Raw genomic sequence first — 69,001 nt, 5'->3', positions numbered from 1 at the left:
ATTGGCGGTTGCCATGGCGCCCAGACCGTCGTCAGGGGAACTGTGGGGGCTCCATCTAATGCCCCCCCGCATCCTGGTGGACTGCTGCCTCCCCAACGGTACGAGTCAGTTCTGTTTTTGTCAGGTCCAGTCTGGTCCGGTCTGATCCGGTCCAGTCCAATCCGGTCTGTTCAGGTCTGGTCTGTTCCGGCCCAGTCTGATCCGGTCCTACCCGGTCCAGTCTGGTCTCTGACGGTGTCCTGATGTGTTGCAGGGATGATGGTGAGCCTCGAGTGTCTCAGGGAAACTCCTCTCATCAGCATCAAGCAGCAGCTCTTCACTGAGGCCAGGAAGTACCCGCTGCAACACCTGCTGCAGGTACGTCTCACCTTTGACCCCGCCCCCTCCAGGTTAAACAGTGGTATAATCTCTGCTCTCTGATTGGCCAGGAGGAGTCGTGCTACATCTTTGTGGGCGTGACCCAGGAGGCGGAGAGGGAGGAGTTTTACGATGAGACGAGGCGACTGTGCGACCTCCGACTCTTTCACCCGATCCTGAAGGTCATCGAGCCGCTGGGCAACCGGGAGGAGAAGATCCTGAACCGAGAGATAGGTAAGACTCACCTGACCGGACGTCATCACCTGTCATCAGAGTCTGTCATTGGTCCGTCACCTCATCATCACCATCATCATCATCATCATCATCATCATCATCAGACACCCTGTCATCAAACGCCTCGTCAGACGCCGTTCAAACACTGACGTCACTGAACTCACCTGAACAAACTGGAACAAAGACGGATAAACTGGTTCCTGTCTGGGCCAGAGACTAATCTGGTTCCAATACAGGACAGAAACATTAAACTGGTTCCAAAGGAGGGTCATCAGGACCTGATCCAAGCCAAAGTGGACTGATGTGGTTCTAACAGAGAACTGGTCCAGAGCCACACACATCAGAAGTACTTTAATTCAAACAGGGCTGACATGGCTACACAGGACCCAGTTCAGGATCAGACCAGGTTTCCATCATCAACAGGACTCACCTGGTTAGACCTGATCATCAGTCCTTATTTTAGATCAACAGGTTCTGTCTTCAGGAAGAAGGACAAACTGACCCCTGACTGATCGACTGCTTTGGTCCCAGTATGGGTCCAGACTGGTTCTAAGACTGGATCAGGGTCTTGGTGGGTTTGTCTGGTCCCAACTGGTCCAAAGAGGAAAACCAGCTCCAGGTCTGAACCTGAGAGTCCGTCATCATCGTCTCTCCATCCACTGTCCCATGACCTCACGACTGATGACCTCATGACTGATGACCTCATCACTGACGACCTCATCACTCATCAAACTCCATCTCCCAGCATCCCCTCCTCCCCCCTCCCTCTCCCACACTCAGACTAACCCCTCCCTGTGCAGGATTTGCCATCGGGATGCCGGTCTGTGAGTTCGAGATGATGAAGGACCCGGAGATCCAGGACTTCCGGCGCTCCATACTGAGCGTGTGCAGAGAGGCCATGGAGGAGAGGGAGGGGGGAGGGGCCCACAGCCAGGCGCTCTACGTTTACCCCCCCAACGTGGAGTCCAGCCCCCAGCTCCCCCAGCACATCTACTGCAAGTTGGACAAAGGTACTGACCCAGGTTTACCTGCAGAGGCCTCATAGTCCGAGGACGGGACGGTCCAGACTGGACCTGTTAACATCCTGTGGTGGTTTAATGAGTCTCTGAGGGACTGACACAACCTGGACTCAGGTTAGAACCACAGCCAGAACCATAATAATGGACTCAGGGCCCAGTGACCCTGAACACCACATGGACCCAGAGGAGTTCACTGTCGGTTGTTTAGTTTTAAACCCACGAGTAAAACCAGAACCTGTGGAGGTCAACCTGGACTACCTGTCTGTCTGTCTGTCTGTACCTGTCTGTCTCTATACCTGTCTCTCTCTCTGTACCTGTCTGTCTGTCTCTCTGTACCTGTCTGTCTCTCTGTACCTGTCTGTCTACCTGTACCTCTCTCTCTCTCTGACCTGTCTCTCTCTCTGACCTGTCTCTCTCTCTCTGACCTGTCTGTCTGACCTGTCTCTCTCTCTGACCTGTCTCTCTCTCTCTCTCTCTCTCTCTGTCTGACCTGTCTCTCTCTCTGACCTGTCTGTCTCTCTGACCTGTCTGTCTGCAGGCAGGCTGATTGTGACCATCTGGGTGATCGTGTCTCCGTCTAACTCCAAACAGAAATACACTCTGAAGGTAAAACCTGACCTGAACCTCAAACTGTTTCCATGTCATGAACCTGAACAAACAGGACGCTGATTGTGTGTGTGTGTGTGTGTTTGTGAGCACAGGTGAGTCACGACAGTTTACCTGAGCAGCTGATCGCAGAGTCGATCAGGAAGAAGAGCCGGTCGATGCACTTGTCACCTCAACAGCTCCACCTCTGTGTCCAGGAGTACCAGGGCCAGTACATCCTGAAGGTACCTGTCTGCCTGCTCACCTGTCTGTCTGTCTGTTTACCTGTCTGTCCACCTTTCTCTCTGCTCACCTGTCTGTCTGTCTGTTTGACTACCTGTCTGTCTGACTCACCTGTCTATCTGTCTGTTTACCTGTCTGTCTGACTCACCTGTCTATCTGTCTGCTTACCTGTCTGTCTGACTCACCTGTCTGTCTGTCTGTTTACCTGTCTGTCTGACTCACCTGTCTATCTGTCTGTTTACCTGTCTCTCTACTCACCTGTCTGTTTACCTGTCTGCCTGCTCACCTGTCTGTCTGTCTGTTTGACTGCCTGTCTGTCTGACTCACCTGTCTATCTGTCTGTTTACCTGTCTGTCTGTCTGTTTGACTGCCTGTCTGTCTGACTCACCTGTCTGTCTGTCTGTTTACCTGTCTGTCTGACTCACCTGTCTGTCTTGTTGCAGGCCAAGCCTGCCCCTTTAGATAAGTAGGATGTAGGTTGTGTGTGTGTGTGTATGGGCCTGTGTATGTGGGGGTGTGTCCATGACGTAGGAGGAAGTGCTGGCATGTAAACACACCAGGTGTAACCCCGGAGCTGTACGTGGCGTACAGGTGTGTGTGAATTCAGCCGCAGCCACAGAGTAAATTATCACGGCTACAATCAGGAAAGTAAAACCAAACGTGTTGGGTTGGAACTGTGTGTGTACAACCTGCTGCAGAGTTCAATAAAGTGCCGGGTTCTCCACCGCAGAGCTGGTCCGGACTTTGTTTTGTTGCTGTTACCATAACGAGCCACGCTAAGCTAAGGGAGCTAGCGTTATACCTGAGGCTGCCCAACTACGGTTCGGAAGCCGCGAGACGGGTCGGTAACACTGGGGGCTCGTCCGGGATCAGAAAAGACTCTGAGTAAGAGAGAAAAGAAGCACGTTTAACTCCACGAGGAGAAATATAAGTCTGCCGCGGCGCCGGCTGGAAAATGAAGTACTCCGAGATGACTGGCCCAAATGTGAGCACAAACCCGTTTATAACAGATGTAACAGAGACATTTTGATGCCACACATATGATTTCGAGCAACGGGACGGCAGACGCGCCAGCAGCAGATGCAGCACGAATCCTTTCATCACCAGCATGGAGCTAACGCGGGCCCCACACGAAATGGCGGCCGATACGACGCCGTTGCAGCCGAACGCGGCTCCACCACCTTCGCTGCCCACCAATCCTTTTACTGCACCTCCAGCTCAGCAAGCAGCAGTATGTGGTGAGTTTGTAACTGTACCAAAACTGGATTATGCTTCCACCAGAAACACAACTTTCTGTAGTGGCTCATCACAACCACATTACACAAGAAATGACACAATAACAGCCCCTGTCTTCACTGTCAGTGACGGGCTGATTAAATCTGCCACTCACATGAACATGAACTGTTACCACTGTGACACCAGCACCCCAGCTGCCCTGATTCAGACGTCGTGTCCACCATGCACAGTTTCGCCATTTACCCCGTGTAAACCACAGCTTATGGGACAGGAACGTGAAGTGCAGGCCTTGGGCTGCAACTGCATCCTTCCAAGTCATATGTCACCACCGTGGGAGGCAGAAATGAAGCTGTGTGGCTGCTTTCAGCATAACCAGGGGCGAGACAGTTCTGCGCCACCCGGCTGCTCATCACGTCCTGTGCACTACAACAGGGCTACAGACGGCCGTGACGATGACTCTCATGGACAGGAGAGGATTCCCACATTACAGCCAGGTCAGTTTGATGGGTCTGGTGCATGGAAAGACTTCCTCTATCACTTTGAAAGCTGTGCACGAGCTAACCGCTGTTCTGAGGGAACGATGGCGATGCAGCTGAGGTTCAGTTTGACTGGAGCAGCAGGGGCCATCGTCCATAAGAACCCCAGATCTAGCAGCTGGAGCTACCAGCAAATCGTGAATGAGATAGAGGCCGCCTATGGACCGTGCTCCGAGCATGCAGCAGCCATCGGCATCGAACTGAAACAAAGAGTCAGGAGACCGGGTGAGTCCCTGCATGCACTGAGAGATGACATCTATGAAAAAGTTCCTATTGTGTATGCTGACCGTACAGAGCGGGAGCAGGATCTATCAGTGAGGAGACTTTTACTAACGCCCTAACCGATGCAGAGGTGGTGCAGAGGCTTTTAGAAGAGAAACCCCGCACCTTGGCTAGCGCCTATGACATCGCTCACAGATATGAGACAACAAAAAGGGCTGCAAAAACTGTTACACGGCTGATGCAAGCAGGTACATTCAGTGCTGTGGAACGAAGAACTAGAACAGCCACAGTCCGTGAAAGCACGAACAGAGAGGTGGAGGGAGAGCCAAAGCCCCACCAGCGGTGGCAGCCCAAAGGAAATAATGGACAAACAAAAAGGAGCTCGTCTGCCACAATTGCTCAGGTTTTGGACATATTCAGCGGAACTGCCCCTCCCCTCATTCTCCCAGGCCCCATAACAAAAGCGCCGCACCAACAGCAACACAGAGTCCTGGCACAGTGGTCGTCTGCACTAAAGGTCAGGAGAATGAGTCGTGTGTACAGGTGACAATGCATGGCCTGGAGGGACGTGCTTTGCTGGACTCCAGTGCTCGCAGGAGTACTGCCCCTCCACTACTACAGTGCTATCCCTGCCCCAGCCAGACCTCCCATACAGCCGTCCGTCGCCAGAACCCTGCAGGGCGTTGGACCCGATAACTTACCAGTCTTAGGAGAAGTCGATGTTCCTCTGCACATCGGGAGCCGTGTCTGCAATGTGAACTTTGTTGTGGCAGACATTGTTGGGGACACAGAGGTCATCCTGGGGCACCCTTTTCTGATGCAAGCCCGAGCCTGTTTGGACTATGGCCGGGGGGAGATAACCCTCTTTGGTGAGAAGGTGCCCCGCTGCAACGCTGACTCCAAGCCAGAGGTGCACCTTGTCAGGGTGGCTCGCCGCACAGTGCTGAGGCCAGGCTGTGAATACATAGTGCCTGGTACCACATGCCGCAAACCTGCTGTCGATGGAGATCTGGTGTTAAGCCCCGTCAAATGTTTTGTTGAGAGACACAGAGTCCTGGTGACGCGGGTCGTTGTGCGGACGCCCCAGTCCATCAACATCCCCATTAGAGTTTTTAACCCTGGTGCGGCTCCTGTCACTGTGAAGAAGGGGGCTGTGGCTGGAGTGCTCCAGCCAGCAGAGGTTTTGGGAGAGACAGAGCCTCAGCCTCCCTAAGTCTTGACTGTCCCTGGGTGCGCCAGCCAGGCTTCTGCTCCTGTCCCCCCCCCACCTACAGGACTTGTATTTGGAGAGCTGCAAAAACTTGATCGAGCCTGACCACAGTAGACTGGCCAGCCTATTGCAGTCCTACAGCGATGTGTTCTCCACGGAGCCCACTGACCTTGGCTGCACCAGCCTTGTGCAACATGACATTCTGACTACCCCTGGGCCACCTGTCAAACAGCCACCCTGCAGAATGGCCAGGGACAAGCAGACTGCTGCCGACCAACAGGTGCAGCAGAGCCTGGAGGCGGGCATAGCTCAGGTCAGCAACAGCAGCTGGGCTGCACCAATGATGGGTTAGGGTTAGGGTTAGTGATGGTGCGGAAGAAGGACCGCAACCCACGCCTTTGGATTACCGGCCTCTGAATGTACGGACCATTAAGGACGCCTATCCCCTGCCCCGGATCCAGGAGCCAGGTGCTTCAGCACATTAGGATACTGGCAGGTGGAAATGACCCCCAGAGCCCGCAAAGCCGCTGCTTTCTGCACCTGAAAGGGGCTTTTTGAGTGGAATGTGATGCCTTTCGGACTCTGCAATGCACCTGCCACATTCCAGCGGCTCATGGATCGTGTTCTAGTCGGACTGCAGTGGGAGACATGCTTAGTGTATTTGGACGACATCATAGTCCTGGGATGGGACGTCACCCAGATGTTGGAGCGGCTTGGCCGTGTTGGGTTGGAACTGTGTGTGTACAGTCTGCTGCAGAGTTTCAATAAGGTGCCGGGTTCTCCACCGCAGAGCTGGTCCAGACTTTGTTTTGTATGCTGTTACCATAACGAGCCACGCTAAGCTAAGGGAGCTAGCGTTATACCTGAGGCTGCCCAACTACGGTTCGGAAGCCGCAAGACGGGTCGGTAACAGTCTGCTCACCTGTCTGTCTGCCTGTTTACCTGTCTGTCTGCTCACCTGTCTGTTTGACTCACTTGTCTTTTTACCTGTTTGTATTTCTACCTGTCTGTTTGTTTACCCATCTGTCTGACTCACCTGTCTGTCTCCTCAGGTGTGTGGCTGTGATGAGTACCTGTTGGAGAAGTATCCTCTCAGTCAGTACAAGGTAACAGCTTCACTCTGAAACACTAAACACAGCTGCTCTGTACACCTGTCTGTCTCTACACATGTTTCACTCTCTGCACCTGTATCTCTCTCACCACCTGTCTCACTCTCTGCACCTGTCTGTCTCTCTCCACCTGTCTCACTCTCTCCACCTGTCTGTCTGCAGTATATCCGCTCCTGTATCATCGTGGGTCGCCTCCCTCACCTGATGCTCGTCTCTAAAGACAGTCTCTACTCTCAGCTTCCTGCCTCAGGCTTCGTCACTCCGTCATACAGGTACGACCAATCACAGCCTCCAACACTCACCTCACAACCAATCACAGCCTCCAACACTCACCTCACAGCCAATCACAGCCTCTGACTCACCTCACAGCCAATCACAGCCTCTGACTCATCTCACAGCCAATCACAGCCTCTGACTCACCTCTCAGCCAATCAGGAGCTGGTCCAGGTGTTGTGTCAGCAGGTCCAGGTGTGTTCTGTGTGTGTTTCAGTCGGCGGACTCCTCAGCCATCTCCCTGTCCAGGAGGAGGTGATGGTTCTCCTCCTCGCTCCCTCTGGGCCTTCAACACTCTGCTCAGGGTCCGACTGCTCTGCGCCACCTACGTCAACGTCAACATCAGGGACATCGACAAGGTCTGGTTCTGGTTCTGGTCCTGATCCCGGTCCTAGTTCTGGACCTGGTCTTCATCAGCCTGTATTAGTTCACCTGTCCAGTCCAGGTTCTGTTCACATGTCTGAGTCTCACAATTAAGGTGTGTTAACCTGGTACACCTGTGTATGTGTGTTTAATGTGTGTGTGTGTTTAATGTGTGTGTGTGTATGTGTTTAATGTGTGTGTGTGTTTAATGTGTGTGTGTGTGTGTGTTTAATGTGTGTGTGTGTGTGTGTGTGTGTAGATCTATGTGAGGACAGGTATCTATCACGGTGGAGAGCCGCTCTGTGACAACGTCAACACTCAGAGAGTCCCCTGCTCCAACCCCAGGTACCTGTCTGTCTCTCTGAGACACCTGTCTGTCTCTCTGACAGGCACCTGTCTCACCTGCCCTACCTGTCTGTCTGTCTGCAGGTGGAACGAGTGGCTGACCTACGACATCTACCTGTCTGACCTCCCTCGCTCAGCCAGACTCTGCCTGTCTATCTGCTCTGTGAAGGGAAGGAAAGGAGCCAAGGAGGTAGGAAAGGAAGGAGACAAGAAGACATGAACTAATAAAGAATGTCTGTCTTCCCCTCACCTGTCTTTCTCTCATCCATGTCCCCCTCACCTGTCTCCCTGTCACCTGTCTTTCTCTCATCTATATCCCTCTCACCTGTCTCCCCCTCACCTGTTTCCCTGTCTCCCCCTCACCTGTCTCCCTCTCACCTGTCTCTCCCTGTAACCTGTCTCCCCCTCACCTGTCTCTCTCGCACCTGTCTCCCTCTCACCTGTCTCTCCCTCTCACCTGTCTCCCTGTCAGGAGCACTGTCCTCTGGCCTGGGGGAACGTGAACCTCTTTGATTATCAGGACATCCTGGTTTCTGGTAAAGTGGCTCTCAGTCTCTGGCCCGTCCCTCATGGACTCGAGGACCTCCTCAATCCCATCGGAGTCGCTGGTTCCAATCCCAACAAGGTACACAACACCTGTAACCACCTGTCTGTCTCTCCGTCTATCAGAATGAAGACATGTGATTGATTCTGATCAATACCTGATCGATGGTCTCTTCCTCTGCAGGAGACTCCCTGTGTGGAGCTGGAGTTCTCCTGGTTTAATCAGACCGTCGTGTTTCCTGACGAGCAGCAGATAGAAGAACACGCCAACTGGACCATCAGCAGAGAGCTGGGCTACAACTACTGCCATGGACTGGTAATATATATACAACTACTGCCATAGACTGGTACTATATATACAACTACTGCCATGGACTGCTAATATATATACAACTACTGCCATGGACTGGTAATATATATACAACTACTGCCATGGACTGGTACTATATATACAACTACTGCCATGGACTGCTAATATATATACAACTACTGCCATGGACTGGTAATATATATATACAATTACTGCCATAGACTGGTAATATATATACAACTACTGTCATAGACAGGTAATATATATTCAACTACTGCCATAGACTGGTACTATATATACAACTACTGCCATGGACTGGTACTATATATACAACTACTGCCATAGACTGGTAATATATATATATATACAACTACTGCCATGGACTGGTACTATATATATATATATATATATATATATATATATATATATATATATATATATACACACACACACACACACAACTACTGTCATTGACTGGTAACTTTTTCTCCGCCTCCTCCTGTCTCTCTTCCTCCCTCCTGTCTCCCCCCCCACCTGTCTCCCTCTCCTCCTGTCTCTCTCTCAGAGCAGTCGTCTGGCCTGTGACAGCAGTGTTTCAGCAGGAGATGCTGAGCAGCTTCGTTCTCTCTGCTCCAGAGATCCTCTGTACGAGCTGTCGGAGCAGGAAAAGGACTTCCTCTGGAGACACAGGTGAGGGGCGGGGCTTAAAGTGGAGACACAGGTGAGGGGCGGGGCTTAGAGTGGAGACACAGTGGAGACACCCATGTTAATAACCTGTCTCCACTTGTGTCTCTACTTTTCTCTACCTGTCTGTGTGTATCTGTCTTCACCTGTTTCTACTTTGGCTATGTTTTATTATCTCTCTCCACCTGTCTGTCTACCTGTCTCTCTCCCTGTCCACCTGTCTGTCTACCTGTCTCTCTCCCTGTCCACCTGTCTGTCTACCTGTCTCTCTCCCTGTCCACCTGTCTCTCTCTCTCTCTTTGCAGACATTACTGTGTGAACATCCCAGAGTCTCTTCCTAAGCTGCTTCTGTCCGTTAAGTGGAACTCCAGAGATGAAGTGTCTCAGGTATCAAACACATTCTCACCTTCAGGATTCTTTAAAGACCTCACGTTAACTCATCACCTGCCCCCCCCGCCCACAGATGTACTGTCTGTTGAAGGACTGGCCTCTGATGGAGCCGGAGTCGGCTCTGGAGTTGTTGGACTGTAACTTTCCTGACCCAATGGTCAGAGAGTTCGCTCTGCGCTGCCTGGTCCAGGGTCTGACGGACGACAAGCTGTCGCAGTACCTGCTGCAGCTTGTACAGGTAACACTCACCTGTGTGTATCAGATACTCTGTTTGCACCGTCACCTCTTTACTGCAGTTAGTAAAGGTACGATTCATGAATCTGAGGTGAGATGTAATGAACAGTAACCTAACATCAGTGGTCTGTGAGAAAACACCTGTGAGATCCTGAGGAAATAAACCAAAACATGATTTAAACTTTGGAAACACCTGAAGCTGGAATTGTACATCTCCAGGCTGCATGAAGATTCACCTGATCTCACCTGTGATTCTGTTCTCTATAATGTGTGTAAAGTTTATGATCTGACTGTATATGGACGCTCAGACTAAGTAAAGAAAACGTTTGCTCCTGATGATTCAGTTTGATTCTGACCACCTGTCTTTATTGTATTTCCTTTAACGTGCAGGTGTTGAAGTATGAGATGTACCTGGACAATCCTCTGGCTCGTTTCCTCATTAAGAAAGCTCTGACCAATCAGAGGATCGGACACTTCTTCTTCTGGCATCTAAAGTGAGTAGCATGGCCTCAGGACCTCCAACTCTGTTTTTACCTGAGCAGTGTCTGATTCACCTGCGTCACCTAAAGAAAACACAAACTGTTTCCACAGGTCAGAGATGCACAACAAGACGGTGTCTCGACGCTTCGGTCTGTTGCTGGAGGCTTTCTGCAGAGCCTGTGGCATGTACCTGAAACACCTGAACAGACAGGTGAGCCCTGAAACACCTGAACACACAGGTGAGCCCTGAGACACCTGAACAAACAGGTGAACACTGAAACACCTGAACAGACAGGTGAGCCCTGAGACACCTGAACAGACAGATGAGCACAGGGTCAGTGTGTATCTGAGCTCTGATTGGTCAAATCACTTTGACCTTCCCAGAGTGAATCAGTTTGAAGCTGCTGCCAGTAACACAACTCTGTGTGTGTGTGTGTGTGTGTGTTTCTGTGTGTTTGTGTGTGTGCGCGTGCTTGTGTGTGTGTGTGTATTTGTGTGCGTGTGTGTGTGTGTTTCTGTGTGTGTGTGTGTGTGTGTGTGTGTGTGTGTGTGTGTGTGTGTGCGTGTGTGTGTGTTTCTCTGTGTGTGTGTGCGTGTGTGTGTGTGTGTGTTTTTTCTGTGTGTGTGTGTGTGTGTGTGTGTGTGTGTGTGTGTGCAGGTGGAGGCCATGGATAAACTGGTGAATCTGTCTGACACTCTGAAACAAGAGAAGAAAGACGAGACACAGAAAGTATGAAAACACAAACTGTCTTTGTTTAAATCACGTGTCTGTGAACTGAACTGATTGGCTGATGGTGAAATGTTGCTGTGCTGTGATTGGTTGTCAGACTCAGATGAAGTTCCTGGTTGAACACATGTCTCGTCCAGATTACATGGAGGCTCTGCAGGGATTCGTCTCTCCACTGAACCCTGTTCACCAGCTGGGAAACCTCAGGTAACTAACTAACTAACTAACTAACTAACTAACTAACTAACCAGAGTACTGGATCATGTAACAGAGTACAGTAGAGTACAGTAAAGTAACCTGTGTGTCCTCAGGTTGGAGGAGTGCCGGATCATGTGATACAGTAGAGTACAGTAGAGTAAAGTAGAGTCTGTGTCCTCAGGTTGGAGGAGTGCCGGATCATGTCCTCGGCGAAGCGCCCCCTGTGGTTGAACTGGGAGAATCCTGACATCATGTCCGAACTTCTCTTCACCAACAACGAAATCATCTTCAAGAACGGAGACGGTAGCTAGCTCGGTGCTAACGACTACTCTGGTTTCAGTGGAGAATGCTAACGGTGCTAACAGCAGGGCGGTGCTGGGGGATTGTGGGTAATATAGTGTTCTGTGTGCTGCAGACCTGCGTCAGGACATGCTGACTCTGCAGATCATTAAGATCATGGAGAACATCTGGCAGAACCAGGGCCTGGACCTGCGGTGAGAACCTGTGACATCATCAGTGTCTGTGACATCATCGCTCACCTGGCTAACCTGACGTGTGTGTGTGTGAGTTAGCATGCTGCCGTACGGCTGCCTGTCCATCGGAGACTGTGTGGGTCTGATCGAGGTGGTGAAGAACAGTTTCACCATCATGCAGATCCAGTGTAAAGGAGGCCTGAAGGGGGCGCTGCAGTTCAACTCCAACACCCTGCACCACTGGATCAAAGACAAGAACCGCGGCGAGGCGTCAGTACCTGTCTGTCTATACACCTGTCTGTTCACCTGTATGTCTCTATACCTGTCTGTCTGTTCACCTGTCTGTCTCTACACTTGCCTGTTTACCTGTCTGTCTCTACACCTGTCTGTTCACCTGTCTGTCTCTATACCTGTCTGTCTGTTCACCTGTCTGTCTCTACACTTGCCTGTTTACCTGTCTGTCTCTACACCTGTCTGTTCACCTGTCTGTCTCTACACCTGTCTGTCTCTACACCTGTGTGTTTACCTGTCTGTCTCTACACCTGTCTCTACACCTGTCTGTCTGTTCACTTGTATGTTTACCTGTCTGTCTCCCCACCTGTCTGTCTGTTCACCTGTCTGTCTCTACACCTGTCTGTCTGTTCACCTGTCTGACTCTACACCTGTCTGTTCACCTCTCTGTCTCTACACCTGCCTGTTTACCTGTCTGTCTCTACACCTGCCTGTTTACCTGTCTGTTTACCTGTCTGTCTCTATACCTGTCTGTTTACATGTCTGTCTCTACACCTGCCTGTTTACCTGTCTGTTTACCTGTCTGTCTCTACACCTGCCTGTTTACCTGTCTGTTTACCTGTCTGTCTCTACACCTGCCTGTTTACATGTCTGTCTCTACACCTGCCTGTTTACCTGTCTGTCTCTACACCTGTCTGTTTACCTGTCTTCCCACCTGTCTGTTTACCTGTCTGTCTCTACACCTGTCTGTCTGTTCACCTGTCTGTCTCTACACCTGTCTGTTTACCTGTCTACCCACCTGTCTGTTCATCTGTCTGTCTCTACACCTGTCTGTTTACCTGTCTACCCACCTGTCTGTTTACCTGTCTGTCTCTACACCTGTCTGTCTGTTCACCTGTCTGTTTACCTGTCTGTCTCTACACCTGTCTGTCTGTTCACCTGTCTGTTCACCTGTCTGTCTCCCCACCTGTCTGTCTCTCAGGTACGACCGGGCCATCGACCTGTTCACCAGGTCGTGTGCAGGTTACTGCGTGGCCACGTTCATCCTGGGAATTGGAGATCGACACAACTCCAACATCATGGTGAAGGAGAACGGACAGGTGAGTGTGATACCTGTCCTCCAGATGAGTCAGATCCTGAACCTGTCCAGACCCTGACTCCTCCTCCTCTTCCAGCTGTTCCACATCGACTTCGGTCACTTCCTGGATCACAAGAAGAAGAAGTTTGGATACAAGAGGGAGCGAGTTCCCTTCGTCCTGACGCAGGACTTCCTCATCGTCATCAGTAAAGGAGTCCAGGAGTCCACCAAGACCAAGGAGTTCGAGAGGTCTCACCTGCACCTCACCTGTCTGATGCTGTCTCACTCCCTGCCTGTCTCTCTCTCAGTTTACCTGTCTGTCTGTGCGTCAGATTCCAGGAGATGTGTTACAAAGCCTACCTGGCCATCCGTCAGCACGCCAGCCTCTTCATCAACCTCTTCTCCCTCCTGCTGGGCTGCGGCATGCCCGAGCTGCAGAGCTTTGACGACATCGCCTACCTGAGGAAGACGCTGGCCCTGGGTAAGACAGACAGGTAGACAGAGAGAGAGAGACAGGAAGACAATCATTACATCAAGATTATATTAATTAATTAATACTTTTTGACATTTGTTTCAAGACAAAAATAAAACAAAGATGAAATAATAAAATCAGGAAGGACGACAACAAACAGGCTAAGACAGAAATGATGACTCGTAAATAAAAAGTGACGTCATTTTACTTTTTATGTTCGACTTCTTTCTTATTTTCTGTCTGTACCTGTGTGTCCACCTGTCTGTCTGTGTCTGTCTGTATCTGTACCTGTGTGTCTGTCTGTATCTGTACCTGTGTGTCTGTCTGTGTCTGTCTACCTGTCTCTATCTGTGTCTGTATCTGTGTGTCTCAGAGAAGAGCCAGCAGGAGGCGTTGGAGTATTTCACCAAACAGATGAACGATGCTCATCACGGAGGCTGGAGCACCAAGATGGACTGGATCTTCCACACCATCAGACACATGCCCAACGAGCACTGATACATCATATATAACACATTGTTATATACAACGCACGGTTTTATATATAAACCGTGTGTTGTGATGCTATATATATATATATATATATATATATATATATATAGCATCACAACGTTGTTGTGGGTTGGTTGTCACAGCAACATGAATCTCAGGGTCACCCGTCAGAGGGAGAGGATGCCAAAGGCATGCTGGGAAAAAAAATTGATGATGATGATGGAGGTGGTGATGATGTCATAAATGTCTTCCAGTCAGTGCTACAGTTAGCCTGTTAGCTCTGCTAGCTGCTCTAAATACAGTCAGAGCTTCTTAAATGAAAAAACTTAGTCGTAGCGTACATTTGAATCAAACTTTATTGAGAATCAGCTGTGACAGTTTATAAACGTATGTTTGTTGGGAGAATTCAAGTAAAACCAACTTTATTGAAACCAGCAAAGTGAACTGTGGTCACTGTGAGAGCAATAAAACTTCCTATAACTGATCAATACTTACGACAATCAGGATTTTTGACCAATAGGAAGGCAGAGCTGACCAGCTGTGGGCAGAGACCAAACTAACTGATCAATTAAAAAAAAGTAGAACATGATCAAACTGATGAACAGTGAGTTTAGACTGATTATTTTCATTTTAGAAATTCAGCTTAATTCAATCCAACAATTTATGACTTTTTTTTCAAGATGTGATGTCTCTTAATATATTAATACGTAAGAAACTAAATTCTCTTCATCTTTCAACTTTTGAGATTGAGCAATTTTACCTTAATTTATTGACATTTTCTCCCAAAACTTAATTCTTTGAAATATTAATGAAAAAAAGTAAAGTAATGAGAAAAGAGCTGAGTTAGTATAGTATAGTATCAGTTTTCTCGTAAATCATTGTTGTATTTATAAAAACATTGCAGTGTTTTCTCTTTAGATTATGTTTCTATTCTCTACTTTTCCCTAAAATCAGATGTTCATTTCTTAGTAGTAAAGAATCCATTAAGTTTTAAAAATGATTATTTTTCCTCCACAAATTTAATCCTGTTGATATTTTCATCTGTTTATAAAAGTCTCCGTTCACAGCTGTTTACAAACTTAGATTAACTGCAGATGTTTGAATCGACACTCTGCACTGATCTGAATTCAGTTTCTACTGATTTCTACCGAACTGACATATCATTTAGTTTTATCAGGGATCAAAATCTGTGACGACAATCTGAACCAATCAGCTGCTCATTAGCCGTTAGCTGGATCAGGCGTTTGTTAGGCTAATTAGCATCGGTAGCCTGTTCACCATAGCTAGCTTTAGTTAGTGAAGTGTAGCATCAGTCTAAACCCTGCCTCTCCTCTCTCAGTCTCTGGGGGAGGGGCTAGGAGGTTTGTTTCTGCTCAGGTCAGAGGTCAGTCTAAGCCCTGACCTTTCAGTAACCATGACAACCTGTGAAGCCCCCTGCTGCATGCTGATCCATTTATTGACTGATGATGTCATCAAGTGTTCTGGTTACCATGGTGACTGAACTGAGCAGATGTGATGGGCCTGTAGAGCCTCTACGCCCATATATGGTGATGAAGCTTCACTCTGACTTTTTAAACTGAACTTTACAACAGGTCACCTGAGGGGTGGAGCCTGATGGGTGACATCACAGTGTAGGATCCAGGTGTGACACACATTGATCTGTCAGTGTTCAGTAACTGTGATGTGACAAAGGGGAGACAGACAAATAAAAAAAACTTAAACTAAAGCTCATGTGATTAATTTCTGTAACTTATGTCTTGAGAGGGTCTTAATAGTCTTTTCTTTTCAAAATGCTAAAAAAATCTGACAGTGAAGAAAAAATATTCCAATCTGCTTTCAGTGTAAAACAGCTTGTATTTTATAAAAGTTTTTCATAATTCTCCAGCAGCAGCTGCCTCGTTCTCTTATTTAACATTTATCTGTAAAATATAAAATATGTTAATCTCTAGTTAATATTGACTCTTCAATGACTCCACAGAATTTTCTGTTTATTGTTAAAATATTCATCTTCAGCAGAAACAAACAAATCAATCTCAGTGAAAAACATTTAAACCCAGTGATTACATGATGTTAAAGCAGAGAAAATGATTCAGTTAGGTTCTGTAAAATATTCAACTAAAGAAACATGAGGTGAAGGTGAAGCAGAGCTCAGATCCTGAGTCCAGATTAAACCTGATCCAGGACTGTCACAGGAAACACCACAGTCCTGATGATGGTTTCTGACTGAACCTGAATGTCTCACACATTTGGTGTGTCCTGGATCAGGGTTAGACCAGCAGAGGATCAGAGTCCTGGATCAGGTTTAGACCAGCTGAGGATCAGGTGTTCAGCCAGTCCAGCAGGTGGCAGCACTGAGAGTCTGTTGAACAGGAAGCAGGAGAAGCAGCAGCTGATTTTTCTTCTATCTGACAAACTGGTCCCAGATCAGGTCTAGGACCAGGACCAGGTTTATGATCCTGCCCTCAGTTAGTGGGAACCAGGATCCGTCCTGGAGTAAAGAGAAGAAAACAGGGACAGAATTATTTTAACTAGTTCAAACTGGTCTAAGAAAACTCCACTGTTCAGGATCTAGTTTCAGTCAGAGGAAAGATTAACAACAACAAATATAAACAACATCATTATAACTGGTTTTAACTGGTTTCAGACTGGATGTAAACTGGTTTCAGACTGGGTGTAAACTGGTTTCAGACTGGATGTAAACTGGTTTCAGACTGGGTGTAAACTGGTTTCAGACTGGGGGTCCTGCTCTGACCTCGGGCCTTCCTCCTGTAGTAGATGAATCCAGCCAGAGATAAGATCAGACCCAGGATCAGTCCTGAGGCTCCGATGGCGATCTTGTTCCTCTCTGACTCAGGCATGGACGGATCTGAGGACAGACAGGTAGAGAGACAGACAGGTGAGCAGACAGACAGGTGTAGAGACAGACAGGTGTAGAGACAGACAGACAGGTGTAGAGACAGACAGGTAGAGAGACAGACAGATGTAGAGACAGACAGACAGGTATAGAGACAGACAGACAGGTAGAGAGACAGACAGGTATAGAGACAGACAGACAGACAGGTGTAGAGACAGACAGGTGTAGAGACAGACAGGTATTTACCCCAGTCAGTAACCAGAGGTTCTTTCAGGCTGGCGTGCTCCACCACACAGGAGATCTTCTCTCCAGACCTTCAACACAAAACCACACACAACTGTTACACTGATGATCTCACTGGACCCACCTGGACTCAACTGGACTAACCTGGACCTAACTGGACCCACCTGGATCCACCTGGACCTAACTGGACCCACCTGGACTCAACTGGACCCACCTGGACCCAACTTGACCCACCTGGACCCAACTGGACCCACCTGGACTCAACTGGACCTAACTGGACCTAACTGGACCCACCTGGACCTAACTGGACTCACCTGGACCAAACTGGATCCAACTAGACCCAAGTGGACCCACCTGGACCAAACTGGATCCAACTGGACCAAACTGGACCCAACTGAACCTAACTGGACCCAACTGGACCTAACCAGACCTGAACCAGGACCTGGACCCACCTGGACCTAACTAAACCTGGACCTGGACCTGATCCTGGACCTACCTGGACATGGATCTAACTAAACCTGAACCAGGACCTGGACCCACCTGGACCTAACTGAACCAGGACCTGGACCTACCTGGGAGTGTACTCCAGGTGAGAGTGGACCTGGTAGTACCAGTCAGCATCTGCCAGCTCCTCAGTGGAAGTGACATCAGAGGTGACTTCCTGTCCGTCTCTGGTCCAGCTCACTCTGATCTGTTTGGGGTAGAAGTCGTAGACGCTGCAGACCAACATGGCAGGATGTTTACCAGCAGGGGGCGTCGTGGAGCTCATTACCACAGAGGGTTTGACTGGAACACAGAAACATGATTATAATTATTATAATTATTGAGGCAGAGTCTCCAGCAGGAAGCGTCTCAGAGATTAACAGACCCTGATAGATCTTCTCTCTTATGCTCATGTAACCAGGGTATTTTAACTATCCAAGTTATTTCCACACTACTTTTATAATAAAGTTGCACCAATGTGTTTCGCCTCCTGACTCTGGTTTTATCCAATGAAAAATCAAATTCTAAGGTGGCAGCACAGAGGAATCACTTCTAAAGCATTAAGTTTAGCCTCAGACTGATGTTGTGCTACTGTCCCTTTAAATAGAGTGAGGTGGTCATCTTAGTTTGATGCCATCTTTGTTTTTTCACTTACCTGCTGTTTCCTGTTTGGAAGCTGAAGGTAAAAACTGGGTGAGTTACAAAGCTGCTGAATGTGTTTCATTAGCGTGTTAGCTACGTTTAGCACGTCTGAAACTTAAACTCTTACCAAAACCAGTCGATATAATGTTGATGAGGATAAAGGTGTTAATGTGATATTACTCAGTAATTAGTAATTTACTGTGCTGGAGATGCCTGATAACCACACAGTGTTGGTTAGCTAGGTGCTGCAGGCTAACACAAACTGTTCTTAGTTAATGCTGAGGTGTAAAGGACACAAATATAGCAGTGATATCTAAGTATATGGAAACTGATTAAACAGACACTTAATGTGGACTCTGATGAGTAATTATCCTGCACATCTGCTGTGTAGACTGTGTGTGTGTGTGTGTGTGTGTGTGTGTGTGTGTGTGTGGAACTCTTCAGTTGGAACTTCAGGCCTCGTCCGTCAACTGTCATCCATCTACATCTTCATCCTGAGTTTAACCTCCTCTGATTTAACTAAAGGGTTAGGGTTAGGGCTAACCCTAATCAAGGAGAGTCGAGGTTGACAAACCCTGACTGCTTCAATCTGTGTTAAACGGTACAACAGTACACACCTCCGCTGTACCAACACCATAATAACCACTGTGATTAAATTACTGCCAGTCTCCTCATCACATGTAGATTAGAGGTTAACTCCTGTTTCACCTGTAGGAGCTGTAAGAGCATTGCACTTCGTACATTTAATTAAAGGGAAATCTTATTTTCTGCAGTGACACTTTTTAAATTAAATGAAATATTAGTTTTAAACCTTTTTCATAGATCAATAGGCAGACAGAGGATCCTCGTCCAGAAACTAGAGCAGTGCTGTCCTCTGATTGGTGTGTTTCTGTTATATCTGTTATAAATATATAGGTGAGCAGACAGACAGGTATTCTGTTAAATTTACACTTTAGACAGGACATTTAGAGACAAGCTTCAACCAAGACACAGAGAGACACTGAAGATGTCCAGTGTGAGATTTAATGTTTGAGATTTAATTATTTATCAGTGAAGTTTCTGTTTTCAGTTTTCAGTAAATATGAATGTAACACGTTATTTCAAATCTCTCATAAATCACATGTAAAGAAATGTGAATGACCTTTAAAGTATTTAGTTGTCATGTTGGCAGTTTTGGATTTTAAACCTGTTTATCTGGAGGACTGGTTAAAATGAATACAATACAGTCCACAGCCTCAGATGTTTGAAGTTTTCACTGAGCAGAAACATCACAAAGCTTCAGTACAGAAGCTAACCAACCCTAACCCTGTGCTAACATGATGTGGAATAAACTGAACAAGTTCGGAAATGTTCATGGTTTTAAATGAAACAGTTTTATTCACTAACGTGTCATAAAATAGATTTAAATATAAAACCAAGGCCTCGTTAATGTGGTAATATATAAATTAACAACATCAATAATAATAATGAGGTAACGGTGTTTGACCAGCAGGTGGTGGCAGAGAGCTTTGTTTAGAACAACATGTTGAATCATTAAAAACACAATAATCTATCAAACTAATCCTCAGGGTAAAAATAAATTGATCTGTAATATTTCTGAGTAAAGATCAAATAAATCTGGTTCTGAGTTTGTGAGTAAACATTGTTTAAACTCTGTTCATTTAGACTGTTAAAGAACTAACATGATTATAAACAGAGAGAGGTCAGTTCATTCAGAGAGGAAGAGTCTTTACCATCAGTCTGATCATCACACAAACTCTCACCTGACTTAGACAGAGCAGCTGGGTAAAAAGCTTCAACGTGGTTAAGGCAGTATCTCTCCTTCTCAGCTCTCGCTGTTGCCAGCTCTGGACCACTGTTCCATCGTTCTGCGTTCTTCACTCCAATCTCAGTGTATCCAACATACTTCCCCACACTGCTGTCAAACCTGATGATTTCCAGTTTGTTGAAATACCAAGAGCTGATGAGCTCAATGCCGCTCAGCTCAGAGGAGTTAAACTCACAACGAACGGCCTGGTAGCTCAGAAATCCATCTGAGGAACAGACGACAGAGTGATCAGAGTATTGATGAGTGATCAGAGTATAGATCAGAGAATTGATCAGTGATCAGAGTACTGATCAGAGTATTGATCAGTGATCAGAGTATTGATCAGAGTATAGATCAGTGATCAGAGTATTGATCAGAGTATTGATCAGAGTATTGATCAATGATCAGAGTATAGATCAGTGATCAGAGTATTGATCAGAGTATTGATCAGAGTATTGATCAGTGATCAGAGTATAGATCAGAGTATTGATCAGTGATCAGAGTATTGATGAGTGGTCAGAGTATTGATCAGAGTACTGATCAGTGATCAGAGTATTGATCAGAGTATTGATCCTACCTGCTGAGCAGACAGCGATGAAGAGGAGGGAGAAGCTGAGAAAGGATGAAGCCATGTTCCTCTGTTCACTTCACCAACACTGACACAGTCTGACTGAGAGCTGCTCTAAAAACCAGAGGACATGATCACATGACCTGCAGCGTCACCTGTTACCAGGCAGACAGCTGAGGCTCAGACTGCTGCTGGGACAGAAACTCACAGGGAACTTCAGGAGACTGTAAATTATTATCAGTAAAATGTTATTGATCGACATTTATCTGTGTGTCCTTCATCTGGACGTTTGATCTGCAGATTCAGGGTCAGATTTAATAATGTGAGGAGCTGAACCAACTAAACCAACAAAGGTTATCGCCCGTCATGATAAAACACAGTAAGTGGGTCATAGTGAATTTCCACCATCGGGATGATTGCAAATGGCAATAATCGTTAATATCAGACACATAGCCAGTAATGGGCCTGGGCGGGCCAGTTCCAGTAAAATACATTTTTTAAAAATACATTTATGTGTGCCATCAGGTTTGTGCGCACCTCCGGCCCAGTGAATGACAGCCGATATGACAGTTAGCTGCTCATCACAAACAGTGAGCTGCATCTGCTGCTCCATACTGCTCAGAGGTAGCTGTCACTTTGAGTTTTCGCCCATCCAGTTCTCCTTCGGTACTCTCCATGGTGGGAACGGTTACAACGCGCAAAACCGTCATGTCAGTACTGCCGTGCAGTTACTCTTAGTAGCAAACACACACTGGCATGTTTTACTATATTTATTTCAGTCACTGTCACTCACAGCAGGGAGACGACAGAGGCGTCTGCGGTACATTATCCAGATGTACATCAATTCTGGATTTCCCTCAGAAGTATTAACACACATCAAGTTTCAGTCAGATTGCTAGCTCCCAGTAAATTAACGTGATGTAAACTGCTAAGACTGGGGGAAAATAAGAAAAAAGAAAAAGGTCTCTTTCATTAAAACCAGTTATTATTATCACTATTATTATTATGATTCTTAAATATTGCTTATAAGGTCCGTCATTGTACACAATGCATTGTGGGGCAGTTGAGTATATGCAGTAAGCTCACAGTGCATACTCTGAAATTGCTGATTGCTGATTTAGTACACATCCGGGCATTTCTCGCGTACACAAAAATTCGCATACTATGCAGTGTGAACACAGTACATACTAACTCTGATGTCAGACTTACTGTGAATAGTACGTTAGTATGAGGTTTCAAACACAGCCTGAGTCTGTCTCCGTGGCTGAAGGCTCGCTCACTTTATTCTCTCTAAACACAGAGTTAAATCATGTGTGTGGAAACACTGTGGATTAAAAAAAAAAAAGAAGAAGAAAAACTCCAGGTAAAATGAACCAACATTACAGTTGCTGAACGTACAGAGTGTTGGTTCAGGTAATGTTAGCTAAGTAGCTAAACAGGAGATAGCTCAGCTACAGAAGCACAGAGGTGTTACACATTAGTTTGAGAAAAAGTTTGGTGAAATTATTTTTTATGAGACTATAAGTTTTATAAATATTGGCTATGGTCTTACTGTTAAGTTCAAATTTTGAGAATTAGGCTCATCCAATTGAGACACTGTATGTTATGTTATGAGAGAACTTTGATGTTATGTTTTATGGAGAAAACACTATTTAAAAATTAAAAATGCCTTCCACAAAATGTGTGTAAAATACTTCCCCATAAAACTGCTGCTGTAGCATGACATGTACCCATGATGATCCCTTCTACTTTCTGACTGCCCCCTCATGTATACCTGCAGCTCTGGTTGGAGCTATTCTAAGAGTTTAAAGCATATTATTATATCATATTATTTTGAGTGGAAATGGAAATATTAACAATATAAAGCAAAATACTGAATAAAATAAATATGCTCTGCCTCACATCTTGTACATGACCAGTAAGTACAGTCTCTCTGTGTTCATAAACAACACCAGAAAAGCAAACGAAATACTTCACTTTCTTCACTTACTAAAAACTGCATTTCCCATGATGCAGCTGGTGTGAGTTGACAAGCAACAGTGGCAGTGGTGGCACTTCAAAGGAGCATAACTGTTGTCTGTGACCTCAAACTGTGAGAAAAGATAATCAGGTAGTGAGGGGTTATTACAAACTGACTGTCCAGTAGACTTGTAACCTGTGGCTGTTTAAAATCCCTGCCATGAGTGCTGTTTTTCCCTGGTGTCAGTGAAGTGCTGACAGTGTGCTCCAGTTTTTGTGGGTATGAGTGTTCAGAGATATATTAAGTACAGGCTGTTCTAGAGTTAGTGAGGATACGTCCAGTGATGTGCAGGGGTGAAAATCAACTGCAACAATCTGGAACGATCGGTTTCATGCACAATAATGTGGGCCAGTGGACTGTCAGTAAGTCTTCTTAGTTTTTACTGGCCCCCTCTGTGAGCTTGTTATTCTGTTATTCCTCCCAGCCCTGCACCAGTCCCTGTGGATAATTTAAATGTTGACTTTGTTTCACCTCATCATGTTTCCTCCATCTTTCAAATCCCACTTTAACTCCTGGTCATGTGTTTATAAAACTGAAGAAGAATCCTGTGTCAGTCAAACTTACATTGATTTCTTCATTTCAGTGGTGGTGGATGGTTAAACTCTGCTGGGTTGGAACAACATCAAATTTCTAACAAAAACTACATCGATCAAAACAAAGTTTCTCAGAGGACCAATGTAGTTTTCAATGAATTCTATGTAATTGTAAATTTCTTTCTTTGTAACCATTTGTGACGTCTAGATCATTTACATATTTACATTCTCATCAGATATAAATTCTGTAGGATGCCCCAAGTGTGAAAGATCACCCCAGGGGTGGGGATCCACTTCCAGTGGCAGACAAAGGGGTGCCAAAGGGCAAACAAGAACAAGGACCCTTTGTTCCCCTATAGGGGCATTCCTCAGGTATAAAGGTCTAGATGTCCCTATGTTCAGGGTCTTTTGCCATCTCCTGACCGCTCAGATGGTGACTGACCTTTTTCTTTGCAAGGAAAATAAAACTTTGTCGGCCGGCAGAAGTCTCTGTTTCATTCTTCACCGTGCAAAATTTCCACAACATTCTACTTTAAATTTATTTACTCATTTATAAATCATCAAATCCACAGTTTACAACAGCAGCTGTGGCTCAGGAGGTGGAGCAGGATTAGGCCCACTCATCAGAGGGTTGGTGGTTTGATCCCCAGCTCCTCTAGTCTGTGTGCTGAAGTGTCCTTCAGCAAGTTACTGAACCTCATCGGTTTGTGCGTGTGTTATATAATGTTATATACATATGGACAGATCAAGCACTGTATGAATGTGTCTGTGAACGGGTGAATGTGACCTGTGGTGTAAAGTGGACAAGAAAAGTTCTATGAGTTCAGTCCATTTACACACCAAACTGTGAGAGTGGAAATTTCTTTATTTCAGGAAGGAAACAGAAACAGCCTGATTTTAGAAGATGAATTAAAATGAGAAACACTTCATTGATTTCCCTCATTCTGACACACATCATACATCTACTGTTTATCTGCATTGTGTGATTAACTAACAAATGAAAATCATGTTTATGTATAACAGAACATTAATGTCTGAGAAACAGTCACATCCTGTTTGGTACAGATTTCCTCTTTGTGTTACAAACAGATCAAATTTTACTTTGACCTGGAATCAATTTCAGATCAAATCTCTACAGTCAGAACAGAATAAATGATTTCAGCAAGAAAGAACATTTTTAATGCACATCTGGAAGCTCTTGTAATAATCCACAGTTTGTGATTTAAATCTGTGACAACATCCAACCTTTATTTAACAAACACTGCAGCTGCACTCACGTCTTTAACAAACAACAACATTTACATCAGCCTATAATCAGACTGGTCTGATGACATCATCAGCTCCAGCCAATCAGCTGCACTCGTTTCCTTTGATGAGGAAGAAGGTTCCTGCAGCGACACCGAGCAGACCGACAGTCAGACCCACTCCACAGAAGACTGCAGGTCCAATACTGGGCTGCTGCACCTCCACATCTGGAGAGAGAGACAGAGGTTAACTCCACATCTGGAGAGAGAGACAGAGGTTAACTCCACATCTGGAGACACAGAGGTTAACTCCACATCTGGAGACAGAGACACAGAGGTTAACTCCACATCTGGAGACAGAGGTTAACTCCACATCTGGAGACACAGAGGTTAACTCCACATCTGGAGACAGAGGTTAACTCCACATCTGGAGACACAGAGGTTAACTCCACATCTGGAGACAGAGACACAAAGGTTAACTCCACATCTGGAGACAGACACACAGAGGTTAACTCCACATCTGGAGAGAGAGACACAGAGGTTAACTCCACATCTGGAGACACAGAGGTTAACTCCACATCTGGAGACAGACACAGAGGTTAACTCCACATCTGGAGACACAGAGGTTAACTCCACATCTGGAGAGAGAGACACAGAGGTTAACTCCACATCTGGAGAGAGAGACACAGAGGTTAACTCCACATCTGGAGACACAGAGGTTAACTCCACATCTGGAGACAGAGACAAGTTAACTCCACATCTGGAGACAGACACAGAGGTTAACTCCACATCTGGAGACAGACACAGAGGTTAACTCCACATCTGGAGAGAGACAGATGTTGTGTCTCACCCCAGATTCTGGTCAGTGGTTGGTTCAGAGCTGGGTGTCTCACTGTGCAGGTGTAGACGTCTCCCAGCTGTGGGATGAAATCCAGTCTGGAGATCTGGGTGAAGGAACCATCTTTGTTTGGAAAGGGGACGTTGATGCTGGTTCCTTCAGTCACCTTCTGCTCGTTCTTGGTCCAGGAGACGTTGACAGGAGCAGGATAGAAACCAGACACATGACAGATCAGAGTGTTCTTCACTCCCAGCTCCACTTTGTCTCTGGTGTAGATCATTGGACTGGAAGGAGGATCTGAAACAAAACACAGCTAGTTAATACAGCTGCATTCATTGGATGTGTAAGATTTAGTAAACTACACAATGCTGACTAACATCTGCACTAAACAAATAACCAAACCAGGTTCTACTGTAAAATAACTAGTAAATTTGCCCAATTCTGAAATCCAAACTGTTGGTATCTGTTATGAATGTCCACTCTGGGAGGGGGAGGTAAAAGCCAGTCATGCAAAGCAGCTGATTGGGTCAATGTCACTTGGTATGTCAGGTCAATTAATTTTTAAATAATGTCACTGTTGAGTCATGCTATAGAAAATCCCTAATATGACTCAATACAAGGCTGCCAAATCAGACACATAGACACAGAGCCAGAACAGGAGGACTGCCAGCTAGGGCTAACATTGGCATGGTACTGGACTTGATACTGGACTCTTAGTGGCTATTTTTACTTGATGAAATGGTGCTTTGAGGCACCAAAGTGTTTCCTAACCATGCTGGTAAAAAGAATTCCTCAAGGAACCTGAAACTATTTTAAAGTCTGTGTAAAGCAGTGATGATAATAGCATTCTGAGAAAGTCACACCACAGAAAAATGTGCTATTAACCACTCAGCTAAATTTGAAAGTTTAAAAAAATTGTCAGATATATAAAATTATGTTAAAAAATCACTGTGTTTTTGCAGTCACCTTACTGAGGTTTATTAAAACAAAGTTTAAAGATGTGACACTGATACTCAACTAACGCCAAGCTAACTGGTGTGTTATTATTCTAAGTGTGTCACTGCCTCACTCTAACCAGTGTTATCCCCATACAGTCTATGGTTATCCCTCATCTCCAAGGGGACAGACACACACACACACACACACACACACAGAAAAAGAAACAGTAATGTCAGTGGGACAAAAGGGTGAAGGCCAGGGAGAGAGACACCTAGTTCAGCCTCATTGTAAAGTGACTGCAGATTATCTGTGAACTCCTGTTGTTTCTGATAAAACTTTGTAAAGCTAACTGAAGTAAAACGGTCTCTGCAGAGATGGTGTACGTGGTGTTCCTCAGCTCTCCATCAGTGTGGCTCTTCACTAAATTAATCCACCTCCTCTTAATGACTTTGAGCTGTAAACTCTGGTATCTAGGGAAGATGTGTTTGTGGGATGACGACACAGCTACCCCATGTATGTATTGTAAGAGCTAGATATGGTGCCGCTGTTCCACCTTGCAGCCAATTTTTTCCAGTGGCCACTCGAGGTCCTGCAACAAAGAATCCCCCTGGGGCCCAAAAAGCATTTTCTCCATAGGCCGCCATTATAAAAGAGACGCCTGTAAAACTGTTGACAGGACACCTCCAGCTATAAACATAATCAATTGTGACTCTTTCTATTGTATATTTTTAAGCCATAGACTTTTAGTCTTTGTAAAAGTTTTCAAAAGCCCAGAAAAGTCATGTTTCTCTGAATGACGTCACGGCTGTGTGCAGGCTCTACGTGTTGTCATGTTGTGTCTCTGGAATGAGGATCCTTGCTGAATCACAGCTGACACTGTGGGATGTGTAACATTAAAGGTAAAACTGAATGAATGACTCAAAGACGAGTCTTCATTTTCATTTATCAGTCAGTAGCCAGGCTTTGTTAAAAAAAAATCTAGATATTAGCTTCATAAGGATGACTGGTAAGACACTGGAGGCGATTTTCCCTTGCTCCTATCCTAAATTTTTTTCAGGGTATTTTGAATTTGTAAGTTATGTACCATATATGTGATAACTGATGCGATCTGTGTGTGGCAGTGTCTTTTTATATACAGCCTATGTTCTCATCCACTGACTGAAGTTCATCATCTTCTCCATTGCCCAGAGGTGACAGTGGAGGTCTGTTAACCCGGGACAGTTAGTTACATAAAAAAAGTACATTTCAGACTCTTAAACCTACTATCAGTGGGTTTAAATATATGTTACAGCAACATTCTCCTTAGCTCAGTTATTACACATTACATGTGTAATTACAATTACAATTACAATTATTTGCACTTATTTTTATTTTTTACAATATTAAACACAATTTGCTATATAATAAATTCTTAAAATACATGAATAATAGTTAATCTAATTTATTTATCCTGAATGTACAGATGTCTCTTTTACAATGGTGGCCTATGGAGAAAATGCTTTACTTGGGCCCCGGGGGGTTTTTTGTTGCAGGATCTTGAGTGGCCTCTGGACAAAATTGGCTGCAAGGCTGAGCGGCGGCACTGTATCCATCTCTCATAATACAGAGAAGCAGTGATGCTAGAGAGCTGCTGTTTGTAATGGTCACAGTGTTTGGAGTGGGGTTATGCTGAGCGGTGGCTTTGATGCATCATCGAGCCACTGTTTCAGACACGCTCATAAAATCCTGAGAATGAAACTGATGGAAACTGTGAAACAGTCTGACTCCACAATGCTGTAATATAGAGTTTAGTCTTTTTACATGTTTTCATTTTCTGACATAAACAATGTGTTTAAATACAAATGTCTGAATTTGCTTTACAAAAGACTTTAAGATCAGAGTACTGATGCGTTAGAAGGGTTCCACCAGTGTGGCAAACTGAGGAACCCTAAAATGAGTCTCAAGTATCCTTTAATTTTAACAGCTGAGGAGAGTATTGGTGACCAGCAGATCTGACAGTCATTCATCTACTTCTACTTGTTGTGCTCTGCTTAACTTGATCAGTTTTTCAAAAGAGATGGTGAGAGATGTCAAAGAAACTGAATGGTAACTGTTTTGACAAGAAGTACAGGGGTTATTTTTCCATACTGTTGACTGCAGGGTAAGGAACCTCTGGGGAATGACAGTGAATATATATATGCTAGCTGGTGGGAACAGTGCTTTAATTTATGACCTGTGGTTTTATGTGGACTTTCAGTCATGATTTGTACTGTACAATAGATGGAAAGCCATGGATCACAGAGTAATAAAATTTAGCATATTCAGTATTTCAGAGACCAGACTGTGATATATTACACAGAAGCAAATTAAACACCTGGCATGTACAGTAATGTACACCTACATAGCAATAGATATTAAATATAAAGTAATGTTATAGCGCAGACATCAGTTAATCTGCAGTTTAAACAGTTACTTACTATTAAATATACTTACCCAGGTTCACTGGAGGGTTGTTGTAAGCTTGACGAAAAACCCCCATGTTCTGTCTGCAGTTCTGTACAAACCTCACAGCTCCTTCATAAGTTCCTTCCACGAGGCTGATATGATTAATAAAACTGGGCTGAGGCTCGACTCCTCTCTTGTTGATGAAGTCTGCGTACCACAGCTCTTCACCATCCAGAGAGTACATCATCTCTCCATCAGTGTCTGAACAGCCAATGATACAAAGGTCCTCATGGAGACCTGAGGAGAGAAGAACTAGTTAACCTGTTGACTCTGTGGTTAGTTAGTTAACCTGTTGACTGTAGTTAGTTAGTTAACCTGTTGACTGTAGTTAGTTAGTTAACCTGTTGACTCTGTGGTTAGTTAGTTAACCTGTTGACCGTCAGTAAACTCTTCGTCCATCAGTAAATCAGAGGTAAAGTGAGACAGAGACTCACCGTCAGCAGAGACACAGAGGACACAGGAGAGGACGAGGACCAGCTCTGACACCTTCATCATCATCATCATCATCAGATCACTGAAACTGTCTGAGTCTCTGAGAATCTGAGGAGACCGACACAAACTGACACAAACTGACTCAGAGTCCAGCAGCAGCTCAGCTCTTACTCACACAGCAGCCAATCACAGAGCAGAGATCAGGTGATGTCATCAGTGTCCAGGTAGACTCAGGCAGCAGATGCTCACAGCTGAAGAGAAACATTATCACACAGACAGAGATGGACTCCATCATTAGTTAATGTGTATAAAGTCTGACACAACACAAACACACTGTGAACAGGAAATAACTGCTGCTCAGTGTTTTTCAACCTGTGTGTCCATCAGTTAAACACAACCTGTCTCCTCACTGGAAGCAACAAGAAGAGACACAAAAATCTGACAATTACACAAAAGTGATCGACAATTAATAAACAGTAAAGACGCCACAGCAGATGTGAAAACTATATAAACTCATTTTTATGTTCACACACACTCCACCTCTAATGTGACTGTTCCACATCCAGATTCAGTCTTTAAGTTTTTTATTTACAGTTATTTCAGTATCCTCATTTCTGTGGAGCTTTATTCTTGTTCTTGCTTCATAATTTCATTTAAAAATCTGTAGATGAGTCTAAGTCTGTTACTCATTTTAACTCGTCTCACATCATAACTTTGTTCCTGATCATGATCAGTTCGTTTGTTTGATACTTTACATTAATAAAAAATTATTCTGATTAGTCGTGTGGAAGTGTATTGTGGAGAGTTGTGTTGTGTTTCACTGTGTAGTAAATGTTTGTTCATGACTGAAGCTGTGACTGATCTGTGGCGAGTTCAGGGTAAAGTTAGACAGTAGGACACAGATCACATGTCTCCTGATGGGAGTAAAGTGTATTTACTCATCATCCAGTCAAACTTATATTATTATTATACAGACAATGTCAAAGGTAACAAATCAATGACCAATCAAATGATACTAATATCTATTCTACACATCTATTCTTCTGTTTAATAACAATTTTATAAAGTTACTATTTGTTAAAATAAAATCAAACTTGTATAAATATTATAATTTAATAATATATTAATTACCTCATGTATAATTTGTCAACTAATCAATAAATATAATAACAAAACAGTTAGCTTCAGGTTCAGAGACAATAAACAACCTGTTTATCAACCTGTTCATGAAAACACTCAGAGCTGTGACCTTTGACCTGTGACCTTTGACCTGTGACCTTTGACCTGTGACAGGATCAGACTGCTCAGCTTCTCTGGTTTATAAATGTTTGAAACTGGTGTTTCCTGTTTAATGTGATCAGACTGGAACCACATGCTGCTTTCAGGTGTCTCTGTAAAACCAGGAACACTCAGTTCTGAGGAACAGATCAGAGACTCTGACTCCACATCAGAGAAACACAGTGCAGAGTTTTCCTGCAGCACCTGAACCCAGCGTCTCTGGAAAGTCCCAACGCTTTACTTTCGCTTCAACATCAGCAGCCAATCAGAGACAGAGCTGCTGATGAGTCATCAATCGTCAGGTAGATGAGTTGTTGAAGAGCAGCTCAGAGGTGAAGAAGTTTACCTGTGACAGAGAGGTCAGCTGATTCAATTCAATTAACTTTATTAATAAACTCATGATGACAGAAGAGGATCAGGAGTCAGACACAGACTCAGGTCTGACTCTGACTCTGACCTGGTTTATTTCTGACTTGGTTTTATTTTGTTTTAATTTTTTTCTTCATTCTTTTTTATATCAGTTTGTAGCTGCAGCCTGATCAGCTTCAGAGAACAAAACTCGTCCATGTCTCTGACTGAAACCCTGCAGATAAACTGCTCTGAGCTCTGAGATCAGTCAGAGCGCCTCCTGGAGGAAACCACAGGGAGGTCAGTGTGTGATGGAGGAGCAGAGGAAACATGTTGCTGCTCGTCATGTTACGTCTCTGTAACATGACGACAGTGAAGGTTTCACACAGGAAACAGCTGATCCAATAAAAACATCAGATCAGTCTGATTTATAGACTGAATCAATTTATGATCAATGATCTGATTCAGACTGTGATTGATATGAAACAGCAGTGATATGACTTCATATTAAAACATAAAATATAGAAATCTGACTCAGAACAAACAGAGAAGTTAAACAGCAGAAATCTGCTGATCAGAGTCTGAGGAAAGTCCAGACTCTTTACTTTCACTTCAACTTCAGCAGCCAATCAGAGACAGAGCTGCTGATGACTCATCAGTTACCAGGAGAAGGTCAACAGAGACTTTATTAAACTATGAACTGATTATCTCTGTCAGCAGGTTGGTTTCATGTCTGGACCCCAAACCTGGACCTGGACCCAACCTGTACCTGCTTCTGTCAGTGTCTTTAAACGCCTTCATCTCAATCTGTTGTTCAGTCTCTCAGGGATCTGTCCTTCTGTATGTCCATGTGTCTGTGTCTGCTCTTTGTTTGTTCTCTCTGTTTTATCTTTGCTGATAAACTGAGTCTCTGTCGTTTGCTCTCAGGTGGGAACCTTTGTTCACTCCTTGTTTCTGGGGGAATGATCTGTTGGTTTCTCTCTCTGAAACTTTTCTTTAACCTCGTCTCCTCGACCCTGAACTGATGAGGACACAGAGGATCTGATTCAAACCAACTTTATTTAAAACAGCTGAAGACAGAGACGCTTCCTGTTCAACACTTTAACCTTCAGGTGCAGACAGGAAGTAACTAAACAACAACAACAACAACAAATAAATAACAACATGAGAGGAAAACACAGGTAGAGAAAACTGATCCTTTAAAATAATCAGTAAAATAATCAACTGATCAAAGAGTTCAGAGTTTCCTGCTGTCATGTTTAGTTTTATAGAAAGTCAGATTCATCAGCTGAGTTTACCTGTACAACCAGGTGAGACCAGTGACACAGTCTGTGTCTGATGGTGCATTCAGGGTTAACTCTGTAACTTCCTGTTTCATCTGAAATCAGATCCTAAAGAACAGAAACCTGGGCCTGGTTTTTCAAAAGTAATCCGCTCTGATTTTGGATAACGGATTGGATCAAATCTTGAAAATGGGTTTTTCAAAAGAAAAAACGGATTACGTAATCGGATTACATCACATAATCCAATCTTGGTTTTAATCTCTGATCAAACCTTTAGTTTGGGTTTTTTAGAACTTTTTAGTAGGATTGGGATCACTTTGATCCAAAAACTCTGGATTATACTGATCCCATCAGAAGGGTGGATTCAGTGTGGATTTCAGGCCCAAAATATAATGAAACTTTAAAACTGTATCAAATAATACTGTATTTGGATCACGCAGTATATCCTACAAGATATCCTATTTATTCATAAGGTTTTAATTTGATTTGTTCATCCATCAGGCTACAGTGATTAGGTAAGCTATAACGTATTCAGCCTTTCAGTATAGGCCTACAGCAAAGTAGAAAGAGTTTGGCCTCATAAAATAATCCTCCAAACAGCTGTCAATAAATAATATATTTCATTCTGTCATTAATTAATGTGTATTCATCACAATCAAAGATATTTTTGTTTTGTTTTTAGATTATTTTTTAGTGATGCATGCAATGATAAAACAGAATAACAAAGCAATGGCATCACCGGTTTTTGAAATCCAAAACAAATCCAAATCAGAAACAGTGTCTAACTATTGTGTCCAAATCAAATTAAAACCTTATGAATAAATATCTTCTTATCTTATCTTATCTTATCTTATCTTATCTTATCTTATCTTATCTTATCTTATCTTATCTTATACCAGGTATTAATAACAGATGAAAACAGGTTCGTAATTATAAAAACACAAAATAAGTATTTATAGAGCTGTAGACCATCTCCTCTGAATATTTAATATGTATTAAATTTAAATTACTTTTTATTGTTCTTAATCCTTCAGATTTCATAAAGCGAAGAAAATCTAATCAAATTTGTCCTTTCTCTCTTCCCGTCCACTGCTGTTGCACATGCGCAGTGACTGCTAGCTCGTCAGAGCCTCATGAGAAGTAACAGGAGGAAAATAAAGTGAAGAAGTGAAATAACAGAGAGAATAAAGGAGAAAATAAAGAGGAGAGAGAGAGACGGAGGAGACATGAACCAGCTGCAGCGGTAAGACTCAGATTTAACCCGGAAATAACCGGTAAACTACCGGAACACTGGCTCAGCTAACGGCTAACAGTTAGCATCCGTTTCATTTAAACTTCGTTTATAAAGTTACCGGTAAAATCAGTGTCTGTGAAAACTGCAGTACTTTAAAGTAGCAGAGGTACTTTTACTGCGACCTGATGAATTACTACAGATTAGTTTTAATGACAGATTTTAATTTATTTTTTTGGTTTTATTAAAAAGAGCGTGACTTCAACTTTCAATTAAAATGTTATCTGATGAAAATAAATAAAATCTGAGTTTATCGAGATGTTATCGATTGTTAACTATTGATCGACTCATTGATTAATCAGCTGTTTCGCAGGTTATTGATTAGATGTGTGATTATGATCAGCTCTGAGATAAACTGAGTCTGTTTAAAACTCTTTGATTATATCTGAGTCAGTTTGATTATTATCGATCACCTGTAATGATCAGAATCAATACATGTATTGATCAGAGTGAAAACAGCCGATTAACACGTCAGAGCAGCAGTGAAACATCAGAGTGAGATAATCAGTGATCAGCTGAGAGTGTGATGTTCACTGACTTACTTCCTGTTTGTTTCAGTCTGAGAGAGGAGGAGGAGTCAGAGAGTTACCATGACGACACTGATGAAACAAACAACAACAACAACAGACACAAGGTTTGAATTTTATCTGTTCACAAACATCAGAGAGTCAGGTGGTCTGACAGAGTCCAGGTCTCAGGTGGTCTGACAGAGTCCAGGTCTCAGGTGGTCTGACAGAGTCCAGGTCTCAGGTGGTCTGACAGAGTCCAGAAGCCTGTACCAAAAGGTGGACAGGTTTTACCTGAGGTCTGTTGCCATGGTGATTTACGCTGCGTCTTTATTGTTCGTAGTTAACTTGTCTAAAGCTCCCCCCAAAGAAAAAAAACAGTATGTAGTGGATGGTAGAGGTTTGTGGAAATTGTGTTTTTATGCTCCACATTTTCCATTTTCACTCAGTTATTTTGTTATTTTTTTTCCTCTCAGTTGAGCAGCAGAATTTAGCATCATTAGTGTTGAATATTATCGATATGAATAATCATTTGGGGGGGCTGTTGTAATTGTAGACTACAGACCAAGCAGCATTAATGATGGAAATATGAATGTGAACCACTTTATAGAAGGTTTCTATTTGATCCAGGTTCAGTTTCCACTGAGGCTGAAATACTGTTAACATGAAGTTCATACTGAACATAACAGCATTACATTCATACATATACAGCCTGAGTGTTCCAGGCAGAACATCATTAACAGGAACAGCTCAGAATGAAGAATCCAGAGAACATGTGACCAGTCTCTCTGTCTTTGTTGGTTTGACATTGTGTCGTTAGAGTCTCTTTAAATTCCTCTAAACCCACTGAATTAACGTGCGCTCTTCATCTGAGAGATACGGTGCACGCCCCTTTAATCAACACGCACTAACTCTGATTAAGTTCACACCGACTCACCTGACCCACATCTGAACCACCGTCGTACCGTTTAACACAGATCGAGGCAGTCAGGGTTTGTCAACCCCGACTTTACCTGAGAACCTGAGTTCAACCACAGGAGGTTAAACTCTCTCTGTAGTATAGGCCTCTGGTCACGTGAGCAGGTGAGCTGTTATAATAATATGAAACCTGTCAGGTGTTTATGATCAGACTGTCGGAGTAAACACACCTCTGTCCTGAGGAGGGCGGTAACGAGCCGCGGAGCTGCAGAATTAATCAACCGAAGAAGAAGAAGAAAAAGAAGAAGAAGAAGAAGAAGAAGAAGAAGGAAATACAAACCGTCTGGCGGGCTCTGATCAGCTGGAGCCGTTTATGGATATTAGAGACGTTTCTTCGGTTTAAACGGTAAGAAACAAACACGGAGCTGTTTAAGAGTGTTCACCGGACAGAGGCCTGTACTACGAAGCGAGGTTACTGTCTTATCAGAGTAACTTCAGGAGTAACTTGGTGACGTCAGGTGTAACTTCCTGATTAACCTGTACTATGAAAGGTGGACGGGTTTTACCTGAGGTCTGTTGCCATGGTGATTTACGCTGCATCTCTAAACTGCTCTGAGCAGTTTATGTTCGTGGTTAACTCGGTGTTACAGGTGTTACTTCTACCTAAGCTCCGCCCCACAGGTGGAACAACCAATCAATATTGACACAACGACTGAGAGAGGCTGACTCTGCAGGACGGGGGTTGTCTAAAGACCGTCAGCCCCCCCCCCCAAAAAAAAGAAAAAGAAAAAGAAAGAAAAAAGTAGTGGATGGTAGAGATATGTGGACCAATAAATGTTTTTTTTAGTGCTCCATATTTTCCATTTTCAATTTCAGTTACTGTTAATATGAAGTTCATACTGAACATAACAGCATTACATTCATACATATACAGCCTGAGTGTTCCAGGCAGAACATCATTAACAGGAACAGCTCATTCTCAGACATGTGACCCACATGTTGACTGTAATCCAAGTATCTGATCACATATGTTCTGTGTCCTTCCATCTCATATTACAGATGAAGAATCCAGAGAACATGTGACCAGTCTCTCTGTCTTTGTTGGTTTGACATTGTGTCGTTAGAGTCTCTTTAAATTCCTCTAAACCCACAGAATTAACGTGCGCTCTTCATCTGAGAGATACGGTGCACGCCCCTTTAATCAACACGCCCTAACTCTGATTAAGTTCACACCGACTCAACTGACCCACATCTGAACCACCGTCGTACCGTTTAACACAGACTGAGGCAGTCAGGGTTTGTCAACCCCGACTTTACCTGAGAACCTGAGTTCAACCACAGGAGGTTCAACTCTCTTTGTAGGACAGAGCCCAGGTCTCAGGTGGTCTGAAGGACCTCTCTCTCTCTGTGTCCAGGTGCAGGAGAACATTAACCTGTCTCCCTCTCTCTCTACCTGTCTCTCTTTCTCAGGTGAGTCCAGGTGCAGGTGAACACCCCCTCCAGTACAACTACACCTTCTGGTTCAGCAGGAGAACTCCGAGTCGTCCGTCCAGCTCCCAGAGCTACGAACAGAACATCCGACAGATCGGCACCGTGGCCTCGGTCAGAGACACACAACGATACAATAATACACACAACAATACACACAACAACAACACTAACACAACGATACACAACAATAACAACAACACAATAATACATACCAACACAACGATACAATAATACACAATGATACACAACAATACACAACAATAACAACAACACAATAATACATACCAACACAACGATACAATGATACACACAACAAGATAACACTAGAAAATGCAGTTCCGGTGGAAAATGCGTGTGAATGCTGAGAGCTGAATGAATCGCTGAAGCAATGCTGAAAATGGCTGAAATTATCAGAGAGAAAGGGTAGATGTAGAAGCTGAAAGTTAAAACCAACAGCTGAAGCATTTGTTTGAATAGCAAGTGGAGACAAAGTTGAAATTTTAAAAAGCATAAAGAGTTGAAGAAAGTTGAATAAGCACAAATGTAAAAGGGTTAATAGTTTAAACCTTTTGATAGTTGAATGGTTTCTGTAGCAGAAAGTATGCAGTAGTTACAACACAAACAGGGCTGGAAGCAGAAAGGAAAAACAGCTAAATGCAGAATAAAAAGTGGGAAGTCAAAATGTAAAAGTGGAGATGGAAGCTTAAGTGCATTAGATAGAAAAGCAGAGAGCACAAACATGTTGAGGAATCAGCTTAAAGGCAAATAATACACAGCCAAAGCTGGACGATGAAATATGAACGTGGAATGTCTGAACTTCCTAACAGGTAAAATGGAAAGAATTAGGTATCATTAGTGTGTGTGTGTGTGTGTGTGTGTGTGTGTCTGACTGTGTTTGTAAACAGCACAGAGATCAAAGGCAGCAGCTACAGTGAGCTCTGAGCCCAGACAGCCACACAATACAGAGATTTGCTTCTGCGTACCTCTCAAACTCTCCCCATTAATTCAAAAACGGTAACTGATATCAATGAAATGTGGTGACTACCAGCACCAGGAGACTTTACTGAACACAGACATGTGTTATTTGTGTAGATTAAGTGAAAAATGACCACAGTATGGCAGTTTAAAAACTGGCCTGGTTTGGATTTTGTCTGAGGACAACTAAAATGGAGATGAATGAGGCAGTTGAGGGCTCCTCTTGGTGATCAAGAGGAGCTACCTCAAAAACCATAAATCCTATGGCTTAGGGAGTCACACTGTGTGAAAGAGCACAAATTTATCTACAATCTGAGGTATAAATTGTGTGTGAGAAGTGAAAGGTGTGGACAGGAGAAGAGCTGAAGCACAAAAATTTGAGGAAAAGTTGAAGGGCTGAAGGTCTGAGTGGTGGCAATGACATCACCCACTCTGGCCAGCGCAATACACACCCATTATAAACTCAGAAAATCTCATGAAATGAGCATGAAATATAAACTGCTGTCATTCAAAAACTGGACAAGATATCAAAAAGTTGAATGTAAGTTGAATAGCTGAACTTATTGGGACTTGTTTAAAGTTTAAATGAAGTCTGTAGCACAAAGTATGACGAAGTAGTTAAGTTTCCCAGAGGAGGTGGTTTTAGGGGATTTGAACTCTCCCTCAATTCATTTCAATGGGAAAAAATCTTAGAGAAAAGGCTTAATATTTCAAAAACTATACATAATATTAAAAAGTTGAATACAAGCAGGCATGTCCTCGAGAAGCTGAACGTTTTGATACTTGAACGGTTTCTGTAGCTCAAAGTATGTAGGACTAGTTAGCTGCCGAAGAATTGAGGGATCAGAAAAAAGAGGATTTCAATTCAAAGGCAGCAGCTACAGTGAGCTCTGAGCCCAGACAGCCACACAATACAGAGATTTGCTTCTGCGCATCTCTTGAACTCCTCCTAATAATTCAAAAACCATAACTTCTATCGATAAAATCAGGTAACTACCAGCACCAGGAGACTTTACTGAACACAGACATGTGTTATTTGTGTAGATAAAGTGAAAAATGACCACAGTATGGCAGTTTAAAAACTGGCCTGCTGTGACTGTTGTATGAAGACAGCTAAAATGGAGATGAATGGAGGAGCTGAGGGCTCCTGTTGCTGATCAGAGGCTGCTACCTCAAAAACCGTAAAACCTATGGCCTAGGGAGTCACACTGTGTGAAAGAGCACACAATTATCTACAATTTGAGGTATAAATTGTGTGTGAGAAGTGAAAGGTGTGGACAGGAGAGGAGTTGAAGCAGAAAAATTTGAGAAAAAGTTGAAGGGCTGAAAGCCAGAGTGGATGATGTCACTGCGTGACATCACCTACTCTAGCCAGCGCAATACACACCCATTATAAACTCAGAAATTGCTAAAAATGAGCATGAAATATAAACTGCTGTAATTCAAAAACTGTACAAGATATCAAAAAGTTGAATGTAAGTTGAATAGCTGAACTTGTTGGGACTTGTTTAAAGTTTAAATGAAGTTTCTAGCACAAAGTATGCTGAAGTAGTTAAAGTTCAAAGAGGCTGAAGTTTTGAAGGATTTGAACATTCCGTCCATTCATTTGAATGGGAAAAAATTTTCATAAAACGTTGAATATTTTAAAAAGTATAAATAGTATATAAAAGTTGAATGTAAGCAATAATGTCCTGAATGAGCTGAACATTTTGGTGGTTGAATGGTTTTAATAGCACAAAGTATGTGGAAGTAGTTAGATGCCGAAAAACGTACGGAAGAATAATTATTAATTATAATTATTTAATAATAATAATAAAGATTTGAAGAACTATAGTGTGAATGCTCAGCATTACACACTAATTAAAGTATTAACTGCTAACACAGCAATACAACTAACAGCAGTATAAGTCATTTCTAATTGTAGCAGCAGGTGTTGAGTGGAGTTGTAGGAGCAGCAGGAGACTTGTCATCACAGATCAGACTCTACAGCTCCAGAGGCAGAAATACCTGCAGAAAGAGACAGAAGAGGAGACAGAGACAGAAGAGCACAATACTACAGGAAAGGGAAGATACTGAGTTAGTAACATGTAACATGGGATATGAATCCATACTGTGGAGAGAGAGAGAGAGAGAGAGAGAGAAGCTCAGTGCATCATGGGAGATCTCCCGGCAGTCTAGGCCTATAGCAGCATAACTAAGGGATGGTTCAAGCCTGAGCCAACCCTAACTATAAGCTTTATCAAAGAGGAAAGTTTTAATCTGACTCTTAAAGGTACAGAGGGTGTTTCTGCCTCCCGGACCGAAACTGGGAGAAGGTTCCACAGTAGAGGAGCCTGATAACTGAAAGCTCTGCCTCCCATTCTACTCCTGGAAACTCTGGGAACCACCAGTAAACCAGCATTCTGGGAGCGCAGAGTCCTGGTGGGATTGTAGGGGACTATGAGATCTTTAAGGTAAGATGGAGCCTGACCATTAAGGGCTTTGTATGTGAGGAGGAGGATTTTGAATTCTACTCTGGATTTGACTGGGAGCCAATGTAGAGAGGCTAACACAGGAGAAATATGGTCTCTTTTCCTAGTTCCTGTCAGTAATGGTGCTGCAGCATTTTGAATCAGCTGCAGAGTCTTTAGAGACTTGTTGGGGCAGCCTGATAATAATGAATTACAGTAGTCCAGCCTGGAAGTACTCAGTGAGTCTGCAACACTGTCTACGAGATGATCAAGCTGGGAGGGAGTAGCTTCTGCTAAATTAAGATGAGGCACTGGACCTAAGTTAGTGGGAATCATTTCCTTGAATTTAACTACTGCATTATCGGAAATATTTCTAGTCAGGATGTTTTTTGCTGATAATACATAATCCAGCAATATGAAGTCGAAAGTGATTAAGAAGTGGTCTGATAGAATGGGATTCTGTGGGAAGACTGTTACATGTTCAATGTCAATACCATAAGCTAAAACAAGGTCGAGAGTGTGACTGAAACAGTGAGTGGGTTTATTTACACACTGAGAGAAGCCAATACAGTCTAGTAAAGAGGAAAAAGCAGAGCTAAGGCTGTCATTGTTGACATCAACATGAATATTGAAGTCACCTACAATAATAACTTTATCTGTTTTAAGAACCAAACTCGACAGGAACTCTGAAAATTCAGATAAGAAATCAGAGTATGGACCAGGAGGACGGTACACTACAACAAATAGAATTGGCTTTAATGTTTTCCACCTTGGGTGGGACAGACTAAGAACAAGGCTTTCACATGAGTTATAATTGAGTTTAGGTTTAGGGTTAATTAATAAAGTGGAGTTGAAAATGGCTGTGACTCCACCTCCACGGCCAGTGTCTCGGGGAATGTGAGTATTAATATGACTGGGAGGGGGGTTGATTCATTCAGGCTAACATAATCATCCTGACACAGCCAGGTTTCAGTCAGACAGAATAGATCAAGATGGTGATCTGATATCAAATCATTTACTAGTACAGCTTTGGATGAGAGAGATCTGATATTGAGTAATCCACATTTAATTATTTTATTTTGCTGTACATTTGAGGTGGATGTGCTGATTTTTATTAGATTATTGTGACTAACTCCTCTTTTGTTGACCTTTGGTTTAGTTAATTTAAATGGTCGGGGGGCAGACACAGTCTCTGTGGGGTAATGGAGGGGTGACTGCTCTAAAGGAGGCACAGAGAAGCGTGTCAGACTGCAGCTCTGTCTCCTGACCTGAACTCTGGATTGTCAGGGCTTTGGCTTCCTAATAAACTCTGTCAGATTTCTAGATGAGAGATGCTCCATCAAAAGTGGGATGAATGCCGTCCCTCCTAACCAGACCAGGTCTCCCCCAGAAACTCTTCCAATGATCTACAAAGCCCACATCGTTTTCTGGACACCACCTCGACAGCCAGCGGTTGAGTGAAGACATGCGGCTCTACATGTCATCACTGGTCAGATTGGGCAGGGGACCAGAGAAAACTACGGTGTCCGACATGGTCTTTGCAAATGTACACACCGAGTCAATATTAACTTTAGTGACCTCCGACTGGCGTAGTCGGGTGTCTTTAGCGCCGACGTGAATAACAGTTTTATTGTATCTACGCTTATCCTTAGCCAGGAGCTTTAAATAAGATTCAATGTCGCCCGCTCTGGCCCCGGGAATACATTTAACTATGGTCGCTGGAGTCGCTTCTTCACGCTCAACAAAATGGAGTCGCCAATCACCAGAGTTGGCTCCTCAGCGGGTGTGTCGCTGAGCGGGGAGTATCTGTTAGAAACGTGAACTGGGTGGTGGTCGGCAGTGGGCTGCTGCTTACGACTCCGCCTGTCCTTACGAACAGTCACCCAGCCAGCCTGCTTTCTGCTGCTCGGGAACTGCCGGGGGAATGCTAACAGGAGCTATGCTAGGCTGCTCCGCACCGGCTACAGGGTTTAGCTGTTTAGCATTAGCTGCTGAATTAGATTCCATGGTGCGGAGCCGGGACTCTAATTCACTAAGCCTCGCCTCGAGTACAGAAAACAGACTACATTTATTACACATTATCACTAAACGAGGCAGAGGAGTAACTGAACATCTGACACGCAGAGCAAGAGAAGGCAGGAGAGGGAGAAGGAGAGTGAGAGGCCATGGCTGAGAGTTCAGCTAAATCAGTAGCAGAAGATAGAATCGATAAAGTACCAGACAGGAAGTGGAGAAAGTTGGTGATTTATTCTACTGTTACTGTGAATGTGCAGATTAAACTGGTGATAGAGTCACAGATGTAATGTCGGTAAAGAGAAAGTATCTAGTCTGAGACAGGTAGACAAGAAACACCGGTAACCAGAAGTGACGGAACACGCTAACCACAGCACGTCACCACGGTAACAGTCATTAATAAATCAGAGTTTACCTTCTGCTGGAGACAGGAAGTATCGTTATTTCAGACTCTGACAGAATCTCAGGTCGTAACTGATAATCAATACTCTGTGTGTGTGTGTGTGTGTGTGTGTGTGTGCGCGCGCGTGTGTGCCTCAGGTGGAGCAGTTCTGGAGGTTCTACAGTCACCTGATCAGACCAGGTGACCTCAGTGGACACAGCGACTTCCACCTGTTCAAGGAGGGAATCAAACCCATGTGGGAGGTAACACACCTGTCTGTCTCCTCACCTGTCTGTCTGCTAACCTGTCTGTCTGTTCACCTGTCTGTCTGCTAACCTGTCTGTCTGCTCACCTGTCTGTCTGTCTGCTAACCTGTCTGTCTGCTCACCTGTCTGTCTGCTCACCTGTCTGTCTCCTTACCTGTCTGACTGTTCATCTGACACCCCCCCCCCCTCAGGATGAGTGTAACCGTGGGGGGGGGAAGTGGATCATCCGTCTGCGTAAAGGTCTGGCGAGTCGTTTCTGGGAGAACATGATCCTGGCCATGGTGGGGGAGCAGTTCATGGTGGGGGAGGAGATCTGTGGAGCCGTGGTCTCTGTCCGCTTCCAGGTACTACTACTACTGCAGTACTACTGTAGTACTACTGTAGCACTGATACTGTGATCTGTGGAGCCGTGGTGTCTGTCCGCTTCCAGGTAACAATACTACTACTACTGTAGTACTACTGCAGTACTACTGATACCACAGAGTACTGCTGTTCCTGCTGTGATCCTTCCTGGTCTGATGAAGACCTGATCCAGTTCAGATCAGTCAGACCTGATCCAGTCCGGGACTCAGTGATGTCAGTGACAGAGCTGTGATCAGTTCATTGACTCTGATCTGGGAATCAGACCCTGATCCAGGGTCTTGTACTCCATGATCATCAGTCCCTGATTCAGACCCTGATCCAGACCCTCATCAGTCCCTGATCCAGTCTGTTACTGTTCTGTTTGATCACTGAAGAACTGGTTAAACAGAGACCTGATCGTCTGTGATCAATGAGCTGAACTGGATCAATAAACTCTGATCAATAACTGATAGACTGTCGATCAGATCAATGAAACATCACAGAGGAACCTGAAGATTAACACAACTGTATACCTGTCTGTCTCTCCACCTGTCTGTCTCTCCACCTGTCTCTCTCTGACCTGTCTCTCTCTCTGACCTGTCTCTCTCTCTGACCTGTCTCTCTCTCCACCTATCTCTCTCTCTCTGACCTGTCTCTCTCTCTCCACCTGTGTGTCCCTCTGACCTGTCTTTCTCTCTCCACCTGTCTGTCTCTCTGACCTGTCTCCCTGCAGGAGGACATCCTGTCGATCTGGAACCGGACGTCCAACGATCAGACGACGACGTCCAGGATCAGAGACACTCTGAGACGAGTCCTGAACCTCCCGTCCAACACCATCATGGAGTACAAGACCCACAACGACAGCCTCAGGTACTACTACTATTACTACAGTACTACTACTACTACAGTACTACTGTAGTACTACTGCAGTACTACTGTACTCACCATCATGGAATACAAGACCCACAACGACAGCCTCAGGTACTACTACTACTACTACTACTACTGCAGTACTGCTACTACTACTACAGTACTACTGCAGTACTACTACTACTACTACAGTACTACTACTACTACTACTGCTACTGCAGTACTACTACTACTACTACAGTACTACTACTACTACTACTACTACAGTACTACTGCAGTACTACTACTACTACTACAGTACTACTACTACTACTACTGCTACTGCAGTACTACTACTACTACTACAGTACTACTACTACTACTACTACTACTGCTACTGCAGTACTACTACTACTACTGCAGTACTACTGTACTCACCATCATGGACTCAGACTCAGGCCCAGGCCCAGGACCAGGACCAGGACCAGGACCAGGACTCAGACTCTGAACAAGGACAAGGACCAGAACCAGGACCAGATTTAGACTCAGACTCAGACTCAGACTCAGGACCAGGACCAGGACTCCGACTCCGACTCAGACTCAGGACCAGGACCAGAACAAGGACCAGGACCAGGACCAGGACTCAGACTCAGACTCAGACTCAGACTCAGACTCAGGACCAGGACCAGGACCAGGACTCAGACTCAGACTCAGACTCAGACTCAGGACCAGGACCAGGCCCAGGCCCCAGACTCAGGACCAGGACCAGGACCAGGACTCAGACTCAGACTCAGGACCAGACTCAGACTCTGAACAAGGACAAGGACCAGAACCAGGACCAGGTTTAGACTCAGACTCAGACTCAGGACCAGACTCAGACTCTGAACAAGGACAAGGACCAGAACCAGGACCAGGTTTAGACTCAGACTCAGACTCAGGACCAGGACCAGGACCAGAACAAGGACCAGGACCAGGACTCAGGCCCAGGCCCAGGCCCAGGACAGACTCAGACTCAGACTCAGACTCAGACTCAGGGCCAGGACCAGGACCAGGACCAGGACCAGGACTCAGACTCAGACTCAGACTCAGACTCAGACTCAGGACCAGGACCAGGACTCAGACTCAGACTCAGGACCAGGATCAGGACCAGGACTTAGACTCAGACTCAGACTCAGGACCAGGACCAGGACTCAGACTCAGACTCAGGACCAGGACCAGGACCAGGACCAGGACCAGGACCCTGACCTTGTCTCTCTGTGTTTCAGGGACAACTCGAGCTTCAGAAACACAAAGATTTCTCTGTGACGTCCTCTGACCAATCAGGACGCAGATCACCGTCACTCTGCTCTCTCATTGACCGGTCGAGGAGTGTGTGTGTGTGTGTGTGTGTGTGTGTGTGTGTGTGTGTGTGTGTGTTTTCAGTGTGGACCAATAAACTGACTGAACTGAACTGAAACTGTCTCACTGTTTTTAATCTGGAGTCTCTCTGACTGTCTGTCTGGCTGACTGTCTGTGGTGGCTGCTCATAGATTTAACATGATGTCACATGACCTGTGATGAGGTCACGTGACCTCACTCTCCTGTGCAGGATGTTCTGAGTGTGGTGTCAGGTCAGTGCTGCAGAGCCAGGCACTGCTCCTCATACTGATCTATCACAGACCCAGGCCCTGTTCCAGGTCCTGTTCCAGGTCCTGTTCCAGGCTGTTCCAGGTCAGTGCAGTGCAGGTCTAATCCTCCTCTATTCCTGGCTTCAGTCCAGCTGGGACCTGTGATCTCTGAGGATGGACCTAATCCAGATCAGGATTAACAGGTCAACCTGATCCAGCACAGGACGTAAACCTGTAACAATGTAGACCTGTAACAACGTAGACCTGTAACAACATAGACGTGTACCACTGTAGACCTGTAACAACGTAGACCTGTAACAATGTAGACCTGTAACAACATAGACCTGTAACAACGTAGACCTGTAACAATGTAGACCAGTAACAACGTAGACCAGTAACAACGTAGACCTGTAAGACTTTACATCAGTAGAAACAGTAGAAACAGAAACTTCTCCTGCAGTAAATCTGAGTAAATTATTTTCTGTGTTTTTTGAATGAAGTTTGGTCTGAAAGTGATTAAATCAAACTCCAGACATTTTATTGATCAGTTATTGATTATTGGTTTGTGTTGTTTCACTCCTCTCTTCACCTCCTCCTCCTCTCTCAGAGGTAACAGGTAACACACACACACACACACACACACACACACACACACACACACACACAGGAAGTCATCCTCTCATTACAGACTCTAATCTGAAGCCAAAGTTTTTCCTGAACCTCAAACAAGATTAAACTAACCCCCCCCACACACACACTGAGTGTGTATGTCTCTCTCTCTCTCTCCCTCGTTCGACCTGACATCAGCACTTTCTCTCCGTTCGTCAGGTTCAGGATTTTCTTCTTGTTTCAACTGAAGCTGAAGTTTTTTCTTCGACAGATGAATCTTTGAGTCAAAGGTAAACACAGTGAGTGTGTGTGTGTCTGTGTGTGTGTGTTACAGTTTATTTCCTGATCAATGTCAGACTGTTTCTGTGTGTGAAGATGCATCAGAGTAAAGTAGAAATCAGTAGAAACCACAGTGGTTCAGGTCTGAGGGTGAATTGGTTTTAATGATCTCAGATCAGCTCCAGGATCAAACAGGAACCTCAGACTAAGCTGCTGCAGTCACACTAATAATCAATCAGTTTGTGGTTTTAAACAGATCAATCCTGATGATCAGATCAAACCTTTGAACACTCATCACCTCTGATCAGCTGATCGACTTTTTAATCAAACTGTGACACTGCTGTGATGTCATCGACACATCATAAAGGGTTAAAAACGAACCAATCAGACGTCTCATCAACAACAGGCTGACAGCCTCAGTTAATGTTCAGGTTTTCATGTGAGTCAGGATTTTGTTCACAGCTTAACTCTGCTAGCTCTGTAAACTCTGTTAGCTGTCAGCTCTGTTACTGTTAACTCTGTTAGCTCTGTTTAGCGTTAACTCTATTAGCTGTTAGCTCTGTTAGCTATTAGCTCTGTTAGCTCTGTTACTGTTAACTCTGTTAGTGCTGTTAGCTGTTAGCTCTGTAAACTCTATTAGCTCTGTTTAGCGTTAACTCTGTTGGCTGTTAACTCTGTTGGCTGTTAACTCTGGAGCTGTTAACTCTGTTAGCTCTTAGCTCTGTTAGCTGTTAGCTCTGTTAGTTCTCAGGTGTGTTCAACAGTGATGTCAGCATCAGGTGTGAATACTTACCTGTGTTACGGGGACATGTTTCACACAGAACTGAGGTGTTCAACTACAATACAAGTTATTTTGTGTAGTTATAATTAACCAACGTTCCCTAAACGTCTCACCTGCTGGTTTGTCAGGTTAATGAGGCAGCTGCACAGAGAAACACAGGTGTTCACTCATTTACTGCAGCAGCTCAGGTGTTAGAGAGAGGAAACAAGGTGCTCTAATGTAAAGTTTGGTGATTTTATTGACCTGCAGCTCAGGTAGAAGCCAGGTAAAGCCCAGGTGGAGAAGATATGTTTCAGTAGTTTGCTGCTGATGGATCCACTGGTCACATGATGCAGTCAACGTCCGTAACCCACACAGGTGTACGTTATCATTTCCACATCCACCCTCAGGTCAGGTGTGTTGAGGTGGCCTGGGCCCTGCCTCCACCTGCTGACTGACACCTGACCCTGATACCTGTCCCTGCAGGTGGTGGCTCCATGTAACCTGTTCAAGCTGAACCTGGCTGGGCCCCATGGGTGAAAATCCAGCCACCAGACACTCAGGGGCGAGCTCCCCTCCCAGGTCTGGCTCCAGGATGGTGGTTCAGGTTCAGGGAAAGATCCTGGTCTGATTTAATACAAAGGTTCAGACACAACCTGTTTATTTACACTCAACCAGAACTAAAGGGGGTTAGTCTGAACCACAGACTGAGTCCAGACATGAACCTGGTCTCTGGAGGTGAACCTGGTCTGTGGACATGAACCTGGTCTCTGGACAAGAACCAGGTCTCTGGATGTAAACCTGGTCTCTGGTTGTCCTGGGCTGTATCATTGCACAACGAATAAACTTCTGCTTTCATCAGATCCTGGTTTTATGAACCTGTGTAAATCAGGAAACCTGGAAACACCTGTTCAGGTAACTCACCTGTGCTCAGGTGAACACAGTTTAAAGTGAGTTTAATGTGAAGCATCGTCAGTCCAGTCCAGATGACCTGAGGTCACCCTGTCATCTGGATGAATCCCAGAATGCATTTCACAGCAGCAGTGATGATCAGCTGATTCTGAGTCACAGACTGTTTTTTATAACGAGGTCGATTAAAATTAAATTAAAATAAATTCCCTCTGATGTTTCAGAGGAGTGAGAGCTTTCAGTCAGTGTCCATGGTCTTCCTCCTGTGTGATGACTATGGATCTAATATTTAAACATCATAAACTCTTTACACTGACAGTGTCGACAAACCAGCTGGATGACATCATCAGACAGGTGTGTGATGTCACCAGGTGAGTGTGGTGTTCAGGTAGATGTTGGTTCTCAGAGTCCTGATGATGTTCTCTCTCTCTCAGCTTGTGTTAAGAGCGTTAGCATTGTTGCTATACTTAGCGCTCTTTAGCTAATGGTGTCAGTCAGCATTAACATGAAGCCTTAGACGTCAAAGGTCACAGCAGTCAGCTGGGTTCAATCTGTGAGAAGGAGTCAGAGTCAGAGACTGAATTTCCCTTAGGGGATGAATAAAGTCATCTATCTATCTTATTAGTCCCACAATGGGGGAATTTACATTGTTGCAGCAGCATAAGTGATTGAAAAGATGAAAAAGACATAAATACGAGTAAAGACAAGATAGTGCTATAAAAAAAATATACACATAAGAACAGTATAAACATGACAATGTAATAAAAAATATTAACAGAAGAGCAATATACACAGGAGTTTATACACAGAGACAGATTGAACTAAATACAGATATTACACATTTTGAGATGAAATTTCACACAGTAAGTGACTGATAGCAGCTGTTTGGATTAATTAAAGTGCAGAACCTAGTGAAAATGGTCCATGTGAGTCTGTGGTGTATTAGGAGCAGAGCCGGTTGTAGAGTCTAACAGCAGCAGGAAGGAAGGACCTGCGATACCTCTCCTTCACACACTTTGGGTGAAGCAGCCTGAAGGAGCTGCTCAGTGCTGTCAGACTGTCCATCAGGGTCCTCCTCTCACCCAGCACCTCCACTGGGTCGAGGGCCCCCCCCAGGACAGAGCTGGCTTTCTTGATCAGCTTGTCCAGTCTCTTCCTGTCTGCTGTCGAGATGCTGCTGGTTGGAAGTCTGCAGTGTAGAGGGCGCAGGAGCCAGGACCGTTCCCTGTGGGGCCCCCGTGCTGCAGACCACCATGTCAGATGTGCAGTCTCGTGTCCTCACATACTGCGGTCGGTTGGTGAGGTAATCCAGTATCCAGAGTGCCAGATGCTGGTCCACCCCCATGAGTTCCAGCTTGTCCCTCAGGAACATGGGCTGTATGGTGTTGAAAGGACTCTCCCCAACTTTAACCTTTTGAGTTAAAGAGTCACTGAGCTCAGTCCACACAGTTGTCTCAGAACAGTCCTTCAGAGCCTCCTCAATCTCTGTGGACCATCTTTTCACTGTGTGTATAACATACAGGTAAACTACTGTAACATACAGGTAATCTAATATAATATACAGGTCAACTAATATCCAGTCAATCTGTAATTTAATCTATGCATAAATCAGTGATGTCAGATCTTCAGATGTTTAAATTAAGATCCAAATATTTTCTGTGATTAAAACTTTCAGTCACAGAAAAACCTAAAATATAAAACTGATTATTGATAATTGATTTCTACTGTCTCTGTTGTGTTTTGTTCCTCAGGTCGTCAGGATGCAGATCCTCCAGTTGCTGCTGTTGCTCTGTCTGTGGTTCATATTTGTGACGGATGTTTGGTCTGCGACCTTCAAACTGGCTCTGATTGGTCCGTGGTCATGTGACCCCATGTTCTCCCGGGCGATGCCAACGGCAGCAGCCAACCTGGCGTTGTCACGGTTACGGAGCGACGGCAGTCTGAGCAGAGGATATTGGTACGATGTGAAACTGCTGGACGAGGACTGCTCCGTCTCCAAAGGTTCGTTAGGTCCTTAACTAACGATCAGAGTCCTAACCCTGACCGAACTAATCCACATAAAGACTGAAGACTTTAAATCAAACCTCCATGACAACAGACTCTAACCTTAACCCTGGATGAGGACTAACTAATGATCAGAGTCATCCCTGACCCTGACCGACCTGATCCACATAAAGACTGAAGACTTTAAGTGTCAGTGATTTTACAGTTAAAATACTTTGACTTTATTAAACCTCCATGGCACCAGAGTTCATTCATTAAAGACTTATTTAAAGAGACAAGTTGAAGTTATTTTATTTAATCAGCTGAATTCATTTTACATTTACTTTCACAGAATTTTTATTTTTTACATTTCTGACTGATTCTCCGTTTAATTCAGAGTCTGACTTCTCTGGTTTTATTCAGACTGACTTCTTCTCTAGTTTAATTCAGACTCTGACTTCTTCTCTGGTTTTATCTCAGCTCTGACAGAACTTGGGGAGATGGAGGGTTATGGCCACGCCTACATTGGACCCTTTAACCCCGCCCTCTGTCACGCCGCCTCCTTACTGACTCAGCACTGGGAGGCGGGACTCGCCTCTCCGGGCTGTCTGGACTCTGATTGGGCGAACCTGCCGCCCATCACTCCTCCCAGCAGAGTCCTGTTCACCGTGCTCAGGTTCTTCCGCTGGGCGCATGTCGGCATCATCTCAGGTGAGGAAGTGATGTCATTACAGGGGCAAGAGGCTGTTTCAGGCCGTAAGTGTTTATTTCTCTGTTTCTCTGTTGAGTTTTTATTAAAGATCCACTTGAAGCTCGTTACCTCTGGGTTTATTTCTTTGATCTAAATGTTGTAAAGATTCAACAAACCTCAGGTTTTTCAGAGGTTTGTTTAAAAAAAGGTTTGTTAAAAAAATACTTAATGATAAAAACAGAAAACAAAGGCCAGAGATTCAGACAGACTACATTCAGTATTCACTGTAGTACTCACAGTAGTACTCATTGTAGTATTCACATGTAGTATTCACTGTGGTACTCACAGTAGTACTCACTGTGCTTACTGTAGTATTCACATGTAGTATTCACTGTGGTACTCACAGTAGTACTCACTGTAGTACTCACAGTACTCACTGTAGTATTCACTGTAGTACTCCCTGTACCCAGTTAAAATCTGATCAATTACACTTTTGGACTCTCATAATAATCTCTGTCCTTCCTCTTCTTCTTCCTCCTCCTCTTCCTCTCCATCACCAGCTCCGTCCAACCTATGGGAGAGCACTGGACAGGAAGTGGCCTCGGTGCTGCGGTCTTTGGGCCTGCTGATTGGTCCGGTGGTTACCATGGAAACAAAAAACAATGGTGGAGCTCGGGAGGCACTGAGAACGATCAAAGACGCCGATAAGGTCAAAGGTCAGAGCTGAGAGAAATGAAGTTTAACTACGACAAAGACCCTGAGGTCAGTGGACCCTGAGGTCACCAGACTTAATCCACATCAGTTCTACATCATCTGATTAACTGATAATTAATCAGGTTTTCCAGCCTCCATCTTGTTCTGGTTTTAACTCCTGAACTGTTTTAGTTTATTAGTGTGAATGCTCAGCATTCAGGACATTATTGCTTACATTCAACTTTTTTATACTATTTATACTTTTTAAAATATTCAACTTTTTCTGCAAATTTTTTCCCATTAAAATGAATGGACGGAATGTTCAACTCCTTCAAAACTTCAGCCTCTTTGAACTTTAACTACTTCAGCATACTTTGTGCTAGAAACTTCATTTAAACTTTAAACAAGTCCCAACAAGTTCAGCTATTCAACTTACATTCAACTTTTTGATATCTTGTACAATTTTTGAATTACAGCAGTTTATATTTCATGCTCATTTTTAGCAATTTCTGAGTTTATAATGGGTGTGTATTCAGCCCTTCAACTTTTCCTCAAATTTTTGTACTTCAACTCCTCTCCTGTCCACACCTTTCACTTCTCACACACAATTTATACCTCAGATTGTAGATAAATTTGTGCTCTGTCACACAGTGTGACTCCCTAAGCCATAGGATTTACAGTTTTTGAGGTAGCTCCTCTTGATCACCAAGAGGAGCCCTCAACTGCCCCATTCATCTCCATTTTAGTTGTCCTCAGACAAAACCCAAACCAGGTCAGTTTTTAAACTGCCATACTGTAGTCATTTTTCACTTTATCTACACAAATAACACATGTCTGTGTTCAGTAAAGTCTCCCGGCGCTGGTAGTCACCTGATTTTATCGATAGGTTGTACAGTTTTTGAATTATTAGGAGGAGTTTGAGAGGTGCGCAGAGCAAAATCTGACTCTGTAGAGGCTGAGACCTTGATGTTGCTATGGCAACCTGTGAGTGCAGTTGGACACAAACAGGTGACTGTGATCAGCTGATCTCTGATGTCTGTGCTGTTTATCAAACTCTTGACTTACTTTTCTGTCAAAATCCTGCTACAAACTGTCTCCACAGCACATAGAAGACGTGGATTCACACACAGTTCAACAGGTTTCACTTCAAACAGGTTTTAGAGCAGTTTTAATCAGGAGTAACATGGCAGTTAATTTCAGTTGGTGATAGAAAACACACCCAGACACACTACATACCTCTTTCTGTCCATTTTAACTGAGTCAAACCCTCAGCAGCTGATTTTACCTTTCAACTGTTTCTACCTCTTTTACATTTTAAATTCCAATTTTTGATTCTGCATTTAGCTGTTTTTTGTTTCGGCTTCCAGCCCTGTTTGGGTTGTAACTGCTCCTACATACTTTCTGCTACAGAAACCATTCAACTATCAAAAGGTTTAACTATTATTAACTATTTAACCATTAACCTTTTTACATTTATGCTTATTCAACTTTCTTCAACTCAACTTTCTTCAACTTAATCTGCAATTTTGCTATACAAACGAATTCTTCAGCTATCGGTTTTAACTTTAAGCTTCTGCATCTGACCTTTCTCTCTGCGAATTTCAGCCATTTTAAACTTCAGCAATTACTTTTGCCTTTCAAATTTTAACCTTTTCTTCTGCATTTGCAGTGTTTAAGACTTCATACCTCTTTCTCTCCATTTTGACTGTTTGAGTCAAACCCTCAGCAACTGATTTTACTGTTTCTACCTCTTTTACATTTTAACTTCCCATTTCACTTCCATCCATTTCAACAATAATTTCAGCCATTTTAAGCATTGCTTCAGCGATCCATTCAGCTGTCAGCATTCACACGCATTTTCCACAGGAAATGCATTTTCTAGTTAAACTTATTATTCTTCCGTACGTTTTTCGGCATCTAACTACTTCCACATACTTTGTGCTATTAAAACCATTCAACCACCAAAATGTTCAGCTCATTCAGGACATTCCTGCTTACATTCAACTTTTTTATACTATTTATACTTTTTAAAATATTCAACGTTTTATGAAAATTTTTTCCCATTAAAATGAATGGACGGAATGTTCAACTCCTTCAAAACTTCAGCCTCTTTGAACTTTAACTACTTCAGCATACTTTGTGCTAGAAACTTCATTTAAACTTTAAACAAGTCCCAACAAGTTCAGCTATTCAACTTACATTCAACTTTTTGATATCTTGTACAGTTTTTGAATTACAGCAGTTTATATTTCATGCTCATTTTTAGCAATTTCTGAGTTTATAATGGGTGTGTATTGCGCTGGCTAGAGTAGGTGATGTCACGCAGTGACATCATCCACTCTGGCTTTCAGCCCTTCAACTTTTTCTCAAATTTTTCTGCTTCAACTCCTCTCCTGTCCACACCTTTCACTTCTCACACACAATTTATACCTCAAATTGTAGATCATTTTGTGCTTTTTCACACAGTGTGACTCCCTAAGCCATAGGTTTTACGGTTTTTGAGGTAGCAGCCTCTGATCAGCAACAGGAGCCCTCAGCTCCTCCATTCATCTCCATTTTAGCTGTCTTCATACAACAGCCACAGCAGGCCAGTTTTTAAACTGCCATACTGTGGTCATTTTTCACTTTATCTACACAAATAACACATGTCTGTGTTCAGTAAAATCTCTTGGTGCTGGTAGTTACCTGATTTTATCGATAGGAGTTATGGTTTTTGAATTATTAGGAGGAGTTCAAGAGGTACGCAGAAGCAAATCTCTGTATTGTGTGGCTGTCTGGGCTCAGAGCTCACTGTAGCTGCTGCCTTTGAATTGAAATCCTCTTTTTTCTGATCCCTCAATTCTTCGGCAGCTAACTAGTCCTACATACTTTGAGCTACAGAAACCGTTCAAGTATCAAAACGTTCAGCTTCTCGAGGACATGCCTGCTTGTATTCAACTTTTTAATATTATGTATAGTTTTTGAAATATTAAGCCTTTTCTCTAAGATTTTTTCCCATTGAAATGAATTGAGGGAGAGTTCAAATCCCCTAAAACCACCTCCTCTGGGATACTTAACTACTTCGTCATACTTTGTGCTACAGACTTCATTTAAACTTTAAACAAGTCCCAATAAGTTCAGCTATTCAACTTACATTCAACTTTTTGATATCTTGTCCAGTTTTTAAATGACAGCAGTTTATATTTCATGCTCATTTCATGAGATTTTCTGAGTTTATAATGGGTGTGTATTGCGCTGGCCAGAGTGGGTGATGTCATTGCCACCACTCAGACCTTCAGCCCTTCAACTTTTCCTCAAATTTTTGTGCTTCAGCTCTTCTCCTGTCCACACCTTTCACTTCTCACACACAATTTATACCTCAGATTGTAGATAAATTTGTGCTCTTTCACACAGTGTGACTCCCTAAGCCATAGGATTTATGGTTTTTGAGGTAGCTCCTCTTGATTACCAAGAGGAGCCCTCAACTGCCTCATTCATCTCCATTTTAGTTGTCCTCAGACAAAATCCAAACCAGGCCAGTTTTTAAACTGCCATACTGTTTTCATTTTTCACTTTATCTACACAAATAACACATGTCTGTGTTCAGTAAAGTCTCCTGGTGCTGGCAGTCACCAGATTTCATCGATAGGACTTACAGTTTTTGAATTATTAGGAGGAGTTCAAGAGGTACGCAGAAGCAAATCTCTGTATTGTGTGGCTGTCTGGGCTCAGAGCTCACTGTAGCTGCTGCCTTTGATCTCTGTGCTGTTTACAAACACAGTCAGACACACACACACACACACACACACACACACTAATGATACCTAATTCTTTCCATTTTACCTGTTAGGAAGTTCAGACATTCCACGTTCATATTTCATCGTCCAGCTTTGGCTGTGTATTATTTGCCTTTAAGCTGATTCCTCAACATGTTTGTGCTCTCTGCTTTTCTATCTAATGCACTTAAGCTTCCATCTCCACTTTTACATTTTGACTTCCCACTTTTTATTCTGCATTTAGCTGTTTTTCCTTTCTGCTTCCAGCCCTGTTTGTGTTGTAACTACTGCATACTTTCTGCTACAGAAACCATTCAACTATCAAAAGGTTTAAACCTTTTGACATTTATGCTTATTCAACTTTCTTCAACTCTTTTCTCGCTTTTTAAAATTTCAACTTTGTCTCCACTTGCTATTCAAACAAATGCTTCAGCTGTTGGTTTTAACTTTCAGCTTCTACATCTACCCTTTCTCTCTGATAATTTCAGGCATTTTAAACTTCAGCAATGACTTTTGCCTTTCAAATTTCAACTTTTTCTTCTTCATTTCAACCATAATTTCAGCCATTTTCAGCATTGCTTCAGCGATTCATTCAGCTCTCAGCATTCACACGCATTTTCCACAGGAAAGGCATTTTCTAGTTTGTATGTTGTGTTTTGTTGAAATGCTTCAGTATTTATATAGTATAGATTCTATGTATCAGTGATAAACAGACAAACCTTGGTAAAGTTGTGTTGTTCCATCAGAAGAGAAGTGCAAGGCTGCAGCCAGTCAATCAGCCAATCAATCATCAATACATCGATAGTTATTTCCAATGATCTATTGATTGTTTAGTAAATAAAGTAATGTGAAACATGTCTTTATTATTCCCTGAAGCAAAGATGAACATGTTCTGATGACTCGCTCTGTCTCTGTTGAGTTTTTTTTAAATTAATAATTGATTATCAGATTTATCACCAATTAATTTCCTGTCAATCAATAATATGGCATTTAACACAGTGTTGTTAATGATCTGATTTTAATCTGTTTCAGACTCGTCTGAAGCTTCAGTTCATCGACAGATTCACAGTAAAACCTGTTTCTATTTTTTCTGTTTTAGTCGTCATCATGTGTATGAGCTCCGTTCTGATTGGTGGAGAGGATCAGAGAGAGCTCCTATTGGCTGCTCTGGAGATGGGGATGGTTTCTGATGGTTACATCTTTATACCGTACGACGCCCTGCTGTACGCCATGCCGTATCAGGTAACTGATCGATCAATAACTCATCAGGCTAACATCAAACTGATCGATCAATGACTCCTGACATCTGATCTGCTGAATGAGTTTTTCTTTAGCTGCAGTTCCAGCTGTGACCTGAGGAGACGCTGCAGCTTTTTATCCACAGCTACACACTCAGTTAATAATGATCCTGTTTTTCATAAAGGTTTCAAACTGAGCTCTGATTGGCTCCCTGGTTCTCTCTTCTGTCAAATCAGGACACAGTGTTTCCTCAGCTGACCAACAGCACGCAGCTTCGTCACGCCTACAGCTCTGTCCTGACCGTTACCATGGCGTCCGACCAGAGTTTCTACGAAGCTTTTCATCAGGCTCAGATGAGCCGAGAGATCCGGTCTGTGGTCTCCGCCATGGAGGTAGATACACAACACAAACACAAGTAATACACAAGTGATACACAACTAATACACAATAAATAACTAATACTAATACTCCAACTAATACACAATAAATACACAACACAAACACAAGTAATACACAAGTAAGAAGGTCGGTGGTTCGATTCCTGGCTCCTCCAGTCCGCGTGCCGAAGTATCCTTGGACAAGATACTGACCCCAAATTGCCTCCAAGGTGTGACATCGGTGTGCGAATGAGTGTGTCTGTACTAGAAAGCTATAGAACAAGTGCTGTATGAATGTTTGTGTGACTGGGGTGAATGTGATCTGTAGTGTGAAGCGCTTTGAGTGGTCGAAAAGACTAGAAAAGTGCTATATAAGTACAGTCCATTTACAAATACACAACTAATACACAACAAATACTACGGTGGCCCTGATGACACAACAACTCACAATTCACAACATTTCAGAAAAAGGAAACAGGGACAACAGCTCTTCTTTGTGATTGGACAGAATCCGTGTCAGTTCAGAGTTTATCCAGTGATGTGTTCATGGTCGGTGGGAGATAGAATTAATCATAAGGATCGACAGAGTGATCATAGAGAGAGAAAATAGGCCACTGCTTCTACTGTGCTCCTACGTTTTGATTAAGTTCTGCTCATGCTTCTGGTGTAATGGTTTTCTGTATAAACTTATATTAAGTCCAGGTGATGGTGCGTTCAGGTGACTCTGTACTGATGGTGCGTTCAGGTGACCTCTGTAGTAGTGCGTTCAGGTGACTCTGTAGTGATGGTGCATTCAGGTGACTCTGTACTGATGGTGCGTTCAGGTGACCTCTGTAGTGGTGCGTTCAGGTGACTCTGTAGTGATGGTGTGTTCAGGTGAACTCTGTAGTGATGGGGCGTTCAGGTGAACTCTGATGGTGTGTTCAGGTGACTCTGTAGTGATGGTGCATTCAGGTGACTGTACTGATGGTGCGTTCAGGTGACCTCTGTAGTGGTGCGTTCAGGTGACTCTGTAGTGATGGTGCGTTCAGGTGACTCTGTAGTGATGGTGCGTTCAGGTGACTCTGTAAAGATGGTGCGTTCAGGTGACCTCTGATGTGTTGAGGAGACAGTATAAAACCACCAGGTGACGTTTTTCCTTGACCTTTGTCTGCAGGTGTCTCCAGTCTTTGGCACCATTTTTAACATGGTGTACTTCGTTGCTAAGGCGGTGGAGGAGCGTCGTCAGGCAGGGGGCGGGCACTGGGTGACGGGGAACCGGCTCGTCCAATCAGATGGAGGCTTTGATTTCCAGGGATTCAATCAGGTCAGAAACATTTTAATATTTCAGTAAAAAGAAATGTAGATAAACTCTGAACTCGGTTACATCATCAGTCACATGATGAACCACCTGGCACCTGACGTTTCTTCCACCTGTTTTTTTTTTTTCCTCAGGTGTTGTACGGAGGTAGAGAGGGGCGTGGCCTTCAGTCCAGGTATGTGGTTTTGGACAGCGACGGTGACCGACTCGTCCCGACTCACTCGCTCGCTCCGACGCACACGGACGGGATGGTCGGAGGTCTGAGGCCGCTGAGCCGCTCCTTCATCTTCCCCGGAGGAAAACCCCCCACAGACAGCTTCTGTTGGTTCAGTCCAGAGGAGGCCTGCAGCGGGGGTGAGTTTACTGACCTACAGCACCGTGGGAATTCTCTGTTTCTGTCCAACATGTGATGAATGTGTGAGGTCTGCAGGGCGCCCCCTGGTGTCCATCACGTTCATAACATCATAGTTTTTTTATCTGCAGGAGTCGACACAGTCACCGTGTTCTTCATCTTCCTCCTGCTCTGCGCTCTGATTGGAGCATTTTCCTACTGGATCAGGTCAACACACACACACACACACACACTCTAACACACACACACACACACACACAAACTAATACTGACACAGTAACATACACGCACACACACACACACACTCACTGACACTCTAACACACACACACACACACTGATACACTAACACACACACACACACACACACAAACTAATACTGACACACTAACACACACGCACACACACACACACACACTCACTGACACTCTAACACACACACTAACACACACACACACACACACACACACACACACACACACACACACTAACACTGACACACACACTCTAACACACACACACTAACACTGACACACACACTGACACACACTTTTTCTGCTGATCATTTTCTGGTCAAACTAGTCATAATAATAATAATAATAACAATAAAACTAATAATGTGTGAACAGGAAGTACAAGAGAGCAGCAAACGTCACCAAACTGATCCTGACTCTGGACGACATCGTCTTCATTGACACTCAAGTCAGCAGGAAGGTGAGAAACTGTGACATCACACAGGTAACACTGAGTTACCATTTTCTGGTGATGATGATGATGATGTTTCTATAGAAACTGAACGACGAGTCGATCATGAGGAGTCTCCTGGAAATTAAAACTCCGTTTCGCTCGATCGCTCGAAGTTACATCCTGACGACACCTGAGAGCTCCAACATAGGAATACTGGAGGTACACCTGTACTACCTGTACTACATGTACTACCTTTACTACCTGTACCTGTCTGTCTGTCTGACACACTGTTGCTCTGATTGGTTGTGTTGTTACCAGGGTGACTGGGTTTGGCTGAAGAAGATTCCTGTTGGAAAGACGATGACGGCCGTGAATCCAAACACCCAGAGTCTGTTCAGCCAGGTACCAAGAACAGTAGATACACAGTAGATACACAGAAGATACATTAGATACGCAGTAGATACAGTAGATACAGTAGTAAACAGATAATTGAACAGTTACCTCCTGATAGTTTCCAGGTGAACACATCATCTTCTGTCGTCCAGTTGATTCATCGTGGTTGAATTTTATATTTTATATTATTTTATATTATTTTATATCATTTTATATTACTTTATATTTTATATTTTATATTTAATCATGGATTCAGATGTTGACAGGTTTCAGATTCAGAGTTTCAGATCTGTACTTTCTCTGGTCCAGCTACGGGAGATGAGACACGAGAACCTGAACCTGTACCTGGGTCTGTTCCTGGACTCTGGGATCTTTGCTCTGGTGGTTGAACACTGTCCTCGAGGAAGTCTGTCCGACCTTTTGTCCGACAGCAACATGAGGCTGGACTGGATGTTCAAGTCCTCCTTACTCATGGACCTCATCAAGGTACCGATACTACTAGTACTACTACTAGTACTACCAATACTGCTACTATATAAATACTACTACTAGTACTGCTACTAGTGCTAATACTACTACTACTACAACTACCATTACTATTACTAATCCTACTAATCTATGTCTACCACTAGTTAACTGGTAAAGTCAAAAGAGGTTTCAAAGTTACTGAGTGTTTTGATCAGTGAACTAGTGCAGGAAATTATGGGTCACTAATTAACTAGTGAGGTGAACAAGCTGTCACTAGTTTACACGTCAGAGCTTTTGTGGTTTACTTGATAACCAGTAAGACTTTGGGTCGTATCAGTTCGGTCCAGTCGTCCACTGCTGGTGCGTCAGTGGTCAGACTCTGTTCAAAGAAGGTGAATGACTGAGTCCAAATGTCCAACTAGTTTCAACAAAAAACAAACTACTGAAGCAAAGTGACGTCTGACATCAGAGACATGGAATAAATCATAAAATGGCTTTATGTACGACTAACAAGTAACCCTAACTATTACTATTATTACTATTAGTATTACTACTACTGTTACTAATATTATTATTACGACTACTACTACTACTATTACTCAGGGGAGGGGGGACTTTCTGAGTGTTGTGGTCTCTAGACTCTGGTCTCTCTGATCCTTTAATCTCTGAACCAACTTCCTGTCCCACTTTCAAAGTAAAAGCCTGAAGATGACTGAGCGTCAGTCATTAAACACATCACAGCTTTAGTTAATGAGACGTTTATTTAATCACACACTGAACCTTCAGGCTGCTGAGACTCAGCTCTTTCTGTTCTCTGAGCTTTTTAAACTGATGATAATAAACACTGTGTCTGTGTGTGTGTGTCTGTCTGTGTGTGTGTGTGTGTCTGTGTGTGTGTGTGTGTGTGTGTGTGTCTGTGTGTGTGTGTGTCTGTCTGTCTGTCTGTGTGTGTGTGTGTGTGTGTGTGTCTATGTGTGTGTGTGTCTGTGTGTGTGTGTGTGTGTGTGTGTGTGTGTGTGTGTGTCTGTCTGTCTGTGTGTGTGTGTGTGTGTGTGTCTGTCTGTCTGTGTGTGTGTGTGTGTCTGTGTGTCTGTCTGTCTGTGTGTGTGTTTGTGTATCTGTCTGTCTCTGTGTGTGTGTGTGTGTGTGTGTGTATCTGTCTGTCTCTGTGTGTGTGTGTGTGTCTGTGTGTGTGTGTGTGTGTGTGTGTGTCTGTGTGTGTCTGTGTGTGTGTGTGTGTGTGTGTGTGTGTGTGTGTGTGTGTGTGTGTGTTTCAGGGGATGAAGTATCTTCATCTACGAGGTTTGAGTCACGGTCGACTGAAGTCGACAAACTGTTTAGTCGATGGACGTTTTGTTCTGAAAATCACTGACTATGGTCTTCCCATGATCCTTCACTCTCAGAGCCTCAGTCTTCCTGACGACCCACAAGGTGAAAACAGGAAACATACATTTAATATAAATATAAAGATATTACTGAGATATAAACATTACAGGTAAATATTAAACACTGATTAAATGTAAATGTGAATTCAATCTAAATATTTAAAGAGTTCAGAGTGTTTCTGTCTCCACCTGTCTCTCCCTCTCCACCTGTCTCTCTCTCTCTCCACCTCTCTCTCTGTCTCCACTTGACTCTCTCTCCACCTGTCTCTCTGTCTCCACCTGTCTCTCTCTCTGTCTCCACCTGTCTCTCTCTCCACCTGTCTCTCTCTCTCCACCTGTCTCTCTCTCAGAGCTGCTGTGGACAGCTCCGGAGCTCTTGAGGAATCCGGTTCGTGGAGGTTCGTTTGCTGGAGACGTTTTCAGTTTCTCCATCATCATACAGGAAGTGATCTCACGGACGCTGCCGTACGCCATGATGGACATGCCGGCACACGGTGAGACAGGACGTCTGTCTGTCTGATCCTCTGACTGTCTGTCTGACACCTGTCTGTCTGTCTGATCCTCTGACTGTCTGTCTGACACCTGTCTGTCTGTCTGACACCTGTCTGTCTGTCAGAGATCGTGGAGCGTCTGAAGCAGCCCCCTCCTCTCTACCTGTCTGTCTGTCCACCTGTCTCTCTCTCCACCTGTCTGTCTGTCTGTCTGACCACCTGTCTCTCTCTCCACCTGTCTGTCTGTCTCTCTCTCTACCTGTCTGTCTGTCTGTCAGAGATCGTGGAGCGTCTGAAGCAGCCCCCTCCTCTCTGCAGACCGGTTGTGTCGGTGGACGAGGCTCCGGCCGAGTGTCTCAGTCTGATGAACGAGTGTTGGAACGAGGACCCGAGTAAAAGGCCAAGTTTTGACGACGTGTTCAAACAGGTGAGAGGCTCCACCTGCTGGTTCACCTGAGAACTGCAGGAGAGAAACTGTCCCACTTACAATGACTTTCTGTTGTGTTTGTGTGTTCGTGTGTGTGTGTGTGTGTGTGTGTGTGTGTGTGCAGTTTCGGGGCATCAACAGAGGGAAGAGGGCGAACATCATCGACTCGATGCTGCGGATGTTGGAGCAGTACAGTTCAAACCTGGAGGATCTGATCCGAGAACGAACGGACGAACTGGAGGTCGAGAGAAACAAGACGGAGAAACTGGTCGGACAGCTGCTTCCAAAGTAAGACACGTTCAACACCAATGAAGAAGAGCAGTGACACCTGGAGGCTGTGAGCTGAACTACAGTCTGAGTCCAGACTGAGTCCAGACCTGAACCTGAATCCAGACTGAGTCAGACCTGAACCTGTCAGACCTGAACCTGAGTCCACACTGAGTCCAGACTGAGTCAGACCTGAACCTGAGTCAGACTCGAACCTGAATCCAGAGTCAGAGCTGAACTCAGAGATCTGAACCACATGTTGATCTGATCCAGTGACCTCACTTCCTGTGGATGTCACTGTGTGTGACATCCTTTCAGAATAAAGCTCAGAGGAAACAGACGCTGCAGAACTTTACTCAGAATCCTCCTGTTTCCTTCAGTGTCACAGTAAAACTGAAATATCTGAACATTGGTGCGTTCACTGACACTGGGAGCTGATCAGCTGCTGTTCAGAATATGAACTAATGACTGAAAGTGAAAACAGGAGAATAAACATCAAATCAGCACAGACTCAGAAACAGGACGATATGTTTATGAGTTGTTTATTAATAAGAAACTATTAATAATATTATAATTAATAAGTGTAACTGTGTGTTTCAGGTCTGTGGCTCAGGCTCTGAAGAAAGGGAAACCGGTTCAACCTGAACATTATTCAGACTCCACTCTTTACTTCAGTGACATCGTTGGATTTACAACCATCTCAGCGCTCAGTGAACCCATCGAGGTACAAACTGATTTCATATCTGTTGATCCTCTTCTTCTGTTACTTGAAACTGACAGTGTGTGTGTGTGTGTGTGTGTGTGTGTGTGCAGGTGGTCGACCTGCTGAACGACCTCTACACCATGTTTGATGCCATCATTGCTTCTCATGACGTCTACAAGGTAATGACTCTCCTGACCTTTGACCTCTGACAACAGATTCTAACCAGAGATTCACGTCACATTCACTGAACGTCAGGAAAAACCAGTGTCCATCAGGCTGTGCTGACCTTTGTGGTGTTTTGTGTTGTATTGTGTCGTGTTGTTGTGTTGTTGTGTTGTGTCATTGTGTTGTGTTGTATTGTGTTGTGTTTACAGGTAGAGACCATCGGAGACGCCTACATGGTGGCTTCAGGCGTCCCCAACAGGAATGGGACTCGACACGCAGCTGAAGTTGCCAACATGTCTCTGGACATCCTGCACTCGATCGGAGCCTTTAAGATCAAACACATGCCTGAGATCAAAGTCAAGATCCGCATCGGACTGCACTCAGGTACAGTCCAGACCACTTCCTGTCAGACCGGTTCTTCTCAGACCACTTCCTGTTAGACCAGTTTCTCTGAGACCAGTTCCTCTTAGACCAGTTCTTCTCAGACCTCCTCCTCCTCTTGGAACTCATCCTCTCAGACCTTGTTCTCCTCTCAGACCTCCTCCTCCTCTCAGACCTCCTCCTCTCTGGTCCTCAGGTCCGGTTGTAGCAGGTGTGGTCGGCCTCACGATGCCCAGGTATTGTCTGTTTGGAGACACGGTGACGACAGCGTCGCACATGGAAGCTACAGGACTGCGTACGTAAAGACAGGAAATGACATCATCATCAGACCTGAGCTCAGGATTTCTCTTCAGTTAGGGATCTGATCAGATCTGATCAATGACCTAATCACTATTGATGATGTGTTTGTGGTCTGCAGCCTACAGAATCCACATCAGTCTGAGCACAGTGAAGGTCCTGACCAGTCTCAAACTGGGATACCACTTTGACACCAGGAAGGCACAGGTATGCTCACCTGCCCCACCTACCTCACCTGCTCCTTCTGCCTCACCTGCCTCACCTGTCTCACCTGCCGCAGCCTCAGACTTTCATTATATCACAGATTTAAATGTGTCAGTTACAGAAAAGACAGAGTTTAACAGAAGAGAGAGAGCGTTAAACTGCAGCTCTACAGAAACCGAGTGAGGGTTGGACTGTGGGTCAGACTGTGGGTCAGTGAAGATAAACAGGTGTTTTCTGTTTCACAGGTGAAGGGTTCAGAGGACACGTACTGGCTGATCGGTCGAGATGGATTCACCAAACGTCTTCCTGTTCCTCCAGACCTCACTGGAGGGTAATGACTCACACACAGCGACACACCTAACCCTAACCCTACACATCCATCAGCTAACATTACACATTTGTCAGATATCAGTTTACATCAGTGTATCAATCAACCCTGTCTGTGTCACTTGTGTCTCTCACCTGTCTGTCTCTCACTTGTCCGTCTCTCACCTGTCTGTCTCTCAGGGCCAGTAACCATGGGATCAGTCTGGATGAGATTCCAGTTGAGAGACGACAAAAATTTCTGGATCGACAGAAGAAAACAAAGAAATGATGCCAACACACACACACACACACACACACACACACACACACACACACACATGGACACACACACACTCTCCCTACCTCGAGGACTGTGCTTTAAGGACATTTTATCAGCTGCTGAAACATTTTCAGTCAAATCCAAAGAAATTGAATGTGGAGAAGAAGCTTCTTAAATGCTGTGAAATCTGAATGGAGTTCTGAATGGAGAACTGTAACATCTGAGGACACTCATCTCTGATTGGTCACTGATGCTGTCATCAGACACACACAGACATACACTGAGCTACTGATCAATAATCAGTTGATCAGTTTTCCTCTCTGTGGTTATAAAATATCCAAACTTCAGTCTCATGTTTTTCTTTGTGAAGACAGAGCTCAGAGTGATGACGTTTAAATCAATGATCTGAGTTTAGTTCTACAGTTATTATTGATCCAATAAATAAAGTTTAAGATAATGTGAGATGTTAGGATCCAGGAGAAACTAATATTTCTGTCTCTGTTAAATTAAAACCAGATTTATTGATTCATTATTAATGTTGTTGTTGAAGCTTCGTGTTTCTGTCACATTACATATAAAATGAATGAAATGTTTTTCAGTTGTCTGAGTTTCTGGAACAAAAATCTACAAGTTCACAGCTGAAAACTTTGACTGTGGAGGAAGAAGAGACTCTGAGTGAAGAAGGGGAGGAGGAGAAGATGAAGAAGGAGGTGGAGGAGCCTCCTGTATCTCTGTGCTCAGACTCTTCTGCCATCTAGTGGTCTTCTGTCCATACTGCATCCTGCTGGTGTCCATCTGCTGTAGCAGGAAGACAGGAAACAAACCAGAGTATGAGGACATCACTAGTATGACCTCTGACCTCTGTCCAGTTTTAATAAAGAACAGAAACTGTTTTAACCTCCATGTTTACAGGTGAGACGTCACCTGACCTTGGACCTCTTGAACAGGAAATGAGGGGTCAGTAACTTCCTGTTTCTCTTCCTGTAGTTTGCTGTTTTCTAAATTATATTTTCAGGTTGGTTCAGTGGTTCAGCTTTGTCTCCTCACAGTGAGAAGGTTCATGATGTTTTATTATTAAAGTCTTCACACAAACACAAGCTCTCAACCATCAGCTGCTGAGGTTTCTGATGCTAATGTTACCTGTGGCTGCTGTGAGAGACTCGACTTTTTCAATAAATATATTGTAATAATATTAATTTTTACTGTTAGAGCAGTTTTTATTTCAAATAGAAAAATTAAAATCAGACAAACTTAGTATCAGAACACAAGCACAGGAGACAAATATTAAAATGAATGAGACTGAATAAATCAGATTAAAACAGCACAAATTATTAATGTGTGCAGAGATGAACCAGTCAGGTCCTGAAACTACCTGTTCACTGTATCTGCAGCTTCAGCTGCGCCCCCACCCTCCACCCCCAGCACGTTCACATAGTGACAGGAAATGACTGACCAGGTTCAAACGCAACGAAACAGCTCCATGAGTCGATCACTGATCAATAAAGCTCCAAACATTACAACAGGAGGAAGAGTATGGTTTTTATAACTCTTCGTGAACGCATCACAACGCCACAGGTGCGTGATATCAGGTGCCAAACGCGTTAATTGGTCGCGTGGCGGCGGCTTCGAGTTTCTTCCAGTCCAGAGTAGGAGAGGAAGGATGAAGACACCGGGTCCAGCTCGGCTCAGAAAACTCTCAGGTGAGTCCGCCACGTTAACGTCAGGTTAGGTGTGTGAGCGCATGTCTGTGTCATGTTGAACTGTGTGCGTGTGTTTTTAAACTGTGTAACAGAGGGTTGCTCAGTCTGAGCCTCTGTTAGCTTCATTAGCTTCATTAGCTCTGACTCTGATTCACGTGGAGAAAGTGATGATGGTAAAAACAGGCTTAGTGTTTCACCTGTGCACACGCAGCAGCAGCAGCTTCAGGTGAACGTGGTTCAGCGGCTCCATGTTTCTGCTCTGACTCTGTCTGTGATAACGGACATCAGTTATTGACTGACTGATTTGGGTTTATGTTGCTGCTCTGACGTCAGTGTCATCATCTCCTGATGGTTTCCCGCGCGCTGCGGCTCGCGGCCTGTGAACGGCCCTCACCTGTTAACAAGGCCGCCGGCCGCCACGCGGACGCCAGGCAGACAGTGTGTGTGTGTGTGGCCTAAAGCACGTGGTGTGATGTGTTGATGGAGCTTTAACAGAGTGAACAGACTCCGTGTCAGAGCAGTGAGGAATGAATTCTCTGCTGCTGTTGATCAGCAGCTGATTGACAGACGAGGTTTTCACTCTCTGTTGTTCACAAACTCAGTTTGACTTTTCAAAGAAAAGAAATGAGCAAAGTGTCACTGCAGGACCAGGAAACATCAGAAGTTTGAGACCAGACTCACATTCATGTTGTTTTTCTTTTTAATGAACAGAACTGGAAAAGAAAAGAGACTCTGAGACAAACTTGTCCAACTTCAGGAGGAACTTTGAACCTCACACAAGAAGGTAAGACACACCTGGAAGCTAGCTGTTAGCCACCAGTTAGCATAGCATTAGCATGAAAGTCATTTGAAGTGGTCAGTGTGAGCACAGAGCTGTAATATCCAGTTCATTAGTCTGTATATAATCTCTCTAACAGCACAGAGAGAATTTAAAGGTGATGAAATGATCAAACTGTCAGAGACTTCAGACTTTACTAATTAACTTTAACTTAACTTTTCTCTTCTTTTTCTTCCAGGTAGATCTACGAACCAGTAAGTCTCATGTTTCTTTTTATTCTGTCTCTGTTGAAGGTGTCATGGCTGCTGTGTCACAACTGTCTGTTTAATCAGCTTCAGGTGTTTGTTGTGGTGTTGTGTCTTTGTTCGGCTGCCATGTTGTTACTGTCTGTTTTCTGACATGTCTTCCCTCTGTCCAACATGGCCGCCCGTTCATTTGTCTGTCTTCTTTCTCTTTGTCTTCTCTGTGTGAGGGACAGCTGAGCTGTTCACTGTGTTGGACAGATGTCCTCAACACAATCAGAGCATGTAGTGGTCTTGTGTTGTTTGGACAGTGAGTTTATTCACAGGACTGCAGAATGTTTGGAAGCTGTGGGAAAGATTCAGTTTGTCTTTGTGTGCAGCAAAGAAAAGACTGACTGTCTCTGTTCAGGTTGATCTGTTAGTGATGGTGAGACCAGGAAGAATCAGGTGTTGGATCAGAGCTGGACTGATGTGGTTCAGAGTGTGAACAGACTGAGACAGGAGGGTTTTTATCTTCACTGATCTGATGATGATGATGATGAAGGCAGGAATGTAAAGTGTTTGTGTTGTTGTGTTAAAGTCAGTCTCTGTGTTGACTGTGTTTATTGAAGCTGTGTTGTTTCTGCTGAGCTGTTACTGTTGAGCCGTTACTGTTTTCTGTCTGATCAGCTTGGATCAAGATCTCTGCACTAACTTTTCCTTTTCAGGTAAATCTATAGTCGGTGAGTCTCATTTAACCTTTAATTCTATGATAGAGGGTTTTAGCCAGAAGTGCCAGGGGGTGCACTTGGTGGAGGTGGTTAGGGTTAGGGGTAGTTAGAATTAGGGGTGGGAGTTGTTAGGGTTACGGGTGGTTAGGGTTAGGGCAAGGGGTGGGAGTGGTTAGGGTTAGGTAAAGGATAGGGTTAGGGATATGATGATGATGATGATGATGATGATGATGATGATAGAGGGTTTTAGCCAGAAGTGCCAGGGGGTGCACTTGGTTTTTGGCGAATAGCTTTGTCTGTGGTGGTCACAGAGTCATGAGACCCACATGCCCCCCCACTAATTCCACGATGGGCTTTCCAATGGCACCAGCCACGAGTCTCTCTGAGCTTGCGTTGCTGAGATATGCTGTGTACGCTCCCCTGGGCCTCACATATGGGTGCGGTCTTAGTGAAAATTCACTCTGGCTGAGCATAGAGGGTTTTAGTCAGAAGTGCCAGGCCAGGGGGTGCACTTGGTGGAGGTGGTTAGGATTAGGGGTTTAGGTTTAGGGTTAGGGTTAGGGTTAGGGATAGAGGGTTTTAGCCAGAAGTGCCAGGGGGTACATTTGGTTTTTGGCGAGTAGCTTTGTCTGTGGTGGTCGCAGAGTCACGAGACCCACATGCTCCCCCACTAATTCTACGATGGGCTTTCCAACGGTGCCAGCCCCATGTCTCTACGAGCTAGCGTCAGCGAGCTACAGTGATATGGAGGGGGGGTGCAGTTGTATTTGGCCCAATAACTTTGTCTGTGGTGGTCGCAGAGTCATGAGACCCACATGCTCCCCCACTAATTCCACGATGGGCTTTCCAACGGCACCAGCCACGAGTCTCTCTGAGCTTGCGTTAGGTGGTTAGTAGGGTTAGGGTTAGGGTTAGGGTTAGGGTTAGGGTTAGGGGTTAGGGTTAGGGTTAGGGTTAGGGGGTTAGGGTTAGGGTTAGGGTTAGGGTTAGGGTTAGGGTTAGGGGTTAGGGGGGTTAGGGGTTAGGGTTAGGGTTAGGGGG

The 69,001-nt window shown here is 44.2% G+C and overlaps 5 protein-coding genes and 1 long non-coding RNA gene across 14 annotated transcripts in view; 4 read left to right on the top strand and 2 right to left on the bottom strand.

Moving 5' to 3' along the window:
• Nucleotides 1-15,928, top strand: part of LOC108892325 (phosphatidylinositol 4,5-bisphosphate 3-kinase catalytic subunit alpha isoform) — an 18,170-nt gene extending 2,242 nt beyond the window's left edge. Inside the window, exons 2-28 of one of the 3 annotated variants that reach the window (XM_018689819.2) lie at nt 1-98; nt 254-357; nt 429-591; nt 1,392-1,601; nt 2,149-2,216; nt 2,312-2,440; nt 6,695-6,748; nt 6,914-7,023; nt 7,242-7,383; nt 7,647-7,732; nt 7,817-7,922; nt 8,205-8,357; nt 8,460-8,591; nt 9,151-9,275; nt 9,575-9,656; nt 9,733-9,897; nt 10,284-10,387; nt 10,485-10,584; nt 11,032-11,103; nt 11,201-11,307; nt 11,480-11,601; nt 11,714-11,792; nt 11,871-12,041; nt 12,985-13,102; nt 13,178-13,329; nt 13,413-13,561; nt 13,926-15,928. The exon at nt 1-98 is cut by the window's left edge and continues 26 nt beyond it. In XM_018689819.2, the coding sequence (XP_018545335.1) occupies nt 14-98; nt 254-357; nt 429-591; nt 1,392-1,601; nt 2,149-2,216; nt 2,312-2,440; nt 6,695-6,748; nt 6,914-7,023; nt 7,242-7,383; nt 7,647-7,732; nt 7,817-7,922; nt 8,205-8,357; nt 8,460-8,591; nt 9,151-9,275; nt 9,575-9,656; nt 9,733-9,897; nt 10,284-10,387; nt 10,485-10,584; nt 11,032-11,103; nt 11,201-11,307; nt 11,480-11,601; nt 11,714-11,792; nt 11,871-12,041; nt 12,985-13,102; nt 13,178-13,329; nt 13,413-13,561; nt 13,926-14,050 (3,213 nt within the window). In that variant the 5' untranslated portion in view covers nt 1-13 and the 3' untranslated portion in view covers nt 14,051-15,928. Of the gene's footprint in view, nt 99-253; nt 358-428; nt 592-1,391; nt 1,602-2,148; nt 2,217-2,311; nt 2,441-6,694; nt 6,749-6,913; nt 7,024-7,178; nt 7,384-7,646; nt 7,733-7,816; nt 7,923-8,204; nt 8,358-8,459; nt 8,592-9,150; nt 9,276-9,574; nt 9,657-9,732; nt 9,898-10,283; nt 10,388-10,484; nt 10,585-11,031; nt 11,104-11,200; nt 11,308-11,479; nt 11,602-11,713; nt 11,793-11,870; nt 12,042-12,984; nt 13,103-13,177; nt 13,330-13,412; nt 13,562-13,925 lie in introns of all 3 variants that reach the window. The other 2 variants (XM_018689818.2, XM_018689820.2) reach the window with 2 other exon arrangements.
• An 87-nt stretch (nt 15,929-16,015) lies between these two features.
• LOC108892328 (H-2 class II histocompatibility antigen, E-S beta chain) lies at nt 16,016-20,785 on the bottom strand. The gene is made up of 6 exons (XM_018689824.2): nt 20,651-20,785; nt 20,030-20,299; nt 17,714-17,927; nt 17,145-17,212; nt 16,797-16,910; nt 16,016-16,532 (listed from the first exon to the last, which is right to left on the bottom strand). Exons 1-6 carry the CDS (start codon nt 20,703-20,705, stop codon nt 16,507-16,509), a joined length of 747 nt encoding a protein of 248 aa, XP_018545340.1. The 5' UTR covers nt 20,706-20,785; the 3' UTR covers nt 16,016-16,506.
• Nucleotides 20,786-24,039: 3,254 nt separating this feature from the next.
• On the bottom strand, nt 24,040-29,298 carry LOC108892329 (H-2 class II histocompatibility antigen, A-U alpha chain). The gene is made up of 4 exons (XM_018689826.2): nt 29,134-29,298; nt 28,688-28,936; nt 25,289-25,573; nt 24,040-24,666 (listed from the first exon to the last, which is right to left on the bottom strand). Exons 1-4 carry the CDS (start codon nt 29,204-29,206, stop codon nt 24,545-24,547), a joined length of 729 nt encoding a protein of 242 aa, XP_018545342.1. The 5' UTR covers nt 29,207-29,298; the 3' UTR covers nt 24,040-24,544.
• LOC127139809 (uncharacterized) lies at nt 24,568-25,437 on the top strand. 6 transcript variants are annotated; one of them, XR_007810171.1, is made up of 3 exons: nt 24,568-24,684; nt 24,979-25,129; nt 25,248-25,437. It is a non-coding gene; the product is annotated as an uncharacterized LOC127139809 (long non-coding RNA). The 6 variants fall into 6 exon arrangements; XR_007810172.1 differs by having other exon boundaries at nt 24,979-25,156; XR_007810173.1 differs by having other exon boundaries at nt 24,979-25,185; nt 25,246-25,437.
• A 3,824-nt stretch (nt 29,299-33,122) lies between the features above and the next one.
• LOC108892330 (eukaryotic translation initiation factor 4E type 2-like) lies at nt 33,123-44,973 on the top strand. Of its 2 annotated transcripts, XM_018689827.2 has the most exons (7): nt 33,123-33,283; nt 33,890-33,965; nt 36,226-36,357; nt 42,225-42,329; nt 42,524-42,676; nt 43,408-43,544; nt 44,789-44,973. In XM_018689827.2, exons 1-7 carry the CDS (start codon nt 33,267-33,269, stop codon nt 44,826-44,828), a joined length of 660 nt encoding a protein of 219 aa, XP_018545343.1. In that variant the 5' UTR covers nt 33,123-33,266; the 3' UTR covers nt 44,829-44,973. The 2 variants fall into 2 exon arrangements, with proteins under 2 accessions (XP_018545343.1, XP_050923915.1); XM_051067958.1 differs by lacking the exon at nt 44,789-44,973 and having other exon boundaries at nt 42,524-42,762.
• A 798-nt stretch (nt 44,974-45,771) lies between these two features.
• Nucleotides 45,772-65,123, top strand: LOC108892323 (retinal guanylyl cyclase 2). Its single transcript, XM_018689815.2, has 24 exons — nt 45,772-46,029; nt 49,439-49,688; nt 50,151-50,381; nt 50,922-51,077; nt 55,909-56,051; nt 56,285-56,440; nt 57,582-57,731; nt 57,860-58,079; nt 58,209-58,284; nt 58,706-58,790; nt 58,866-58,982; nt 59,082-59,165; nt 59,466-59,642; nt 60,902-61,055; nt 61,360-61,503; nt 61,779-61,927; nt 62,052-62,215; nt 62,795-62,918; nt 63,008-63,076; nt 63,272-63,446; nt 63,640-63,738; nt 63,862-63,947; nt 64,190-64,275; nt 64,452-65,123. The coding sequence occupies exons 2-24, from the start codon at nt 49,448-49,450 to the stop codon at nt 64,537-64,539; spliced, it is 3,174 nt and encodes a 1,057-aa protein (XP_018545331.1). The 5' UTR covers nt 45,772-46,029; nt 49,439-49,447; the 3' UTR covers nt 64,540-65,123.
• The last annotated feature ends 3,878 nt before the right edge of the window (nt 65,124-69,001 follow it).

The sequence above is a fragment of the Lates calcarifer genome, unplaced genomic scaffold (assembly GCF_001640805.2).
Source record: "Lates calcarifer isolate ASB-BC8 unplaced genomic scaffold, TLL_Latcal_v3 _unitig_2180_quiver_825, whole genome shotgun sequence".
Classification (NCBI taxonomy): domain Eukaryota; kingdom Metazoa; phylum Chordata; class Actinopteri; family Centropomidae; genus Lates; species Lates calcarifer.
This window is presented reverse-complemented; position numbering and strand designations above follow the sequence as displayed.

Excerpts from the sequence above, each read along its gene's own strand:
- LOC108892323 (XM_018689815.2), top strand. The coding sequence starts at position 49,448 with ATGCAGATCCTCCAGTTGCTGCTGTTGCTCTGTCTGTGGTTCATATTT. Across the intron at positions 61,928-62,051 it reads TTGACGACGTGTTCAAACAG|TTTCGGGGCATCAACAGAGG; the intron begins GTGAGAGGCTCC and ends GTGTGTGTGCAG. Across the intron at positions 64,276-64,451 it reads CCTCCAGACCTCACTGGAGG|GGCCAGTAACCATGGGATCA; the intron begins GTAATGACTCAC and ends TCTGTCTCTCAG.
- LOC108892328 (XM_018689824.2), bottom strand. The coding sequence starts at position 20,705 with ATGGCTTCATCCTTTCTCAGCTTCTCCCTCCTCTTCATCGCTGTCTGC. Across the intron at positions 17,928-20,029 it reads AGCTGCTCTGTCTAAGTCAG|TCAAACCCTCTGTGGTAATG; the intron begins GTGAGAGTTTGT and ends TCTGTGTTCCAG. Across the intron at positions 16,911-17,144 it reads ACCTCTGGTTACTGACTGGG|ATCCGTCCATGCCTGAGTCA; the intron begins GTAAATACCTGT and ends GTCTGTCCTCAG.
- LOC108892329 (XM_018689826.2), bottom strand. The coding sequence starts at position 29,206 with ATGATGATGATGATGATGAAGGTGTCAGAGCTGGTCCTCGTCCTCTCC. Across the intron at positions 28,937-29,133 it reads CCTCTGTGTCTCTGCTGACG|GTCTCCATGAGGACCTTTGT; the intron begins GTGAGTCTCTGT and ends TTCTCTCCTCAG. Across the intron at positions 25,574-28,687 it reads CAACCCTCCAGTGAACCTGG|ATCCTCCTTCCAGTCCAATG; the intron begins GTAAGTATATTT and ends GTTTTGTTTCAG.
- LOC108892330 (XM_018689827.2), top strand. Across the intron at positions 36,358-42,224 it reads AGATCGGCACCGTGGCCTCG|GTGGAGCAGTTCTGGAGGTT; the intron begins GTCAGAGACACA and ends TGTGTGCCTCAG. Across the intron at positions 42,330-42,523 it reads GAATCAAACCCATGTGGGAG|GATGAGTGTAACCGTGGGGG; the intron begins GTAACACACCTG and ends CCCCCCCCTCAG.